This window comes from Mustelus asterias, unplaced genomic scaffold (genome assembly GCF_964213995.1).
Source record: "Mustelus asterias unplaced genomic scaffold, sMusAst1.hap1.1 HAP1_SCAFFOLD_339, whole genome shotgun sequence".
Taxonomy (NCBI): Eukaryota; Metazoa; Chordata; class Chondrichthyes; order Carcharhiniformes; family Triakidae; genus Mustelus; species Mustelus asterias.
The window spans coordinates 370,290-442,378 of NW_027590300.1; positions in this window are offsets into that span (position 1 = coordinate 370,290).

Below are 72,089 nucleotides of genomic sequence, written 5' to 3' on the forward strand. Positions count from 1 at the left end.
CACTCTGATTCAGTGTGTGTGTGTGTCAGTGTGTGTGTCAATCTGCTTTTTGACCTGTGCTTTGCTTGTGTGGACATGATGCTGAATGGACTTGAATGGAAATGCTGGACTCCTCGCTGTGATATGTTGTGTGTCTTATTGTTAAAATGGCCGTGTCTCTTTTTCTCTCTTTTTAACCAATTTTTATCTCTTTTTCTCCTGAGGAATTTTGAAAACTGGGGATGTGTCGAGGATCCAAAGGACGGGAATGTTTGTGACCAGGATGAAGGAGAGGAGCTTCTTCCAGAGGGAGGGCTGACTGAGGCCTGTTGCTCAGGCTTCACCCTGAGTGAGTTGTGTCTGTTTATTAACCTGATCCAGATTTAATGTTTCATATCAGAGGGAGCGAGATCTGAATGAGAGTGGAATAGAGAGAGAGAGAGAAACACACAGGGAGGGAACTGTCTCATAGAATCATAGAAACCCTACAGTACAGAAAGAGGCCATTCGGCCCATCGAGTCTGCACCGACCACAATCGCACCCAGGCCCTACCCCCATATCCCTACATATTTACCCACTAGTCCCTCTAACCTAGGCATCTCAGGACACTAAGGGCAATGTTTAGCATGGCCAATCAACCTAACCCGCACATCTTTGGACTGTGGGAGGAAACCGGAGCACCCGGAGGAAACCCATGCAGACACGAGGAGAATGTGCAAACTCCACACAGACAGTGACCCAAGCCGGGAATCGAACCCAGGTCCCTGGAGCTGTGAAGCAGCAGTGCTAACCACTGTGCTACCGTGCCACCCTAACTCTTTAGTCTCTGCTTTACAACTGACTTGTTGTGTTTGGGTGTTACTGAGAGATTGTGTAACTGAGAGGAGATCCTGGGTTTTTGCTGTGCTATTTAATTTAAATATTTTCTTGTATTTTAATTATTTTCTCTCTCTTTCCCCAAGAATTAATATTTAGATTTTACTGAGAGATTGTGTAACTGAGAAGGGGGAATCCTGGCCTCTTGTGCTATTTAATTTAAAGAATTCTTGTATTTTAATTAATTATTTTCTCTGTTCCCCAGGGATTTGAATTTTGAAGACTGCAACATGACTCGGAATCCTTGGACAAGGGGCTTTTCTCCAGAGGAGGATGGATGGACTGAGGCCTGTTCTATAGGCCGCATGTGACTTGTTGTCTCTTTATTATCCTGATCCAGGTTTAATTTTAATCTCGCTTCCTCGGACGAACCAGTTCTGGTTCGATTGTGGGGTGGGCTGGAGTTTAAAACCCTGGGGTTAAAATATCCCGGCTTTGCAATTAGTCACAAACAGGTTAACCCTTTGCTGGGTGGCAAAGAGTGAATTAAATATCTGTAATATGAAACTGTCTAAAAGTTAGTTTTAAATCCAAGATAACAGGGATGGGAGACAGAGCGCTGTTCCTAATTGTTGAATAAAATTCATAGAGGCCTTTATAATTCAGTTTTCAGATGTTCAGACTTTCATTGTGTCCTCTCTGCAGCTTTTCCCCGATTCTGTCTATTTCTCTCTCTCTTTCTCTCCCTGTCCTTCCTCTATCTGTCTCTCTTTTTTATTCCCTCCCTCTCCCTCCCTCTTTTTCGCAGGAAGTCATATTTTGTTGGACAATCTCTCAGTAAAATCTGAGAAAGGGGAATCCTGGGCTCTTGTGCGATTTAATTTAAACATTTTCTGGTATTTTAATATATTTCTCTCTCTTTTACCCAAGAATTAATGTTTAGATTTTACTGAGAGATTGTGTAACTGAGAAAGGGGAATCCTGGGCTCTTGTGGATTAAATTTAAACATTTTCTTGTATTTAAATTAATTATATTCTATCTCTTCCCAAGGAATTCATATTTAGTTAGACAATCTCTCAGTGAAATCTTAGAAGGGGGAATCCTGGGCTCTTGTGCTATTTAATTTAAACATTTTCTTGTACTTTAATTAATTATTTTCTCTTCTCCCCAGGAATTTGAATTTTGAAGACTGCAACATGACTCGGAATCCTTGGACAAGGGGCTTTTCTCCAGAGGAGGATGGATGGACTGAGGCCTGTTCTATAGGCCGCATGTGAGTTGTCGTCTCTTTATTGCCCTGATCCAGGTTTAATTTTAATCTCGCTTCCTCGGATGAACCAGTTCTGGTTCGATTGTGGGGTGTGGGGGGGCTGGAGTTTGAAACCCTGGGGTTAAAATATCCCGGCTTTGCAATTAGTTACAAACACGTTAACCCTTAGGTGGGTGGCAAAGAGTAAATTAAATGTCTGTGATATGAAACTGTCTCAATTTGTTTTAAATCCAAGGTAACAGGGATGGGTGACAGACCGCTGCTCCTAATTGTTGAATAAAATTCACAGAGGCCTTTACAATTCAGTTTTCAGAAGTTCAGAATTTCATTTCGTCCTCTCTGCAGCTTTTCCCCCATTCTGTCTATTTCCTCTCTGCTTTCTCTCTCTCCATTCCTTTCCTTCCTCTATCTGTCTCTCTTTTTTATTCCCTCTCTCTCCCTCTTTTTCCCAGGAAATAATATTTTGTTGGACAATCTCTCAGTAAAATCTGAGAAAGGGGAATCCTGGGCTCTTGTGCGATTTAATTTAAACATTTTCTGGTATTTTAATATATTTCTCTCTCTTTTACCCAAGAATTAATATTTAGATTTTACTGAGAGATTGTGTAACTGAGAAAGGGGAATCCTGGGCTCTTGTGGATTAAATTTAAACATTTTCTTGTATTTAAATTAATTATATTCTATCTCTTCCCAAGGAATTCATATTTAGTTAGACAATCTCTCAGTGAAATCTTAGAAGGGGGAATCCTGGGCTCTTGTGCTATTTAATTTAAACATTTTCTTGTACTTTAATTAATTATTTTCTCTTCTCCCCAGGAATTTGAATTTTGAAGACTGCAACATGACTCGGGATCCTTGGACAAGGGGCTTTTCTCCAGAGGAGGATGGATGGACTGAGGCCTGTTCTATAGGCTGCAAGTGAGTTGTCGTCTCTTTATTACCCTGATCCAGGTTTAAATTTAATCTCGCTTCCTCGGATGAACCAGTTCTGGTTCGATTGTGGGGTGTGTGGGGGGGCTGGAGTTTAAAACCCTGGGGTTAAAATATCCCGGCTTTGCAATTAGTCACAAACACGTTAACCCTTTGGTGGGTGGCAGAGTAAATTATGTATGAAACTGTCTATAAGTTTGTTTTAAATCTAAAATAACAGGGGTCGGAGACAGAGCAATGAACCTAATTGTTGAATAAAATTCACAGAGGCCTTTACAATTCAGTTTACAGATGTTCAGATTTTCATTTCATCCTCTCCACAGCTTTTCCCCCATTCTGTCTATTTCTCTCTGCTTTTCTCTCCATTTCCTTCCGCTATCTGCCTCTCTTTATTCTCTCTCTCTCCCTCTTTTTCCCAGGAATTAATATTTAGTTGGACAATCTCTCAGTAAAACCTGGAAAGGGGCAATCCTGGGATTTTGTGCTGTGTGATTTTCATTCTGGGTGTCCCGGGGGGTTTGATTTCACTGTCTCAGCCCCTCTCTGCCTCACTCTCTCTCTGTATAAACTTTTCCCAAATTACAAAACACTCAACACAGCTGACTGCACCTTGTGGGATCTTGCTGGGGATTTTGTTTTAAAAAGGGTGTTTTCTCAGAGGCAGTTTAAACCTTTCAGGGGACTGTGGGGAAGTCTCCAGACTTGGGACAACACACACACAGGGTTGGGGGCTGGGGGTGGCGGGCGGGGGGGAGGTGGGCAGTCAGGTATACTGGTATTCTGGGAGACTGATATTCCCAACAAGGGCCAGAGGTCTCAGTGCTGAAACATATTAAACTGTTCAAACAGAGGCAGGCAGAAAGCCATGAGGCTTCAGAGCTCCCTGTAGATGCAAAGGTAACTCCCATTGCCAAAAAGTAGCCACATGTGAAGTGGAAACACCTTCCCTCAGCTTGTTACACACTGACCTTTCCACAAACCCAACATGTTTACAAACACTCGCTGCAGTTTCTGCAAACTTTGTATCAAACTGCCTCCCATTCTGCTCAATACTGACCCCCTCTCAACCTGGCACTGAACTAGTGTCTGAATTGAGACAGAGACACACAGACAGAGTTTTTAAAGTTGAAAGTTTTAAAGTTTATATATTAGTGTCACAAGTAAGGCTTACATTAACACTGCAATGAAGTTACTGAGAGAGACAGAGAGAGGCAGAGACACACAGAGACAGAGACATAGATAAAGAGACAGAAAGAGACAGAGAGATAAAGAGACAGAGAGGATGTTTAAAGTTTGTTTATTCCTGTCAAAAGTAAGGCTCACATTAACGCTGCAGTTACTGAGAGAGACAGAAAGAGAGAGTTTTTAAAGTTGAAAGATTTAAAGTTTATTTACTAGTGTCACAAAGCTTACATTAACACTGCAATGAAGTTACTGAGAGAGACAGAGATAGAGGGAGCCTCCAGAGTGGGTTCAGTCACACATTTATTGATCAGATACCTCTCTCTGTGACTCTTTAGCGATGAGATATTCAGCCAGGATGGTTTCACTGACCCTCTTCAGCAGGCAGATATTCCCAAATGCAGCCTCGGTCTCAGACACACACACACCACTCACACATTCCCTCTGCTCTGTCCAAGGGAATATTGTAATCCAGGAATGTCTATTTTATATTTACAGGGTGAGGGGGGGGGAGAAACTCAACTCAAAAATCCTGCAGTCTCTCCAAGCTGCTTTTAAATTTCAATTCAAACCCTGGGCCACATGGGAAGCTGCAGAGATTGGGAAACTTACCAAACCCAGTTTGTGTGTGAGAGTGTCTGCAGCTTTTGTGTCTTTGAACTTGCGAGGGTGCCAGGGAGAGAATGTCACTGTCTTCACCTCTCTCTCTGCCTCTCTGTATAAAAAAATCACCAAATTAAACCACACTCAATAATGCGACCATACACAATTAATTATCAAATATCTGTCTCTCTCGCTTTATCTCTGTCTCTCCCCGTCTCTCTCTCTCCCTGTTCTCTCTCTCCCTGTCTCTTCTCGAGCAGAAACAGGTGGAGACAGAGAGGCAGGGAGAGAGAGGAAGAGGGAGGGATGGAAACAGCTGGAGTTGTGGGTTAGATGCAGGGGGAGAGACACAGGCTGTGAGAGGGAGGGGGGGTTTCAGTGAGGGACAGGGTCTCCAGTTTAATTCTGAGGGTCCTGAGAGAGGGATTTCACTGTCTCAGCCCCTCTCTGGCTCCCTCACTCTGTATAAACAATTCCCAAATTTAAAAAACGCTCAACACAGCTGACTGCATTTTGTGGGATCTTGCTGTGCACCACAGTGATTTTAGTTTTAAAAAGGGTTACTTTTAAAGGAGTTCCGGCCTTTCTGGAGATTTGGGATGATGCAGACACACACACACAGGGTAGTGAGTGGGGAAGGGGGCTCACAGCAGGCGAGAGAGTGGGGGGTGGGGGGAGGACTGTGTCCCATCTGATTCAGGTTCACATTGCTGCTGCTGCTGTGGGATCTTGCTGTGCACACACTGGGCCTGTGGCCTTTGCCTGCACTGCAACAGCGACCGCACTTTTTATTTTCAAACAAAATCTGGCCCAGGGACCGCAAAGTGGGTTCAAGGAAAAAGCTTGAAAAGGGGTCGGGTAAATTCAAGCACTTTAATCGCCGAGGCATCGTAGGCTCTGGAGCAAGTGCTGGGGAATGGGAGGAGGATAGATTGGGATTTGATGGCCAGCATGGAGCTGGTGGGCCGAAGGGCCTGTTTCTGTGCTGTGTGACTCCAGATTCTTTTCTCTCTCTCTTTTCCCAGGAATTTCTATTTGGATGGGGGGTGGGTATAGAATTTCCCTGTCTCTGTCTCTCCAGCGTTCTTACCAATCCCAGCACCCCTCCCCTCTCTCTCTCTCCCCAGACATTCCTGTCCATATTTCATCTTTCAATAAAATGTTTAAGAAAACACCAATGTGAATTGTTGTCAATTTAATTTGGGAAGAGAGAGAGAGAGAGAGAGGAGTGGATCCCATTTCCCACACACTCTCCTGCAGTCCTCACCCACAACATTTATTTAATCTGGCCCTCACCAGGTTGTGTGTGTGGGATCTTGCTGTGCACACAGGTGGGTCTGGCTCCCTATTCCTCGCACTGTGACCGTGAGCAGAACTTTAAACAGGAAAGATGTTGGGGAGGCGGAGGAGGCAGAGAGAGAGACAGAGAAATGGAGGGAGAGCTAAACAGAGAGGGTGTGGGGGGGAGGGGTGTGAGAGGGTCTCAGGAGGGGCAGGGGGAAAGAGACACAGAGTCTGGGGCTGCCCTCCTCCATCGTGGGACTGGCAGTGGGATCTTGCTGTGCAGAATTACCTTCATTGTCATTTGAATCATTCATTCATTGACTAAGGGAGGGTGGGGGTGTGATTGTGGGATTATAAATATTGTTACCACGCTGAGGTGATGTTTCCCTCTGCGCTATTTTGTAACCCCCCCAAAGAGATACACCTTGCCTCGTAATCTTAAGTGTGTGTGAGACAGGAGGAAGCTACTGGTTTTAGACAGATGTGCAGAAGGAGGTCATTCGGCCCATCTAGTCTGTACCGACCACAATCCCAACCAGGCCCTATTCCCATGACCCCACACTTTTAACCTGCTAATCCCCCTGACACTAGGGTCAATTTAACACGGCCAATCCACCGAACCCGCACAGCTTTGTGCTGTCGGAGGAATTGGTAAATTAAAGCAGGATCTGACACTCTCTGTATCAGGAACAACTAACAGGTCTTTAATTTAGACTGGGTGACAACCTTATTAAAACAATGAACAAACTGAATAAACTCCCCAGTAGAATGCTGTTCCAATGACAAGACTCACTCAGGAATAATGAAATAAATCATTACAGAATAGAGTCACTCTCAAATAATATAATACCAGGCGTCTGTTGGAAGTGTGAACTTTCTTCTGCTGCTTGGGTCTGGAATACTTTCTGAGTTGGTTTCTGCTTCTATTTAGATGGTGATGTGATGAAGCTGTATATATTACTGCAGGATTCAGTATCAGACTCTCCCTCCTTCAATCTAAAGAGGCAGCAAGGTCGCTCCCTCCCCGTTATTTCCCCCTGTCCCGGGTTTAAATACCCAGAATTTCCTCACAGTATTCCTGCAATTTGAGTGGCTTGAGGCTGTCACCAACGCCCCAATTTGAATGCAATTGGTTGTGTGTGTTTGAGAGCTTGTTTTAAAATCATTGACCCAATTCAAAGCCTGTTTTGCTCTGCTGGGACTCTGGCTGCTGCTTTGGACACAAATGTTGTAAAGTTGTCTTCTGCAGCCTGCTTTCTGCAGTTTAAAATCCCCAGCACAAAGACACAGGCTTTCTAAAGACACAACGCTGGATGGTTCGTTTTGGTTTTCTCAGCATTTCTTTTCAATATTTACATTTGTCAAACACCAGATGTTTTACCCTATATGCAGCTTCATAACCATATTAGAGAGAGACAGAGAGAAAGAAAGGGAGAGAGAAAGACAGAGAGGGAGAGAAAGAGAGAGAGAGAGAAAGGGAGAGAGAGAGACAGAGACGGGAGAGTGAGGGAAAGCAGGAAAGGGCAGCAAGAGGTCAGGGTTGTGGGGGAGTGCAGTGAGGGGGTGGGGGAAGAGACACAGGATCTGGGGGTCTCTCGTGTGGAGGGAGAGAGAGGGAGACGTGTGGTTCCCTCATTTCCCACTCACTTTACCCCAATCCTCATTTAAAAATCACTTTGTATCTGGCCCTGCTCAGACTGTGTGTGGGATCTTGCTGTGCCCTCATGCTCTCTGTCTCCCCTCCTCCCCTCCCCATATTCCCCGCACCGTGACAGTGCCCCACATTTTAAACATAAAAAGATGGAGGGGAAGGAGGGTGGGGTAGAGAGAGGAACAGAGAAGGGGTGGGGAGTGTCGGGGGCTGAGTGGAGGGGGGTAGGGGGATAGAGACAGAGGCTCTGGGGGTGGGTGGTGTCCTCCTGCAGTGTGGGACTCCCTGTGGGATCCTGATTGCAGCATTCCCAGTCTCTGAGAGAAAGAGAGAGACAGAAAGAGAAAGAGGGGGAAAGACAGAGAGAGAGAGAGAGAGAGAGACAGGCAGGGAGAAAGAGAGAGAGAAACAGTGTGAGGGAGAGAGAGAGAAAGACAGAGAAAGATGGAGGGAGAGAGAGAGAGAAAGATGGACGGAGAGAGAGAGAAAGGCAGACAGGGAGTGAGAGAGAAAGATGGAGGGAGTGGGAGAGAGAGAGGGGGAGAGTGAGGAGGAAAACAGGAAAAGACAGCAAGAGGTGAGGTTTGTGGGGGTGCAGTGAGGGGGTGGGGGAAGAGACACAGGATCACAGTGACCCGAGCTGGGAATTGAACCCGGGTCCCTGGAGCTGTGAGGCAGCAGCGCCAACCACTGAGCCCCCGTGTGGCCCTACACGTTATGATTCAATTCTGAGGGTCCCGGGGCGAAGGGGGGGGGGTGGATTTCACAGCCTCAGCCCCTCTCTGCCTCACTCTCCCTCTGTATAAACATTTCCCAAATTAAAACACACTAAACACAGCGAACTGCACCTTCTGGGATCTTCCAGAGCACCACAGAGATTGTGTTTTAAAAAGGGTTTGGCTTCGTTTTAAGAGGGAGTTCAACCCTTTCTGGGAATTTGGGATGAGACACACAGGGTAGTGAGTGGGGAAGGGGGCTCACAGCAGGCGAGAGTGTTGGGGGTGTGTTGGGGAGGACTGTGTCCCATTTGATTCAGGTTCACATTGTTGCTGCTGCTGCTGTTGTTGTGGGATCTTGCTGTGCACACACTGGGCCTGTGGCCTTTGCTCGCACTGCAACAGTGACCACACTTTATTAAACAAAATCTCGCTCACGGACCGCAAAGTGGGTTCAAAGGAAGAAGTGTAAACGGGGTCGGGTAAATTAAAGCACTTCAATCGCCGAGGCATCGTAGGCTGTGCAGCGAGTGCTGGGGAATGGGGGGAGTATAGATTGGAATTTGATGGCCAGCATAGACCTGGTGGGCCGAAGGGCCTGTTTCTGTGCTGTGTGACTCCAGATTCTCCTCCCTCTTTTCCCAGGAATTTCTATTTGGATGGGGGGGCGTTCATAATTTCCCTGTCTCTGTCTCTCCAGCGTTCTTACCAATCCCAGCACCCCTCCCCTCTCTCTCTCCCCAGACATTCCTGTCTATATTTCATCTTTCAATAAAATGTGATGGAAAACACCAATGTGAATTTTTTGGATTTAATTTCAGGGAGGGAAAGACAGAGAGAGAGAGAGAGAGACAGGGAGGGAGGGAAAGACAGACAGAGACAGAGAAAGACAGGGCGGGGGGGGGGGGGGGAAGGAGAGACAGACAGAGAGAGAGAGAAAAGCAGCCGAATAAAACCTGCAGCAGCCGCTTTATTCCATCGGATTGGGGATGTGATTGTGGGTTTTCCTGCTATCTCTCTCTCTCTCCCATCTTTCTCCTTTGATTGTGAGTTATCAGGGAAGGAGAGAGAGAGAAAGGGAGGGTAACAGAGGGAGATCAAAGGCAGAGGGGCAGGGAGAGGAGACACACTGGAGGGGGGCTGGGTTAGGGGTGGGTCCTCTGCTCTGCACTCACAGCCCAGCTCCCCAGTCTCTGGGGAAAAGACCCTCACTCACACCCTCCCAGAAGGTGGGATTTGTAACCAGCGGCTGTGTGACTGAGGCTGAATCTGGGCTGTTGTGTTTGAATAGATTTTTTCCCAATATAAAGATATTGGAATGTGGCTGCTGCCCCATTGCAGTGAGAGAGAGATGTGGCTTTGCAGGAGCTTCCCTCCCCATTTCCCCATGGAAATCACTGAGAAATAGCAAACGTGGCCCACAACACGTCATTATTTGAAACGGTCAGACAGAAACTTATCAGAGAGAGCATTTTAATCCCCATTCATCCCCAGACGGAGAAACAGAGCAGAGATCAGGACAGATTATCCAGAGTAAGAGAGACCGGGGCAAAGATGGGGTATTGGATATATATATAGATCTGGGGGGAAAGCAAAAGAGACACAGAGGGGGCTGGACATGTTCAGAGATAGAGGCAGAGAAAGAGAGAAACAGCGAGAGACAGAGGGAATGGGAGAAGGGTGTGACTGTGCTCGAAGTGGAAGGTTCCCTGTTCATATCGAATGTACAAACAGCACCAATGCTGGAGTGACTTATTATTTTCATTTGCGGGGGGGGGAGAGATGGAGGGGAAAGAGAGGGAGACGTGTGGTTCCCTCATTTCCCACTCACTTTACCCCAATCCTCACTTCAAAATCACTTTGTATCTGGCCGTGTTCAAGCTGTGTGTGTGTGGGATCTTGCTGTGCACTCATGCTCCGTCCCCCTGCCCCATATTCCTCACACTATGACAGAGCCCCATGCTTTAAACATAAAAAGATGGAGGGGAAGGAGGGTGGGGTAGAGAGAGAGAAACAGGGTGAACAGAGAAGGGGTGGGGAGTGTTGGGTGCTCAGTGGAGGGGGGTAGGGGGATAGAGGCAGAGGCTCTGGGGGGGGGGGGGAGGTGTCCTCCTGCAGTGTGGGACTCCCTGTGGGATCCTGATTGCAGCATTCCCAGTCTCTCTCCCTCTCACTGTGAAGCACTCAGGAGGGAGAGGGAGAGGGAGCTGAAATTCAAATTCCTGAGCCTGGGGGAAAGGCTTGTTCTCAATCCCAGAGTCCTGCTTGTGTGTTTAGACAGGGCGCTGGGATTTGTGGGTGTGGATGGAGAAGATTGTTCTGTTTAACTGGGCGGTGGGAGAGAGGGGGGTTTGTTCTTTCTACCTGAGGAATAATGCAGCCTCTGTGACTAGGCCGCACTTCACGGCCTAAATCTCAGCAGCACTTTTGCATTCGCTTAATTCCCCAACAGGGTTTAAGTGGCTGAATTCAATGGTTCAATAAAATGTGAAGCAGCCGCTTCAGGGTGGGATTGTGGATTTTCCTGCCCCCCCGCCCCCCTCTCATTTCCCTTTTGATTGTGAGTTTTATTTTAAACGGTCAGACAGAAACTTAGAGAGAGCATTTCAAATCCAGATTCACCTCGAGAGAGAGAAACAGAGCAGAGATCAGGACAGGTTATCCAGAGACGGGGTATTGGACAGATATAGATCTGGGGGAAGTGTGTAGGAGACGGAGAGGAGAAACAGAGGGGGGGGGAGCGGAGAGAGGTGACTGACAGAAGTGGGAACTTCATTGGGGCCTCCTGTGTTTATTCACTGGCCTGTCTCTGGAGTAAAGCCCCCAGAATGCTTTGATGTGTTTAATAAATTCAATATCGGGACAGTCAGGAGGCAGTTGGAAGTTCATTGCATTTGAAACTTGTTCCCATTTGTCAGGGTTTAATAATGAGGAGGTGAAAATGAATGTTTCCCCCACCTCCCCCCAGTGAGATTGTGAATTTCAGCAAGTCCTGGGATCTTGCTGTGCCTTTTATTGTTTATAATCAGCTTTTGTTTTGTGTTTAATCAAATTTCACTTTATTTTCTCTTTCTCTCTTCCAAGGAGAATTCCTTTGGAAACTTTGGCGATGCAGAGAGCGAATAGTTTGGCCGTGAGGAATCCTCGGACAAGAGCTATAACCAGAGAGAAAAATATTAATAAAAGTCCCCGTGTCTTTGTCGTTCATTTTTATTCACAGATAGACTGTGGGGCTTTTACACGGAGGGTTAGTGGTCTGTGTGTCAGGGGGAGGGGGCATTCCCAGTGATCCCTGCTCCATGTAATCCCACAGATTTCAATCCCTCTCCCTGAAGCTCTGTCTGTGCAACTCCCCCATCCTCAGAACTGTTTCTCACATCTTTCCAATCCCGGTCTCTCCCCATCCTTTATACCTCAGCCTCTCACAATGGCAGCATCTTCCCTTTTTCTCTCCTTCTCTCTATCTTTCACTCTCTCTCTGAAACTTTGTCACTCTGTCTTGCCAAAGCCCCACTTTCTATTTATCTCGACATCTCACTTTGTATCTCAGCCTCTCCGTCTCTCTCTCTCTCTGTGGATCATTTTATCTCAATCACAGCAGCCTCCTCTCCGTCTCTCTCTCTCTATCTCTGCTCCCCCCTCTGTCTATCTCTGCTCCCTCTCTGTGACTCATTCTGTCTGAAGTACAGCAGCATTCTCTCTCACTCCCCATCTCTATATCTTTTCACAATAACTTCATTGCAGTGTTAATGTAAGCCTACTTGTGATTAACAAATAAAATTTTAACATTAACTCTGCTTTTATTTGTCTCTTATCTCTCTCTCTATCGCTTCCCTCTCTCTATCTGCTTCCCCCTCTCTCTGATCTCTGCTTCCTTCTCTGTGAATCAGTCTGAATTACAGTCGCATCCTCCCCATCTCCATCTCTCTGATCTCTGCTTCCCCCTCTCTGTGAATCATTCTGTCTGAATTACAGCAGCATTCTCTCTATCTCCATATCTCTACTTCTCTGTCTCTTATATCTCTCTCTCTCTCTGCTCTCTCGTGGGGGACGGGCCAGATCACGGGTTTGCTGTTCACAAGCAGCAAGGGCCCAGGAACGCAGAGGGAGGGAATCGGGGGCAATTCAGAGGGATTCAGCACTGCTGAAAGGGCTGACCAGAGTCAGGGGTTATCAGAGAAAGGGGGCAATGGAGGGAGGGGGGAGGGGGAATCAGACAGGGGGTCTGTTGTACAGGATGGGGGTGGGGGATGTTATAACACAGGCTGCTCAGTGTCAAGGGAATTAGTCATTTTGAACGTTAATGTTTAAAATGGGGCAGAGTTTCCACATCCAACTCCACCAGGAGCTGTTTACAGGGGGGTGGTGGACGGGGATGGACACGCGGAGGGGGGGGGGGGGGGGGGGTACTAATTAGAAAGGGGGGGATCTGTCAGTCCAGAGGCTGTTCACAGGGAGGGAGTGGGAATTTGCCAGGTTGAGAGGGGCGGGGGGGGAAAGAGGGGAACTGAGAGGGATACGGGGCTCAGAGGGAAGGATCGGGAGATTTAGAGGGATTGTGAGGAGGGACGACAGATTTGGCTGGAGTGGGGGGGGGATTGAGGGGGATTAAAGGGGGAGAGTGGAGAGGGATGTAGGGGTAGACTCAGGGATTGTGGTCGGGAATTAGAGGGATTCAGGGGATTTAAGGGTCTCATGGGACTTTGGGATTTAGCGGGGCTGAGAGGGAGGGGAATCGGGGGGAATTGAGGGGGATTTGGGAAGAGGGGGCTCAGAGGGGAATTTCTGGGGTTCTGAGGGATACAGGAGGGATTGGGGGGTTTACGGGGATTAAAAGACATGGTTTGGTGCTCAGACAGATTGAAGGGGTGGGATTGGAGAGGGAGCAGGATTCGGGGGCAGAGGAATGTGGCGAGGGTGGGTGCGATCTCGGGAGACATTCAGGGGGGATTCCAGAGGAATCTCAGGGGCTTAGAATCTGGGGAGGGTCTGGATGGGGTAGGGAGTCAGAGGGAGATGGCGGGGGGGCGAGTCGGGGTGGAGGGAAAGGGATTGAGGGCGGGGTGGATTTATAGGGATTTGGGAGGGGGGAAATTCAGAGAGGGATTTAGGGTGGGGCCTTGCATCAGGGTTAGAATTGGGGGGGTGTCGAGCGATTCGGAGTGGGGGGGTGACTCAGAGGGATTCAGGGGTGGGGAGGACTGAGGAAGGATTGGGTGGCTTGATTTTGGCAGGGGGGGCAAAGGGAGCCTTTGGGGGGGGGCTGAGGATTTGGGGCAGGAACTTGGAGGATTCAGGGGGCTGAGAGTCAGATTGGCAGTGGGTGTCAGAGAGATTGAGCGGGGGGAGGGGGTGCTTACAGAGTCGGATTGAAGCAGATCGGGCAGAGGGACAGGGAATCAGGTGGGGGAAAGGGGAGTTTTGGGGGGGAATTAGTGGAGATTGAGGGCAGCGGGTTGAGAAGGATTGGGAGTGGCTCAGAGGGCTTTGGCGGTGAGTTCCTGAGAGAGAGTGAGTGGGGGGGTGATTAGAGTGGGATTCGGGGGCGGGGCAATTCGGGGGCGGGGCAATTCGGGGGCGGGCAATTCGGGGGCGGGCAATTCGGGGGCGGGCAATTCGGGGGCGGGCAATCGGGGGGCGGGCAATCGGGGGGCGGGCAATCCGGGGGCGGGCAATCCGGGGGCGGGCAATCCGGGGGCGGGCAATCCGGGGGCGGGCAATCGGGGCGGGCAATCGGGGGGCGGGCAATCGGGGGCGGGCAATCGGGGGCGGGCAATCGGGGGGCGGGCAATCGGGGGCGGGCAATCGGGGGGCGGGCAATCGGGGGCGGGCAATCGGGGGCGGGCAATCCGGGGGGGCAATCCGGGGGCGGGTATCCGGGGGCGGGCAATTCGGGGGCGGCAATTCGGGGGCGGGCAATTCGGGGCGGGCAATTCGGGGCGGGCAATCGGGGGCGGGCAATCGGGGGCGGGCAATCGGGGGGCGGGCAATCGGGGGGCGGGCAATCGGGGGCGGGCAATCGGGGGGCGGGCAATCCGGGCGGGCAATCCGGGGGCGGGCAATCGGGGCGGGCAATTCGGGGGCGGGCAATTCGGGGGCGGGCAATCGGGGGGGGCAATCGGGGGGCGGGCAATAGGGGGGCGGGCAATCGGGGGGCGGGCAATCGGGGGCGGGCATCGGGGGGCGGGCAATCGGGGGCGGGCAATCGGGGGGGGCAATCCGGGGGCGGGCAATCGGGGGCGGGCAATCGGGGGGCGGGCAATCGGGGGGCGGGCAATCGGGGGCGGGGGGGCAATGCCGGGGGGGGGCAATGCCGGGGGGGGGCAATGCCGGGGGGGGGCAATGCCGGGGGGGGGCAATGCCGGGGGGGGGCAATGCCGGGGGGGGGCAATGCCGGGGGGGGGGCAATGCCGGGGGGGGGCAATGCCAGGGGGGGGCAAAACCCAGGGGGGGGGGAAACCCAGGGGGGGGGGAAACCCAGGGGGGGGGGGGGAAACCCGGGGGGGGGCAAAACCCAGGGGGGGGGCAAAACCCAGGGGGGGGGCAAAACCCAGGGGGGGCAAAACCCAGGGGGGGGGCAAAACCCAGGGGGGGGGGAAAACCCAGGGGGGGGGGGAAACCCAGGGGGGGGGGAAAACCCAGGGGGGGGGGAAAACCCGGGGGGGGGGGAAAACCCAGGGGGGGGGGAAAACCCAGGGGGGGGGGGGAAAACCCAGGGGGGGGGGGGAAACCCAGGGGGGGGGGGAAAACCCAGGGGGGGGGGGGGGAAACCCAGGGGGGGGGGGAAAACCCAGGGGGGGGGGAACCCAGGGGGGGGGGAAACCCAGGGGGGGGGGGAAACCCAGGGGGGGGGAAACCCAGGGGGGGGGGAAACCCAGGGGGGGGGGGAAACCCAGGGGGGGGGAAACCCAGGGGGGGGGGGAAACCCAGGGGGGGGGGGAAACCCAGGGGGGGGGGGAAACCCAGGGGGGGGGAAACCCAGGGGGGGGGGGGGAAACCCAGGGGGGGGGGGAAACCAGGGGGGGGGGAAACCCAGGGGGGGGGGGAAACCCAGGGGGGGGGGGGAAACCCAGGGGGGGGGGGAAACCCGGGGGGGGGGGGGAAACCCGGAGGGGGGGGAAACCCGGGGGGGGGGGAAACCCGGGGGGGGGGGAAACCCAGGGGGGGGGGGGAAACCCAGGGGGGGGGGAAACCCAGGGGGGGGGGGAAACCCGGGGGGGGGGAAACCCAGGGGGGGGGGAAACCCAGGGGGGGGGGGGAAACCCAGGGGGGGGGGGGAAACCCAGGGGGGGGGGGGAAACCCAGGGGGGGGCAAAACCCAGGGGGGGGGGCAAAACCCAGGGGGGGGGGCAAAACCCAGGGGGGGGGGGAGATTGAGACAGAGAGAAAGACAGACAGAGAGACAGAGACAGAGAGACAGAGAGAGAGAGAGACAGAGACAGAGAGAGAGAGACAGAGAGAGAGAGACAGAGAGAGAGAGACAGAGAGAGAGAGACAGAGAGAGAGACACAGAGAGAGAGAGACAGAGAGAGAGAGAGAGACAGAGAGAGAGAGACAGAGTGAGAGAGACAGAGAGAAAGGGAGAGAGAGAAAGACAGAGAGAGAAAGATTGAGAGAGAGAGATAGAGAGACAGAGAGAAACAGAGAGAGAGAAAGACACAGAGAGAGAGATTGAGAGAGAGATTGAGAGAAATATTTAGAGAGAGAAAGATTTAGAGAGAGAAAGATTGAGATAGAAAGACAGAGAGATTGAGAGAGAGAAAGATTTAGAGAGAGAAAGATTTAGAGAGAGAAAGATTGAGATAGAAAGACAGAGAGATTGAGAGAGAGAAAGATTTAGAGAGAGAAAGATTTAGAGAGAGAAAGATTGAGATAGAAAGACAGAGAGATTGAGAGAGAGAAAGATTTAGAGAGAGAAAGATTTAGAGAGAGAAAGATTGAGATAGAAAGACAGAGAGATTGAGAGAGAGAAAGATTGAGAGAGAGAAAGATGGAGAGGGAGATTGAGAGGAGGCTGCAAACAGAGAGAAAAGCAGGGCTGAGGCGGGAAAGGTGCAGACAGAAAGTGAAGAGGTTCATACTCACCATCGCACATGTTTTCCCTCGGTGATCTCTCCAACTCCTTCCATCCCCTCTCCCATGGTGGGGAGAGAGATCCAGGAACAGGGGCTTTGTGCTGGGAAAGGGGGGGTTACAATATCAGAGCTGGAACTCCATGCAAGCACACACTGACTCACTCACTCACAAAGACACAGCTTACCTGATACTTACCAACCCACGTGGAGAGAGAGACTGGACAATGCATCGCCAGCCTTTTTATAACCTCACTGAGTCCCACACCTCCCCAATCAATCCTCATCCAACCACAGCTCCTACACCTCACCTGAACACACCTCCTCCTACCTGGCCCAGTCCAACACCAATCTGTCTCTGAGTGTGTGGGGGGTGTTTGTGTGTGTGGGTTAGTGAGCACCAGGCAAATGGTTCATCCCAAGGCTCTCCCTCCCCCCACTCCCAGCTTCACATCACCAGCACTGGGAGCTGAGAGAAGATGGATTTAAATGAACCAGCAGCCCTGCACTGCCAGAGAGAGAGAGAGAGGCCAGGTCTGAATGTGGATTGTACAACTTGTTCATCCAGGACTCCATCCGCTACAGGTTTGCACCCTTTGCTGATTCTTGCAAAGTTCACTTTTCCTTAAGTTGCCTGAACTGAAACAAGATCTTGCAAAGTTCTTTGTTGCTGCGTTTACAAATCCCACTTCTGATTTACAATGCTGTGTGTCCGGGTGTGTGAGTGTGTGTGTGTGCCCTGTGCTTCATGGTTAATGATTCACCACTGATCAGAGCTGCAAAATAAAGCGTTTAGCCTTTTTTTAACAGAAGCACTGGCTGGGGGAGGGGAGGGAGAGAATGAGAGTGAAGTTTCTGTCTGATAAATGCTGGAAATGTGTCTTTAACCAGCAGCTCTGCAGAGAGACAGATGCAGGATTTTAAACTCTCTGGGAGCTGCAGGCAGGAACTCACACACACACACACACACACAGATAGACATCAGCTCCTGTTTCACACCAACAACCAGGCTGGAGTCGATGCAGCTAATTTCCATCCAGAAATGTACTTGATCCATGAAGTCAGTGAGGGTTACATTCCCATGACTTCCCATTCAGTCCAATCCAGTTCAGTTTGTTGGAATGCAGTGTGGGAGCCTCTGAGGGAGTTTGGCTCTGGGGGGGGGTTCACTTTTCTCTCATTCAATCTCTCCTGTCTTCCACCCTCTCACAGACCTTCCTTTCGTCCTTGTCCCACCCGCCCCTTTCTCCAAACCTGTTACATTTCTAACTTTCCCCAGTTCACAGGAAAGGTCACAGAGCTGAAATGTTAACTCTGTTTCTCTCTCTCTCTGCACAGATGCTGCCGAACCTGCTGAGTTTAATTCCAGCATTTCCCTGTTTTCTAAGATTTCACAGAATAGTGTTGGTGCAGGAGGAGGCCATTTGGCCCATCGTGTCTGCACCAGCTCTCCAATGTGGATTGAGTGGACAGAAACAAGGAGTTGGAATAAATGGGTTACTTTTGGGTTGACAGCCTCTAACTAGTGGAGTACGGCAGGGATCAGTGTTTGGGTCTCAGCTATTCAGAATCTATATCAATGATATGGATGTGGGGATCAAATATAATATTTCCAAATTTGCAAAAACTGGAAAACTAGGTGAAAATCTGAATTGTGAGGAGGATGCAAAGATGTTTCAAGGGGATGTGGAGAGGCTCAGGGAGCGGCCAAAGGTTTGCCAGCTGGACGACAAGGTGGAAAAATGTGAGGTTATCTAATTTTGTAGGAAAAACAGACATTAAGACAACTTCAAGATATTTTGATGTCCTTGTTGATGAGGCACTGAAAGCGAAGATGAGAGCAGTTAAGATAACACATGGTATGTTAGCCATTATTCTAAGAGGATTTGAGTGGAGGAAAAAGATGTCTTCCTGCAATTATATGCAGCCTTGCTGAGACCAACCTGGAGTATTGTGTACAGGTTTGGTCTCCTGGCTGAAGCAAAGATGTAGTTGGCATGTAAAGAAGGTTCACTAAAATAGGTCCAGGGACAGATGGGTTGTACTATGAGGAACAAAAATACTTTATTCTCAGGCCTTTAGAAGAATGGTAGCTGAACTTATTCAAACCTACACTAATTTACGGAGTTCAATAGGCCAGATGCCGAAAGGATGTTTCCCCTTGCTGGAGGGTCTGAAACCTGGGACACAGTCTGAGAATAAGGGGCAGTTATTTAGGCTGAGATGAGGGGTATTTGTTTTCCATTAGAATGCTGGTGAATCAAGGAATGCAGGGATAATGCTGGAAATGGTGTTGAAGCCGAGGATCAGCCATGGTCACATTGAATGATGGAGTGGATTTGAAGGACAGAATGGATGACTCCTGCTCCTGTTTCTTAACGTTCTTACTGCAATAGGAATGGAAGGTAAGAGTAAGAAGGTTTTGCTGCAGCTTTACACGACCTTCATTAGATCACAACTGGAGTAATGTGTATAATGTTGAGCTCTTTACTTAAAAAAGGATAGAATTGTATTGGAACCAGTTCAGAGAAAGTTCACTCGGCTGATTCCTGGGATGGAGAGGTTTATTTTACGAGGAAAATTTGAGCAGATTGGAGCAATAACTATGAAAGTTCAGAAGATTAAAAGGTTACCGCGTTGAGGGGATGAGACAGGGTGGTTGCTGAGAGGCTGTTTCTTCTTGTAAGAGAGACCAGAACAAGGGGACAGATTTTAAAATGTAATTGTCAGTCCCTTAAGACTGAGATGAGGAGAAATTTATTTTTTAGATGGTGGCTGGTGAGTGGAATTGTCTTCCCTGGAGACTAGTGGTGGCAGAATCATTGAATATATTCAAGGCTGAGTTCAGAATGATTTTGGATTGAGAAGCGAATCAAGGGTTACGGGGAAAAGAGTTGAGACTATAATTAGATCAGCCGTGATGGAGTATGCTCGAGGGGCTGAATGGCCTTCTGCTGCTCCGAGGTATTTTGTTCTTATCCCAATACGTCCTTCAGACTGCTCTCTGTGACCAGTGATGGATAAACAAGCTCTATGTTTTGTCCTCACCAGACGCTCTCCTGTGCCCATTCATTAGGCCACCCACTCAACCCATCTCACCAGCAGTAATTACCCACTCTGCCCCAGGCCTTCCTGATCCAGCACTTCATCTTCCATTGGCGTAAGGATGGCAAGACCTGGATGTCTCCACTCTTCTTCACTCGTTCCCTGATGATGTTTGCTCTCTTTCCAAACACATAAATTGTTACTCACTCATCAAACACATGCAGTAGCCCAGGGTTGTCCAACGTGTGGACCAAGGGGCGAATGTGACCCTCGAAGCCCCTCAATGCGGCCCCCGGAGCGAGTTTCCAGAATCTCAGTCACACAGTTCAGTTTGAATGGAAGAATCTACATGGAGCTGCTCCTCCAATCACATCCCGTTTCTTTCCCATGTTTGCTGCTGATAGGTTTTTGAGCCAATCTGCAGCAAATGTGGGAGAGAAACAATTTGTGATTGATGAGGATTAAACTCTAATAATTATCTTTATTTATTACTCATTATTGTGCTCAGCAAGTTGTTTCTTTTCATATCTCAGTTTAGTTTTTCATTGAAATTTCTGCTGTGCCAAACTTTATCATTCTGAAATTTACTCATCGGCCCCTTGAGTGAGAAAAACATTGACGTGTGTTTGCCCAGTGAATATGTTGGTCAACCCTGCTCTAGCTATGCTGGTGCCAGCCTAACGGACATGTCTCTGACAGTCAATGCTGCTGCCTTTGCATTGTAAGAGTTTTAACAACACCAGGTTAAAGTCCAACAGGTATATTTGGTAGCAAATACCATTAGCTTTCGGAGCGCTGTGTGGAGTTTGCACGTTCTCCCATGGTCTGCCTGAGTTTCCTCCAGGTGCTCCGATTTCCTCCCACAGTCCAAAGATGTGTGGGTTAGATGGATTGGCCGTGCTAGATTGCCCCTTGGTGTCAGGGGGACTAGAAGGGTAAATACATGGGAACAAGGCCTGGCTGGGATTGTTGTTGGTTAAAGCTCAATTGGCCGATTGGCCTCCTTCCGCACTGTGGGGATTCTATGATTGTATCGAGTTAAAGAGGACTAATGTTCAGTTTTATGTGCAAAAAAATGAGATGTGTCCCAAGATCTGTAGGTTCGGGGGATTCGCAAGGTAAATGCTTGGGGCAACGGGGATAGGGCAGATTCTGGGTCTGGGTAACATGCTCGTTTGGAGAGTCAGTGCAGACTCGATGGACCAAATCACCTCCTTCTGCACTGTCGGGATTGTATGCTGAGCAAAGTTGCCAATTGATAGCAAAAGGAAGAATCTTCTGGCTATATCCTTGCCCCGTTCATGAGTGGAAGTATCCCAGTTTGTCATGAATGGCACCAGATGATCTGTCACTCAGATCCACATCAAGGCAGGTGAGAGACCACCTACGGTGGGAAAGGCTGAGGTCGGGAACAAGTGAGGGAGAAAGGGAAAGAAGTGGAATGACAAAGGGGAATGGATCGAGAGAAAGATACATTTTAACAGCAAAGGTGACCAAGGAATTAATAGAGAAAGGGAAACAATAATAGAAGATAGAGATGATGAAAAAAAGACAGATGTACAGACAACCAGGGACAAGCAGAAAGAGGGAGCAAGTCAGATCCACAGGAAAATACACAAACAGAGGTAGAGAGAAAGCGCGAGAGACCGTGCAAAAGGCAAAGGGACCAAATGACATTAAACGTTTTACGAAATGAGAGACAGAGTTGGGAAGAAAGAAAATATAATTAAAATGGAGGCAGTGAATTGTAAAACAAAAGATTTGATTTGATTTGATTTATTATTGTCACATGTATTAACATGCAGTGAAAAGTATTGTTTCTTGCGGGTTATACAGACAAAACATACTGTGATAGAGAAGGAAAGGAGAGAGTGCAGAATGTAATGTTACAGTCACAGCTAGGGTGTGGCCAAATCTATGAGAAATTACATTAAGGCGTTGTTAGAGAGTTTTAAAGAGTTAGAATGAAGTTTTAGAGGCACAGAACAAGAGTAAAAGATAAAATTAGAAGCTGGGCACAGCTCGCCTCGCTCCGAAGAGAACAAGCATGGGCTTGAGAAAAGAAGGAATTAAACAACAACTGCGTTTATATAACATCTTTAATGGAGCTGAAACAGGTGAAACAAAAACAAAGTCACAATTTCCCAATTCATGTGTGTTGGTGAAAATGAGGCAGTCGGCAAGGAGTTTGTGTGAGTCTGAGGGAGACCATGGCTCTGATTCACTGGGATACCAACTGTGTGCAACCTAACCAAGGGACAGAGATGGATATCACGATTGCACCAGACATTTAGAACAGATATTAATAATAACCTCATCACTTGGTGCAGAACAGCTTTGAACAACAGAGATAAATATTACCCACATGACAACCTATGGCTGCATTACAAAATCCTGAACAATATGACTTTTGTTGGTATGTTTTTGAATGCAAGAGTGAATATGTCACACCTCCTCCCTACCCCAAAATGTCCCTATCTAATGATGTAGATGATAGCATTGCCTACTTCTGATAAAGTGGACCACATTATCCATTTCAAAGTGTCCCTTTTTCCAGAGTGGATGAATATGTCTGTGATAAATGCTTTGTGCACTTTTGCCATTCACCTCTGCTTCTCAATGAGGTCATGATGTGGAGATGCTGGCGTTGGACTGGGGTAAACACAGTAAGAAGTTTAACAACACCAGGTTAAAGTCCAACAGGTTTATTTGGGAGCAAAAGCCACACAAGCTTTCGGAGCTCCAAGCCCCTTCTTCAGGTGAGTGGGAATTCTGTTCACAAACAATGAGGTTGCATACCAGTCACGCAGCGAGTATTCCAGGAATGGAAAGTGACAGTCTCCCTTATACATACACAAGGTCCTTTTGTTGATCCTTTTACGGTGAATAAAACTAGACATTTTCCATTCCTTCTTCTGTACACTCCCCATCGCGCGGTGAACCATGCTGCTGGCAAAAGCAATAAGATTTGTAGCACCAACAATCTCCATTAGAAAATTAACAAGCAGAGACGACAGCATGTCATCACATTTGGTGTTCTCCAGACAAGGTCTTTGCTAATCAGCTTTTATTTCAGTTGCGCACATAAATCAAGCTTGTGATGCCTTTGTATTGACTGGAGTTTCGACCTCTTGTGAATTGTAATAATTTCCGCAGCTAAGTTACTCGTTCAGTGTGTGCAAACCGCAAGTTGACCAAAACCAAGCACAAATTGCGTTCCATGTGTTTCATTTATCAGATCAGGTTAAAAGAAGGCAGAAAGAGAGACTTCTGCTGTTCCCAGTTGATAAAACCATAAGCACAGGCATTATGGAAACCAGGACTGTCCCACTGTATTTGCCACATGTGGAAATTACCAACTGACTCAAGAACAGCTTCTTCCCTCCTGCCATCAGACTTTTGAATGGCCCTCCCTCGCATCACACTGATCTTTCTCAACACCCCAGCTATGACTAACACTACATACTTCTCCTTTCCATTTCTATGGACAGTATGTGTTGTCTGTATAGCGTGCAAGATGCAATACTTTTCACTGTACACTAATATATGTGACAAGAATAAATCAAATCAAAATCAAATCAAATAAATTCCCCCTCCGACAGTTCCTATCAACTCCAAAGTTCCAACAACAAAAGAAACTGGTCATTTGTGATTTCAGAAATAAGGTCTGCGCAATTTTACAATGTGGATGTTTTCCTTTAATTTCTTTGATCCTTTTTTTGAAATGAATTGTCCTTTCTTTCCATGCCCTCACTAAAATACTGGGTGGAACTGAATGCGTTTTCCCGCGGTAAGTTTGGAGCTGGTGGGGAAGGTATTTAATCAGGTGGGAGAGTGATTGATGCGGAACCTGTCACTTTCCTGCCTCATGAATGGCCTTCCTGCCGGCCAACAATTGAGGCCGTTAGGTGGGCATTTCATGACCACCAAAGGGCCTCATGCTGTCACTGCTGGTATTCACCCAATGGTGGATGGGGGCAACTTGTCATGCGGGGAGCCTGAAAAGTAAGCATTGATCACTCTCACACTGTCAGGTTGTTTGTGGGTTCCTGGATCGGGAGGGGGGAGGGCGGAGGTGGCTTATTTAAAGGCTCTGAAGTGTCTTATCAAAGAACCAGACATTAGGAAAGGGGAGCCGACTGAGAGCCACCCATCTGTCCTTGCTGCCAAATCCACTCCTCTGCCCCACAATCCAAATCCCGCCATCACTCACCTGGATGCCCAGGCCTCTCCCACCCAGGTCTGTGTCCCATGGTGAGAGGAGAGGAACATGGTGTGTTTCCCGCTCTCGAGCTGGCGGGAAACCACGCCATATCTTCCAGCTCGCAACTCATTAATTATACACCCAGGGGTTTAACACCATATTCTATGGCAGGGCAAGTCTGATAGTGCAAGAACCACCATCATATCTGGGTACCATATTCTTTCTTCTGAGAAAGAAGATGGATGTCCAGGAACACTCTGAGGCAGACAAATGGATTTCGTTGCTGACACTGAAGCTCATCTAATTTTCTTTTATCGCTCACTCTCCCTTTATTTGTTTCTTCCCGGTCTCCTACTCTTTCCATCTCACTCTCTTCTTTTCACCGACCTGTGTCCCCTCCACTCCCCCTACCCAGTATCCCCACTATTTCCCCATCCCCTCTATTCTTCTGCTCTGCTCCGCACTCTGTCACCATTATTCACCCCTTCTGCACCACAACTATCCCCTCTATTCTATCCTGACCCCTCCATTCCCTTCTCTGTTCCCCCTCACTGTTCCCTCCATTAACCCCCATCACGACTATTTCCCCATCTCTATACATTGTCCCTCTCACCTAATTCCCCATCCCGCTCACCCCGTATCCCCCCTTCATCCTCATTCCCGCTGTCCCATATCTCCCCGCCCTCTCATTCCCCGTGTCCCAATCACTCTCACCCCCATTTCATCCTATCCCTTTATTCCCCATATCGCCTCTGCGCTTCACCCCCATATCCCGCCTCCATATCCCACAATTCCCCTCATCCCCATATCACCCTCACTACATATTCCACATATCCTCACCCTATATCCCCACCATATCGCCAACCCATCCTCCCAACCCCTCACCCATATAACACCCATACACTCAACCCCCATATCCCCACCCCCTCATATCCCCATCTCCCTCTATAACCATTCTTCTCATTTCTCCATGTCTCCCGTACATTCCCATCGCCCTCATCCCTATAATTCCCCCATTCCCCAAAACCCCAATCCTTTCATACCCATACCTCCTTCATTCGCATATCCCTGATTCCCACATTCCCCTCATTTCCCATGTCCCACTCACCCCCACATCACCCTCACCCCCTTCTCCCGACCTCCATATCACCCTCACCCCCAGATTTCCCTTATTCCCCATATCCCCACCTCCTCATTCCCCAAATCCCCATTTCCTTCATTCCCCATATCCCCCATCCCATATCACCCTGACCCCTTAGAACATAGAACATAGAACATTACAGCGCAGAACAGGCCCTTCGGCCCACGATGTTGCACCGACCAGTTAAAAAAAAACTGTGACCCTCCAACCTAAACCAATTTCTTTTCGTCCATGAACCTATCTACGGATCTCTTAAACGCCCCCAAACTAGGCGCATTTACTACTGATGCTGGCAGGGCATTCCAATCCCTCACCACCCTCTGGGTAAAGAACCTACCCCTGACATCGGTTCTATAACTACCCCCCCTCAATTTAAAGCCATGCCCCCTCGTGCTGGATTTCTCCATCAGAGGAAAAAGGCTATCACTATCCACCCTATCTAAACCTCTAATCATCTTATATGTTTCAATAAGATCCCCTCTTAGCCGCCGCCTTTCCAGCGAAAACAATCCCAAATCCCTCAGCCTCTCCTCATAGGATCTCCCCTCCATACCAGGCAACATCCTGGTAAACCTCCTCTGCACCCTCTCCAAAGCCTCCACATCCTTCCTGTAATGTGGGGACCAGAACTGCACACAGTACTCCAAGTGCGGCCGCACCAGAGTTGTGTACAGTTGCAACATAACGCTACGACTCCTAAATTCAATCCCCCTACCAATAAACGCCAAGACACCATATGCCTTCTTAACAACCTTATCTACTTGATTCCCAACTTTCAGGGATCTATGCACACATACACCTAGATCCCTCTGCTCCTCCACACTATTCAAAGTCCTCCCGTTAGCCCTATACTCAACACATCTGTTATTCCTACCAAAGTGAATTACCTCACACTTCTCCGCATTAAACTCCATCCGCCACCTCTCGGCCCAACTTTGCAACCTGTCTAAGTCTTCCTGCAAACTACGACACCCTTCCTCACTGTCTACCACACCACCGACTTTGGTGTCATCAGCAAATTTGCTAATCCACCCAACTATACCCTCATCCAGATCATTAATAAATATTACAAACAGCAGTGGCCCCAAAACAGATCCCTGAGGTACACCACTTGTAACCGCACTCCATGATGAATATTTACTATCAACCACCACCCTCTGTTTCCTATCCGCTAGCCAATTCCTGATCCAATTTCCTAGATCACCCCCAATCCCATACATCTGCATTTTCTGCAGAAGCCTACCATGGTGAACCTTATCAAACGCCTTACTAAAATCCATATATACCACGTCCACTGCCTTGCCCCCATCCACCTCCTTGGTCACTTTCTCAAAAAACTCAATAAGGTTAGTAAGGCACGACCTACCTGCCACAAAACCATGCTGACTATCACCTATCAATTCATTACTCTCCAAATAACTATAAATCCTATCCCTTATAATTTTTTCCAACATCTTGCCGACAACAGAAGTGAGACTCACCGGTCTATAATTCCCGGGGAAGTCTCTGTTCCCCTTCTTAAACAATGGGACAACATTCGCTAACCTCCAATCTTCTGGTACTATACCAGAGGCCAACGACGACCTGAAGATCAGAGCCAGAGGCTCTGCAATCACTTCTCTTGCCTCCCAGAGAATCCTTGGATAAATCCCATCCGGACCAGGGGATTTATCTATCTATTTTCAGACCCTCCTTGATCCCCTGACTTCCATATCATCCTCACCCACAGAACCCCCTCATTCCCTACATCCCCCATTCCCCTCATTCCCCAAATCCCCATCCCTCTTGTCCCCTCCTCTCTCTGGTCCAGAGATAGAGAATCTGGTGAACTGGTGCGATGACAATAATGTCTCTTTCAAGGTCAACAAAATGAAGGCGATAGTCATCGACTTCAGGGAACGTCGTGGAGGACATGCCCCTGTCTACATCAATGGGGATGAAGTGAAGATGGTTGAGAGCTTCAAGTTTCCAGGTGTCCAGATCACCAACAACCTGTCCTGGTCCTTTCTCAGAAGACTAAGGAAATTTGGCATAGAAAACCATAGAAAATTACAGCTCAGAAACAGGCCTTTTGGCCCTTCTGTGCCGAACCATTTTTTGCCTCGTCCCACTGACCTGCACTTGGACCATATGCCTCCACACCTCTCTCATCCATCAACACGTCCAAGTTTTTCTTTAATGTTAAAAGTGACCCCGCATTTACCACTTTATCCGGCAGCTCATTCCACACTCCCACCACTCTCTGCGTAAAGAAGCCCCCGCTAATATTCCCTTTAATCTTTTCTCCTTTCACCCTTAACCCATGCCCTCTGGTTTTTGTCTCCCCTCGCCTCAGTGGAAAAAGCCTGCTTGCATTCACTCTATCTATACCCATCAAAATCTTATACACCTCTATCAAATCTCCCCTCATTCTTCTACGCTCCAATGAATAAAGTCTCAACCTATTCAATCTCTCCCTGTAACTCAGCTTCTCAAGTCCCGGCAACATCCTTATGAACCTTCTCTGCACTTTTTCAACCTTATTTACATCCTTCCTGTAACTAGGTGACCAAAACTGTACACAATACTCTAAATTCGGCCTCACCAATGCCTAATATAACCTTACCATAACACGCCAACTTTTATCCTCGATACTCCGATTTATAAAGGCCAATGTATCAAAGGCACTCTTTACGACCCTATCCACCTGTGACGTCACTTTTAGGGAATTCTGGACCTGTATTCCCAGATCCCCCTGTTCAACTGCACTCTTCAGAGTCCGACCATTTACCCTGTACGTTCTACTTTGGTTTGTCCTTCCAGTGTGCAATATCTGACACTTGTCTGCGTTAAATTCCATTTGCCATTTTTCAGCCCATTTTTCTAGTTGGTCCCTCTGCAAGCTTTGAAAACCTTCCTGACTGTCCACTACACCTCCAATCTTTGTATCATCAGCAAATTTGCTGATCCAATTTACAACATTATCATCCAGATCATTGATATAGATGACAAACAACAATGGACCCAACACCGATCCCTGCGGCACACCACTAGTCACAGGCCTCCACTCAGAGAAGCAATCCTCCACAACCACTCTCTGGCTTCTTCCATTGAGCCAGTGTCTAATCCAATTTACTACCTCCCCATGTATACCCAGCGACTGAACCTTCCTAACTAACCTCCCATGAGGGACCTAGTCAAAGGCATTGCTGAAATCCAGGTAGACAACATCTACCGCCTTCCCTTCATCCATTTTCCTGGTAACGTCCTCGAAAAACTCTAATAGATTGGTCAAACATGACCTACCATGCACAAAGCCATGTTGACTCTCCCTAATATGTCCCTGTCTCTGCAAATTATTTGTAGATCCTATCCCTTATCACACCTTCCAATAACTTGCCCACCACCGACGTCAAACTTACTGGCCTATAATTTCCCGGATTTCTTTTGGAACCTTTTTTAAACAACGGAACAACATGAGCCACCCTCCAATCATCCGGCACCTCCCCCGTGAATACTGACATTTTAAATATGTCTGTCAGAGCCCCTACATGTTCAACACGAGCTTCCCTCAAGGTCAGTGGGAATACCCTGTCCGGTCCTGGGGATTTATCCACTCTGATTTGCCTCAAGACAGCAAGCACCTCCTCCCCTTTAATCTGTAAAGGTTCCATGACCTCCCTACCTGTTTGCCCTATTTCCGTAGACTCCATGCCCGTTTCCTCAGTAAATACGGATGCCAAAAAAAACATTTAGTATCTCCCCCATCTCTTTTGGTTCCATACACAGTCTACCACTCTGGTCTTCAAGAGGACCAATTTTGTCCCTCACTATCCTTTTGCTCCTAACATATAGAAGCTCTTTGGATTTTCCTTCACTCTGTCTGCCAAAGCAACCTCATGTCTTCGTTTAGCCCTCCTGATTTCCCTCTTAAGTAGCTTCTTGCCCTTTTTATACTCCTCGAGCATCTGATCTGTTCCTTGCTGCCTGTACATTTCATACAACTCTCTCTTCCTCTTAATCAGTGTTACAATCTCCCTCGAGAACCAAGGTTCCTTATTCCGATTTACTTTGCCTTTAATCCTGACAGGAACATACAAACTTTGCACTCTCAAAATTTCTCCTTTGAAGGCCTCCCACTTTCCATTTACATCCTTACCAGAGAACAGCCTGTGCCAATCCACACTTCCCAGATCCCTTCTCATGTCATCAAATTTGGCCTTTTTCCAGTTCAGAACTTCAACCCGAGGACCAGATCTACCCTTATCCATGATCAGGTTGAAACTAATGGCATTATGATCACTGGATCCAAAGTGTTCCCTCACACTCACATCCATGACCTGCCCTAACTCATTTCCCAATAGGAGATCCAATATCGCATCCTCTCTAGTTGGCACCTCTATATACTGATGTAGAAAATTCTCCTGAACACATTTTACAAACTCTACCCCGTCTAAACCTTTAACAGTATGCGAGTCCCAATCTATATGTGGAAAATTAAAATCCCCTACTATCACAACTTTGTGTTTCTTGCAGTTGTCAGCTATCTCTCCGCTGATTTGCTCCTCCAATTCTCGCTGACTATTGGGTAGTCTATAATACAAGCCCATTAATGTGGTCATACCTTTCCTGTTTCTCAGCTCCACCCAGAGGGCCTCTGTAGACAAGCTCCCTAATCTATCCTGCCTGAGTACCGCTGTAACATTTTCCCTGACCAACAATGCCACGCCCCCACCTTTTATCCCTCTGCCTCTATTCCGCCTGAAACATTGGAACCCTGGAACATTGAGCTGCCAGTCCTGCCCCTCCTGTAGCCAAGTTTCACTAATGGCTATAATGTCATATTTCCACGTGTCTATCCACGCCTTCAGCTCATCTGCCTCCCCCACAATACTCCTGGCATTGAAATAGACACACCTCAAAAGGTTATTTCCACCACACTCTACCCTTCCATTTGTGATTTTGCTTGAACTAACCTGTCTTTTGACCCCTGCTCCACTATCTGCTCTGGCACTCTGGTTCCCATCCCCCTGCAAATCTAGTTTAAACGCTCCCCAATAACACTAGCAAATTTCCCTGCAAGTATATTGGTTCCCTTGTAGTTTAGGTGTAACCCGTCTCTCTTGTACAGGTCCCACCTGCCCCAGAAGAGGTCCCAATGATCCAAGAATTGGAAACCCTGCCCCCTGCACCAGTTCTTCAGCCACGTGTTCATCCGCCCAAGCATCCTACTCCTGCCCTCACTGGCATGTGGCTCAGGTAGCAATCCTGAGATTACTACCCTCGGGGTCCTGCTTTTTAACTTCCTTCCAAGCTCTTTGTCCTCACCCTTCAGGACCTCCTCACTCTTCCTTCCCACGTCATTTGTACCGACGTGTACCACGACACCTGGCTGATCACCTTCCCACTTTAGAACGCTGTGCACGCGATCGGAGACATCCCTGACCTTGGCACCCGGGAGGCAACAAACCATGCGGGAGTCTCTGTCCCGACCACAGAACCTCCTGTCCGTACCTCTGACCATCGAGTCCCCTATCACTACTGCTCTCCTCTTCTTCATCCCACCCTTTTGCGCTGTCGAACCAGACTCAGTATCAGAGTTCCGGCTGTCGCAGCTTGTCCCAGGTAAAGCATCTCCCACAACAGTATCCAATTCAGTATACCTGTTGTGGAGGGGTATGGCCACAGGGGAACCCTGCTCTGTCTGTCCTTTCACACTGCCATTTCCTCTCCTTACAGTAACCTAATTTCCTGTGCTCTGCTGCTTAGGTGTAACTATCTCCCTAAAGCTACTGTCTATAAACTCCTCATTCTCCAGAATTAGATGGAGGTCATCAAGCTCCTGCTCCAGTTCCCGAACACGCTTTGCTAGCAGTTGCAGCTGGATCCATCTTTTGCAGGTGTTGTCATCAGGGACACCGGAGGTCTCCCTGATCTCCCATATCCTGGAGGAGGAGCATTCCAACATCTTGCCTGGCATTTTTTTTAACTCTGCGGAAAAACAGGAATAAACTTTCTGAAAAAGAAAAAACCTCCTCTCGCCTCTGCCTGTTCTGGCGGAAGCCCGTTTTGAGCCAAAGCCCTTCAGCTCTCACTCTGCCCCCTGGTCAGTCCGCTGCCCGCTAACAACGCTGTCCGCTCAAAAGTGCGCCCTACTTTAAAACCCTCCAAAACATTCCCAGGCTGCTGCTGGGCCTACTTCCTGTTTTGAAAAAACACGCTGAATTTTGTCACAAGTTTAACTGAGAAATAAATAAATAAATATAATGCACAAACAAGCTCCCTCACCCTCAGCCTGCTCCTGTGGAACAATGAGCTCCCTCATACTGTCACTCAGTAACCCCTCTCTCCCCCAGCGCCCTGTGTTACTGAATCTATCTCTGCTGATGTTAATCCAGCTCCCTCACACTGTCACTCAGTAACCCCTCTCCCCCCAGCACCCTGTGTTACTGACTGGATCTGTACTGATGTTAATCCAGCTCCCTCACACTGTCACTCAGTAACCCCTCTCCCCCAGCACCCTGTGTTACTGACTGTATCTGTACTGATGTTAATCCAGGTCCCTCACACTGTCACTCAGTAACCCCTCTCCCCCAGCACCCTGTGTTACTGACTGTATCTCTACTGATGTTAATCCAGCTCCCTCACACTGCCACTCAGTAACCCCTCTCCCCCAGCACCCTGTGTTACTGACTGTATCTCTACTGATGTTAATTCAGCTCCCTCACACTGTCACTCAGTAACCCCTCTCCCCCAGCACCCTGTGTTACTGACTGTATCTCTACTGATGTTAATCCAGCTCCCTCACACTGTCACTCAGTAACCCCTCTCCCCCAGCACCCTTTCTTACTGACTGTATCTGTACTGATGTTAATCCAGCTCCCTCACACTCTCACTCAGTAACCCCTCTCCCCCAGCACCCTGTGTTACTGACTGTATCTCTACTGATGTTAATCCAGCTCCCTCACACTGTCACTCAGTAACCCCTCTCCCCCAGCACCCTGTGTTACTGACTGTATCTCCACTGATGTTAATCCAGTTCCCTCACACTGTCACTCAGTAACCCCTCTCCCCCAGCACCCTGTGTTACTGACTGTATCTGTACTGATGTTAATCCAGCTCCCTCACACTGTCACTCAGTAACCCCTCTCCCCCAGCACCCTGTGTTACTGACTGTATCTGTAATGATGTTAATCCAGCTCCCTCACACTCTCATTCAGTAACCTCTCTCCCCCAGCACCCTGTGTTACTGACTGTATCTGTACTGATGTTAATCCAGCTCCCTCACACTGTCACTCAGTAACCCCTCTCCCCCAGCACCCTGTGTTACTGACTGTATCTGTACTGATGTAAATCCAGCTCCCTCACACTCTCATTCAGTAACCTCTCTCCCCCAGCACACTGTGTTACTGACTGTATCTGTACTGATGTAAATCCAGCTCCCTCACACTGTCACTCAGTAACCCCTCTCCCCAGCACCCTGTGTTACTGACTGTATCTGTACTGATGTTAATCCAGCTCCCTCACACTGTCACTCAGTAACCCTTCTCCCCCAAGCTCACTGTGTTACTGACTGTATCTGTACTGATGTTAATCCAGCTCCCTCACACTGTCACTCAGTAACCCCTCTCCCCCAGCTCCCTGTGTTACTGACTGTATCTCTACTGATGTTAATCCAGCTCTCTCACACTGTCACTCTGTAACCCCTCGCCCCCAGCACACTGTGTTACTGACTGTATCTGTACTGATGTTAATCCAGCTCCCTCACACTGTCACTCAGTAACCCCTCTCCCCCAGCACCCTGTGTTACTGACTGTATCTGTACTGATGTAAATCCAGCTCCCTCACACTCTCATTAAGTAACCTCTCTCCCCCAGCACACTGTGTTACTGACTGTATCTGTACTGACGTAAATCCAGCTCCCTCACACTGTCACTCAGTAACCCCTCTCCCCCAGCACCCTGTGTTACTGACTGTATCTGTACTGATGTTAATCCAGCTCCCTCACACTGTCACTCAGTAACCCCTCTCCCCCAGCTCCCTGTGTTACTGACTGTATCTCTACTGATGTTAATCCAGCTCCCTCACACTGTCAGTCAGGAACCCCTCTCCCCCAGCACCCTGTGTTACTGACTGTATCTCTACTGATGCTAATCCAGCTCCCTCTCCTGTCACTCAGTAACACCTCTCCCCCAGCACCCTGTGTTACTGACTGTATCTCCACTGATGTTAATCCAGTTCCCTCACACTGTCACTCAGTAACCCCTCTCCCCCAGCACCCTGTGTTACTGATTGTATCTGTACTGATGTTAATCCAGCTCCCTCACACTGTCACTCAGTAACCCCTCTCCCCCAGCACCCTGTGTTACTGACTGTATCTGTAATGATGTTAATCCAGCTCCCTCACACTCTCATTCAGTAACCTCTCTCCCCCAGCACACTGTGTTACTGACTGTATCTGTACTGATGTAAATCCAGCTCCCTCACACTCTCATTCAGTAACCTCTCTCCCCCAGCACACTGTGTTACTGACTGTATCTGTACTGATGTAAATCCAGCTCCCTCACACTGTCACTCAGTAACCCCTCTCCCCAGCACCCTGTGTTACTGACTGTATCTCTACTGATGTTAATCCAGCTCCCTCACACTGTCACTCAGTAACCCCTCTCCCCCAGCACCCTGTGTTACTGACTGTATCTCCACTGATGTTAATCCAGTTCCCTCACACTGTCACTCAGTAACCCCTCTCCCCCAGCACCCTGTGTTACTGACTGTATCTGTACTGATGTTAATCCAGCTCCCTCACACTGTCACTCAGTAACCCCTCTCCCCCAGCACCCTGTGTTACTGACTGTATCTGTAATGATGTTAATCCAGCTCCCTCACACTCTCATTCAGTAACCTCTCTCCCCCAGCACACTGTGTTACTGACTGTATCTGTACTGATGTTAATCCAGCTCCCTCACACTGTCACTCAGTAACCCCTCTCCCCCAGCTCCCTGTGTTACTGACTGTATCTCTACTGATGTTAATCCAGCTCTCTCACACTGTTACTCTGTAACCCCCCTCCCCCAGCACCCTGTGTTACTGACTGTATCTGTACTGATGTTAATCCAGCTCCCTCACACTGTCACTCAGTAACCCCTCTCCCCCAGCACCCTGTGTTACTGACTGTATCTGTACTGATGTAAATCCAGCTCCCTCACACTCTCATTCAGTAACCTCTCTCCCCCAGCACACTGTGTTACTGACTGTATCTGTACTGACGTAAATCCAGCTCCCTCACACTGTCACTCAGTAACCCCTCTCCCCCAGCACCCTGTGTTACTGACTGTATCTGTACTGATGTTAATCCAGCTCCCTCACGCTGTCACTCAGTAACCCCTCTCCCCCAGCTCCCTGTGTTACTGACTGTATCTCTACTGATGTTAATCCAGCTCCCTCACACTGTCACTCAGGAACCCCTCTCCCCCAGCACCCTGTGTTACTGACTGTATCTCTACTGATGCTAATCCAGCTCCCTCTCCTGTCACTCAGTAACACCTCTCCCCCAGCACCCTGTGTTACTGACTGTATCTCCACTGATGTTTATCCAGTTCCCTCACACTGTCACTCAGTAACCCCTCTCCCCCAGCACCCTGTGTTACTGACTGTATCTGTACTGATGTTAATCCAGCTCCCTCACACTGTCACTCAGTAACCCCTCTCCCCCAGCACCCTGTGTTACTGACTGTATCTGTAATGATGTTAATCCAGCTCCCTCACACTCTCATTCAGTAACCTCTCTCGCCCAGCACACTGTGTTACTGACTGTATCTGTACTGATGTAAATCCAGCTCCCTCACACTCTCATTCAGTAACCTCTCTCCCCCAGCACACTGTGTTACTGACTGTATCTGTACTGATGTAAATCCAGCTCCCTCACACTGTCATTCAGTAACCCCTCTCCCCAGCACCCTGTGTTACTGACTGTATCTGTACTGATGTTAATCCAGCTCCCTCACACTGTCACTCAGTAACCCTTCCCCCCCAGCTCACTGTGTTACTGACTGTATCTGTACTGATGTTAATCCAGGTCCCTCACACTGTCACTCAGTAACCCCTCTCCCCCAGCTCCCTGTGTTACTGACTGTATCTCTACTGATGTTAATCCAGCTCTCTCACACTGTCACTCTGTAACCCCTCTCCCCCAGCACCCTGTGTTACTGACTGTATCTGTACTGATGTTAATCCAGCTCCCTCACACTGTCACTCAGTAACCCCTCTCCCCCAGCACCCTGTGTTACTGACTGTATCTGTACTGATGTAAATCCAGCTCCCTCACACTCTCATTCAGTAACCTCTCTCCCCCAGCACACTGTGTTACTGACTGTATCTGTACTGACGTAAATCCAGCTCCCTCACACTGTCACTCAGTAACCCCTCTCCCCCAGCACCCTGTGTTACTGACTGTATCTGTACTGATGTTAATCCAGCTCCCTCACACTGTCACTCAGTAACCCCTCTCCCCCAGCTCCCTGTGTTACTGACTGTATCTCTACTGATGTTAATCCAGCTCCCTCACACTGTCACTCAGGAACCCCTCTTCCCCAGGACCCTGTGTTACTGACTGTATCAGTACAGGTGTTAATCCAGCTCCCTCACACTGTCACTCTGTAACCCCTCTCACCCCAGCACCCTGTGTTACTGACTGTATCTCTACTGATGTTAATCCAGCTCCCTCACACTGTCACTCAGTAACCCCTCTCCCCCAGCACCCTGTGTTACTGACTGTATCTCCACTGATGTTAATCCAGCTCCCTCACACTGTCACTCAGGAACCCCTCTCCCCCAGCACCCTGTGTTACTGACTGTATCTCTACTGATGCTAATCCAGCTCCCTCTCCTGTCACTCAGTAACACCTCTCCCCCAGCACCCTGTGTTACTGACTGTATCTCCACTGATGTTAATCCAGCTCCCTCACACAGTCACTCAGTAACCCCTCTCCCCCCAGCACCCTATGTTACTGACTGTATCTGTACTGATGTTAATCCAGCTCCCTCACACTGTCACTCAGTAACCCCTCTCCCCCAGCACCCTGTGTTACTGACTGTATCTCTATTGATGTTAATCCAGCTCCCTCACACTGTCACTCAGTAACCCCTCTCCCCCAGCACCCTGTGTTACTGACTGTATCTGTACTGATGTTAATCCAGCTCCCTCACACTGTCACTCAGTAACCCCTCTCCTCCAGCACCCTGTGTTACTGACTGTATCTGTACTGATGTTAATCCAGCTCCCTCACACTGTCACTCAGTAACCCCTCTCCCCCAGCACCCTGTGTTCCTGACTGTATCTGTACTGATGTAAATCCAGCTCCCTCACACTGTCACTCAGTAACCCCTCTCCCCCAGCACCCTGTGTTACTGACTGTATCTGTACTGATGTTAATCCAGCTCCCTCACACTGTCACTCAGTAACCCCTCTCCCCCAGCACCCTCTGTTACTGACTGTATCTGTACAGGTGTTAATCCAGCTCCCTCACACCGTCACTCTGTAACCCCTCTCACCCCAGCACCCTGTGTTACTGACTGTATCTGTAGTGATGTTAATCCAGCTCCCTCACACTGTCACTCAGTAACCCGTCTCCCCCAGCACCCTGTGTTACTGACTGTATCTGTACTGATGTAAATCCAGCTCCCTCACACTGTCACTCAGTAACCCCTCTCCCCCATAACCCTGTGTTACTGACTGTATCTCTACTGATGTTAATCCAGCTCCCTCACACTGTCACTCAGTAACCCCTCTCCCCCAGCACCCTTTCGTACTGACTGTATCTGTACTGATGTTAATCCAGCTCCCTCACACTGTCACTCAGTAACCCCTCTCCCCCAGCACCCTGTGTTACTGACTGTATCTCTACTGATGTTAATCCAGCTCCCTCACACTGCCACTCAGTAACCCCTCTCCCCCAGCACCCTGTGTTACTGACTGTATCTCCACTGATGTTAATCCAGTTCCCTCACACTGTCACTCAGTAACCCCTCTCCCCCAGCACCCTATGTTACTGACTGTATCTGTCCTGATGTTAATCCAGCTCCCTCACACTGTCACTCAGTAACCCCTCTCCCCCAGCACCCTGTGTTACTGACTGTATCTGTAATGATGTTAATCCAGCTCCCTCACACTCTCATTCAGTAACCTCTCTCCCCCAGCACACTGTGTTACTGACTGTATCTGTACTGATGTAAATCCAGCTCCCTCACACTCTCATTCAGTAACCTCTCTCCCCCAGCACACTGTGTTACTGCCTGTATCTGTACTGATGTTAATCCAGCTCCCTCACACTGTCACTCAGTAACCCTTCTCCCCCAGCTCACTGTGTTACTGACTGTATCTGTACTGATGTTAATCCAGCTCCCTCACACTGTCACTCAGTAACCCCTCTCCCCCAGCACCCTGTGTTACTGACTGTATCTCTACTGATGTTAATCCAGCTCCCTCACACTGTCACTCAGTAACCCCTCTCCCCCAGCACCCTGTGTTACTGACTGTATCTCCACTGATGTTAATCCAGTTCCCTCACACTGTCACTCAGTAACCCCTCTCCCCCAGCACCCTGTGTTACTGACTGTATCTGTACTGATGTTAATCCAGCTCCCTCACACTGTCACTCAGTAACCCCTCTCCCCCAGCACCCTGTGTTACTGACTGTATCTGTAATGATGTAAATCCAGCTCCCTCACACTCTCATTCAGTAACCTCTCTCCCCCAGCACACTGTGTCACTGACTGTATCTGTACTGATGTAAATCCAGCTCCCTCACACTGTCACTCAGTAACCCCTCTCCCCAGCACCCTGTGTTACTGACTGTATCTGTACTGATGTTAATCAAGCTCCCTCACACTGTCACTCAGTAACCCTTCTCCCCCAGCTCACTGTGTTACTGACTGTATCTGTACTGATGTTAATCCAGCTCCCTCACACTGTCACTCAGTAACCCCTCTCCCCCAGCTCCCCCTGTTACTGACTGTATCTCTACTGATGTTAATCCAGCTCCCTCACACTGTCACTCAGGAACCCCTCTCCCCCAGCACCCTGTGTTACTGACTGTATCTCTACTGATGCTAATCCAGCTCCCTCTCCTGTCACTCAGTAACACCTCTCCCCCAGCACCCTGTGTTTCTGACTGTATCTCTACTGATGTTAATCCAGCTCCCTCACACTGTCACTCAGTAACCCCTCTCCCCGCAGCACCCTGTGTAACTGACTGCATCTGTACTGATATTAATCCAGCTCCCTCACACAGTCACTCAGTAACTCCTCTCCCCCCAGCACCCTATGTTACTGACTGTATCTGTACTGATGTTAATCCAGCTTGCTCACACTGTCACTCAGGAACCCCACTCCCCCCAGCACCCTGTGTTACTGACTGTATCTGTACTGATGTTAATCCAGCTCCCTCACACAGTCACTCAGTAACCCCTCTCCCCCCCGCACCCTATGTTACTGACTGTATCTGTACTGATGTTAATCCAGCTCCCTCACACTGTCACTCAGTAACCCCTCTCCCCCAGCACTCTGTGTTACTGACTGTATCTCTATTGATGTTAATCCAGCTCCCTCACACTGTCACTCAGTAACCTCTCTCCCCCAGCACCCTGTGTTACTGACTGTATCTGTACTGATGTTAATCCAGCTCCCTCACACTGTCACTCAGAAACCCCTCTCCCCCAGCACCCTGTGTTCCTGACTGTATCTGTACTGATGTTAATCCAGCTCCCCGACACTGTCACTCAGTAACCCCTCTCCCCCAGCACCCTGTGTTAATGACTGTATCTGTACTGATGTAAATCCAGCTCCCTCACACTGTCACTCAGTAACCCCTCTCCCCCAGCACCCTGTGTTACTGACTGTATCTGTACTGATGTTAATCCAGCTCCCTCACACTGTCACTCAGTAACCCCTCTCCCCCAGCACCCTCTGTTACTGACTGTATCTGTACAGGTGTTAATCCAGCTCCCTCACACTGTCACTCTGTAACCCCTCTCACCCCAGCACCCTGTGTTACTGACTGTATCTGTACTGATGTTAATCCAGCTCCCTCACACTGTCACTCAGTAACCCGTCTCCCCCAGCACCCTGTGTTACTGACTGTATCTGTACTGATGTAAATCCAGCTCCCTCACACTGTCACTCAGTAGCCCCTCTCCCCCATAACCCTGTGTTACTGACTGTATCTCTACTGATGTTAATCCAGCTCCCTCACACTGTCACTCGGTAACCCCTCTCCCCCAGCACCCTATGTTACTGAATGTATCTGTACTGATGTTAATCCAGCTCCCTCACACTGTCACTCAGTAACCCCTCTCCCCCAGCACCCTTTCTTACTGACTGTATCTGTACTGATGTTAATCCAGCTCCCTCACACTGTCACTCAGTAACCCCTCTCCCCCAGCACCCTGTGTTACTGACTGTATCTCTACTGATGTTAATCCAGCTCCCTCACACTGTCACTCAGTAACCCCTCTCCCCCAGCACCCTGTGTTACTGACTGTATCTGTACTGATGTTAATCCAGATCCCTCACACTGTCACTCAGTAACCCCTCTCCCCCAGCACCCTGTGTTACTGACTGTATCTGTAATGATGTTAATCCAGCTCCCTCACACTCTCATTCAGTAACCTCTCTCCCCCAGCACACTGTGTTACTGACTGTATCTGTACTGATGTTAATCCAGATCCCTCACACTGTCACTCAATAACCCCTCTCACCCCAGCACCCTGTGTTACTGACTGTATCTGTACTGATGTTAATCCAGCTCCCTCACACTGTCACTCAGTAACCCCTCTCCCCCAGCTCCCTGTGTTACTGACTGTATCTCTACTGATGTTAATCCAGCTCTCTCACACTGTCACTCTGTAACCCCTCTCCCCCAGCACCCTGTGTTACTGACTGTATCTGTACTGATGTTAATCCAGCTCCCTCACACTGTCACTCAGTAACCCCTCTCCCCCAGCACCCTGTGTTACTGACTGTATCTGTACTGATGTAAATCCAGCTCCCTCACACTCTCATTCAGTAACCTCTCTCCCCCAGCACACTGTGTTACTGACTGTATCTGTACTGACGTAAATCCAGCTCCCTCACACTGTCACTCAGTAACCCCTCTCCCCCAGCACCCTGTGTTACTGACTGTATCTGTACTGATGTTAATCCAGCTCCCTCACGCTGTCACTCAGTAACCCCTCTCCCCCAGCTCCCTGTGTTACTGACTGTATCTCTACTGATGTTAATCCAGCTCCCTCACACTGTCACTCAGGAACCCCTCTCCCCCAGCACCCTGTGTTACTGACTGTATCTCTACTGATGCTAATCCAGCTCCCTCTCCTGTCACTCAGTAACACCTCTCCCCCAGCACCCTGTGTTACTGACTGTATCTCCACTGATGTTTATCCAGTTCCCTCACACTGTCACTCAGTAACCCCTCTCCCCCAGCACCCTGTGTTACTGACTGTATCTGTACTGATGTTAATCCAGCTCCCTCACACTGTCACTCAGTAACCCCTCTCCCCCAGCACCCTGTGTTACTGACTGTATCTGTAATGATGTTAATCCAGCTCCCTCACACTCTCATTCAGTAACCTCTCTCCCCCAGCACACTGTGTTACTGACTGTATCTGTACTGATGTAAATCCAGCTCCCTCACACTCTCATTCAGTAACCTCTCTCCCCCAGCACACTGTGTTACTGACTGTATCTGTACTGATGTAAATCCAGCTCCCTCACACTGTCATTTAGTAACCCCTCTCCCCAGCACCCTGTGTTACTGACTGTATCTGTACTGATGTTAATCCAGCTCCCTCACACTGTCACTCAGTAACCCTTCCCCCCCAGCTCACTGTGTTACTGACTGTATCTGTACTGATGTTAATCCAGGTCCCTCACACTGTCACTCAGTAACCCCTCTCCCCCAGCTCCCTGTGTTACTGACTGTATCTCTACTGATGTTAATCCAGCTCTCTCACACTGTCACTCTGTAACCCCTCTCCCCCAGCACCCTGTGTTACTGACTGTATCTGTACTGATGTTAATCCAGCTCCCTCACACTGTCACTCAGTAACCCCTCTCCCCCAGCACCCTGTGTTACTGACTGTATCTGTACTGATGTAAATCCAGCTCCCTCACACTCTCATTCAGTAACCTCTCTCCCCCAGCACACTGTGTTACTGACTGTATCTGTACTGACGTAAATCCAGCTCCCTCACACTGTCACTCAGTAACCCCTCTCCCCCAGCACCCTGTGTTACTGACTGTATCTGTACTGATGTTAATCCAGCTCCCTCACACTGTCACTCAGTAACCCCTCTCCCCCAGCTCCCTGTGTTACTGACTGTATCTCTACTGATGTTAATCCAGCTCCCTCACACTGTCAGTCAGGAACCCCTCTTCCCCAGCACCCTGTGTTACTGACTGTACCTCTACTGATGCTAATCCAGCTCCCTCTCCTGTCACTCAGTAACACCTCTCCCCCAGCTCCCTGTGTTACTGACTGTATCTCTACTGATGTTAATCCAGCTCCCTCACACTGTCACTCAGTAACCCCTCTCCCCGCAGCACCCTGTGTTACTGACTGTATCTGTACTGATGTTAATCCAGCTCCCTCACACTGTCACTCAGTAACCCCTCTCCCCCAGCACCGTCTGTTACTGACTGTATCAGTACAGGTGTTAATCCAGCTCCCTCACACTGTCACTCTGTAACCCCTCTCACCCCAGCACCCTGTGTTACTGACTGTATCTCTACTGATGTTAATCCAGCTCCCTCACACTGTCACTCAGTAACCCCTCTCCCCCAGCACCCTGTGTTACTGACTGTATCTCCACTGATGTTAATCCAGCTCCCTCACACTGTCACTCAGGAACCCCTCTCCCCCAGCACCCTGTGTTACTGACTGTATCTCTACTGATGCTAATCCAGCTCCCTCTCCTGTCACTCAGTAACACCTCTCCCCCAGCACCCTGTGTTACTGACTGTATCTCCACTGATGTTAATCCAGCTCCCTCACACAGTCACTCAGTAACCCCTCTCCCCCCAGCACCCTATGTTACTGACTGTATCTGTACTGATGTAAATCCAGCTCCCTCACACTGTCACTCAGTAACCCCTCTCCCCCAGCACCATGTGTTACTGACTGTATCTCTATTGATGTTAATCCAGCTCCCTCACACTGTCACTCAGTAACCCCTCTCCCCCAGCACCCTGTGTTACTGACTGTATCTGTACTGATGTTAATCCAGCTCCCTCACACTGTCACTCAGTAACCCCTCTCCTCCAGCACCCTGTGTTACTGACTGTATCTGTACTGATGTTAATCCAGCTCCCTCACACTGTCACTCAGTAACCCCTCTCCCCCAGCACCGTCTGTTACTGACTGTATCAGTACAGGTGTTAATCCAGCTCCCTCACACTGTCACTCTGTAACCCCTCTCACCCCAGCACCCTGTGTTACTGACTGTATCTCTACTGATGTTAATCCAGCTCCCTCACACTGTCACTCAGTAACCCCTCTCCCCCAGCACCCTGTGTTACTGACTGTATCTCCACTGATGTTAATCCAGCTCCCTCACACTGTCACTCAGGAACCCCTCTCCCCCAGCACCCTGTGTTACTGACTGTATCTCTACTGATGCTAATCCAGCTCCCTCTCCTGTCACTCAGTAACACCTCTCCCCCAGCACCCTGTGTTACTGACTGTATCTCCACTGATGTTAATCCAGCTCCCTCACACAGTCACTCAGTAACCCCTCTCCCCCCAGCACCCTATGTTACTGACTGTATCTGTACTGATGTTAATCCAGCTCCCTCACACTGTCACTCAGTAACCCCTCTCCCCCAGCACCCTGTGTTACTGACTGTATCTCTATTGATGTTAATCCAGCTCCCTCACACTGTCACTCAGTAACCCCTCTCCCCCAGCACCCTGTGTTACTGACTGTATCTCTATTGATGTAAATCCAGCTCCCTCACACTGTCACTCAGTAACCCCTCTCCCCCAGCACCCTGTGTTACTGACTGTATCTGTACTGATGTTAATCCAGCTCCCTCACACTGTCACTCAGTAACCCCTCTCCCCCAGCACCCTGTGTTCCTGACTGTATCTGTACTGATGTAAATCCAGCTCCCTCACACTGTCACTCAGTAACCCTCTCCCCCAGCACCCTGTGTTACTGACTGTATCTGTACTGATGTTAATCCAGCTCCCTCACACTGTCACTCAGTAACCCCTCTCCCCCAGCACCCTCTGTTACTGACTGTATCTGTACAGGTGTTAATCCAGCTCCCTCACACTGTCACTCTGTAACCCCTCTCACCCCAGCACCCTGTGTTACTGACTGTATCTGTACTGATGTTAATCCAGCTCCCTCACACTGTCACTCAGTAACCCGTCTCCCCCAGCACCCTGTGTTACTGACTGTATCTGTACTGATGTAAATCCAGCTCCCTCACACTGTCACTCAGTAACCCCTCTCCCCCATAACCCTGTGTTACTGACTGTATCTCTACTGATGTTAATCCAGCTCCCTCACACTGTCACTCAGTAACCCCTCTCCCCCAGCACCCTTTCTTACTGACTGTATCTGTACTGATGTTAATCCAGCTCCCTCACACTGTCACTCAGTAACCCCTCTCCCCCAGCACCCTGTGTTACTGACTGTATCTCTACTGATGTTAATCCAGCTCCCTCACACTGCCACTCAGTAACCCCTCTCCCCCAGCACCCTGTGTTACTGACTGTATCTCCACTGATGTTAATCCAGTTCCCTCACACTGTCACTCAGTAACCCCTCTCCCCCAGCACCCTATGTTACTGACTGTATCTGTCCTGATGTTAATCCAGCTCCCTCACACTGTCACTCAGTAACCCCTCTCCCCCAGCACCCTGTGTTACTGACTGTATCTGTAATGATGTTAATCCAGCTCCCTCACACTCTCATTCAGTAACCTCTCTCTCCCAGCACACTGTGTTACTGACTGTATCTGTACTGATGTTAATCCAGCTCCCTCACACTGTCACTCAGTAACCCCTCTCCCCCAGCACCCTGTGTTACTGACTGTATCTGTAATGATGTAAATCCAGCTCCCTCACACTCTCATTCAGTAACCTCTCTCCCCCAGCACACTGTGTTACTGACTGTATCTGTACTGATGTAAATCCAGCTCCCTCACACTGTCACTCAGTAACCCCTCTCCCCAGCACCCTGTGTTACTGACTGTATCTGTACTGATGTTAATCAAGCTCCCTCACACTGTCACTCAGTAACCCTTCTCCCCCAGCTCACTGTGTTACTGACTGTATCTGTACTGATGTTAATCCAGCTCCCTCACACTGTCACTCAGTAACCCCTCTCCCCCAGCTCCCTCTGTTACTGACTGTATCTCTACTGATGTTAATCAAGCTCCCTCACACTGTCACTCAGTAACCCTTCTCCCCCAGCTCACTGTGTTACTGACTGTATCTGTACTGATGTTAATCCAGCTCCCTCACACTGTCACTCAGTAACCCCTCTCCCCCAGCACCCTGCGTTACTGACTCTATCTCTACTGATGTTAATCCAGCTCCCTCACACTGTCACTCAGTAACCCCTCTCCCCCAGCACCCTGTGTTACTGACTGTATCTCCACTGATGTTAATCCAGTTCCCTCACACTGTCACTCAGTAACCCCTCTCCCCCAGCACCCTGTGTTACTGACTGTATCTGTACTGATGTTAATCCAGCTCCCTCACACTGTCACTCAGTAACCCCTCTCCCCCAGCACCCTGTGTTACTGACTGTATCTGTAATGATGTAAATCCAGCTCCCTCACACTCTCATTCAGTAACCTCTCTCCCCCAGCACACTGTGTTACTGACTGTATCTGTACTGATGTAAATCCAGCTCCCTCACACTGTCACTCAGTAACCCCTCTCCCCAGCACCCTGTGTTACTGACTGTATCTGTACTGATGTTAATCAAGCTCCCTCACACTGTCACTCAGTAACCCTTCTCCCCCAGCTCACTGTGTTACTGACTGTATCTGTACTGATGTTAATCCAGCTCCCTCACACTGTCACTCAGTAACCCCTCTCCCCCAGCTCCCTCTGTTACTGACTGTATCTCTACTGATGTTAATCCAGCTCCCTCACACTGTCACTCAGGAACCCCTCTCCCCCAGCACCCTGTGTTACTGACTGTATCTCTACTGATGCTAATCCAGCTCCCTCTCCTGTCACTCAGTAACACCTCTCCCCCAGCACCCTGTGTTTCTGACTGTATCTCTACTGATGTTAATCCAGCTCCCTCACACTGTCACTCAGTAACCCCTCTCCCCGCAGCACCCTGTGTAACTGACTGCATCTGTACTGATATTAATCCAGCTCCCTCACACAGTCACTCAGTAACTCCTCTCCCCCCAGCACCCTGTGTTACTGACTGTATCTGTACTGATGTTAATCCAGCTCCCTCACACTGTCACTCAGGAACCCCTCTCCCCCCAGCACCCTGTGTTACTGACTGTATCTGTACTGATGTTAATCCAGCTCCCTCACACAGTCACTCAGTAACCCCTCTCCCCCCAGCACCCTATGTTACTGACTGTATCTGTACTGATGTTAATCCAGCTCCCTCACACTGTCACTCAGTAACCTCTCTCCCCCAGCACCCTGTGTTACTGACTGTATCTGTACTGATGTTAATCCAGCTCCCTCACACTGTCACTCAGTAACCCCTCTCCCCCAGCACCCTGTGTTCCTGACTGTATCTGTACTGATGTTAATCCAGCTCCCCGACACTGTCACTCAGTAACCCCTCTCCCCCAGCACCCTGTGTTAATGACTGTATCTGTACTGATGTAAATCCAGCTCCCTCACACTGTCACTCAGTAACCCCTCTCCCCCAGCACCCTGTGTTACTGACTGTATCTGTACTGATGTTAATCCAGCTCCCTCACACTGTCACTCAGTAACCCCTCTCCCCCAGCACCCTCTGTTACTGACTGTATCTGTACAGGTGTTAATCCAGCTCCCTCACACTGTCACTCTGTAACCCCTCTCACCCCAGCACCCTGTGTTACTGACTGTATCTGTACTGATGTTAATCCAGCTCCCTCACACTGTCACTCAGTAACCCCTCTCCCCCAGCACCCTGTGTTACTGATTGTATCTGTACTGATGTTAATCCAGCTCCCTCACACTGTCACTCAGTAACCCCTCTCCCCCAGCACCCTGTGTTACTGACTGTATCTGTAATGATGTTAATCCAGCTCCCTCACACTCTCATTCAGTAACCTCTCTCCCCCAGCACACTGTGTTACTGACTGTATCTGTACTGATGTAAATCCAGCTCCCTCACACTCTCATTCAGTAACCTCTCTCCCCCAGCACACTGTGTTACTGACTGTATCTGTACTGATGTAAATCCAGCTCCCTCACACTGTCACTCAGTAACCCCTCTCCCCAGCACCCTGTGTTACTGACTGTATCTCTACTGATGTTAATCCAGCTCCCTCACACTGTCACTCAGTAACCCCTCTCCCCCAGCACCCTGTGTTACTGACTGTATCTCCACTGATGTTAATCCAGTTCCCTCACACTGTCACACAGTAACCCCTCTCCCCCAGCACCCTGTGTTACTGACTGTATCTGTACTGATGTTAATCCAGCTCCCTCACACTGTCACTCAGTAACCCCTCTCCCCCAGCACCCTGTGTTACTGACTGTATCTGTAATGATGTTAATCCAGCTCCCTCACACTCTCATTCAGTAACCTCTCTCCCCCAGCACACTGTGTTACTGACTGTATCTGTACTGATGTTAATCCAGCTCCCTCACACTGTCACTCAGTAACCCCTCTCCCCCAGCTCCCTGTGTTACTGACTGTATCTCTACTGATGTTAATCCAGCTCTCTCACACTGTCACTCTGTAACCCCCCTCCCCCAGCACCCTGTGTTACTGACTGTATCTGTACTGATGTTAATCCAGCTCCCTCACACTGTCACTCAGTAACCCCTCTCCCCCAGCACCCTGTGTTACTGACTGTATCTGTACTGATGTAAATCCAGCTCCCTCACACTCTCATTCAGTAACCTCTCTCCCCCAGCACACTGTGTTACTGACTGTATCTGTACTGACGTAAATCCAGCTCCCTCACACTGTCACTCAGTAACCCCTCTCCCCCAGCACCCTGTGTTACTGACTGTATCTGTACTGATGTTAATCCAGCTCCCTCACGCTGTCACTCAGTAACCCCTCTCCCCCAGCTCCCTGTGTTACTGACTGTATCTCTACTGATGTTAATCCAGCTCCCTCACACTGTCACTCAGGAACCCCTCTCCCCCAGCACCCTGTGTTACTGACTGTATCTCTACTGATGCTAATCCAGCTCCCTCTCCTGTCACTCAGTAACACCTCTCCCCCAGCACCCTGTGTTACTGACTGTATCTCCACTGATGTTTATCCAGTTCCCTCACACTGTCACTCAGTAACCCCTCTCCCCCAGCACCCTGTGTTACTGACTGTATCTGTACTGATGTTAATCCAGCTCCCTCACACTGTCACTCAGTAACCCCTCTCCCCCAGCACCCTGTGTTACTGACTGTATCTGTAATGATGTTAATCCAGCTCCCTCACACTCTCATTCAGTAACCTCTCTCGCCCAGCACACTGTGTTACTGACTGTATCTGTACTGATGTAAATCCAGCTCCCTCACACTCTCATTCAGTAACCTCTCTCCCCCAGCACACTGTGTTACTGACTGTATCTGTACTGATGTAAATCCAGCTCCCTCACACTGTCATTCAGTAACCCCTCTCCCCAGCACCCTGTGTTACTGACTGTATCTGTACTGATGTTAATCCAGCTCCCTCACACTGTCACTCAGTAACCCTTCCCCCCCAGCTCACTGTGTTACTGACTGTATCTGTACTGATGTTAATCCAGGTCCCTCACACTGTCACTCAGTAACCCCTCTCCCCCAGCTCCCTGTGTTACTGACTGTATCTCTACTGATGTTAATCCAGCTCTCTCACACTGTCACTCTGTAACCCCTCTCCCCCAGCACCCTGTGTTACTGACTGTATCTGTACTGATGTTAATCCAGCTCCCTCACACTGTCACTCAGTAACCCCTCTCCCCCAGCACCCTGTGTTACTGACTGTATCTGTACTGATGTAAATCCAGCTCCCTCACACTCTCATTCAGTAACCTCTCTCCCCCAGCACACTGTGTTACTGACTGTATCTGTACTGACGTAAATCCAGCTCCCTCACACTGTCACTCAGTAACCCCTCTCCCCCAGCACCCTGTGTTACTGACTGTATCTGTACTGATGTTAATCCAGCTCCCTCACACTGTCACTCAGTAACCCCTCTCCCCCAGCTCCCTGTGTTACTGACTGTATCTCTACTGATGTTAATCCAGCTCCCTCACACTGTCACTCAGGAACCCCTCTTCCCCAGGACCCTGTGTTACTGACTGTACCTCTACTGATGCTAATCCAGCTCCCTCTCCTGTCACTCAGTATCACCTCTCCCCCAGCTCCCTGTGTTACTGACTGTATCTCTACTGATGTTAATCCAGCTCCCTCACACTGTCACTCAGTAACCCCTCTCCCCGCAGCACCCTGTGTGACTGACTGTATCTGTACTGATGTTAATCCAGCTCCCTCACACTGTCACTCAGTAACCCCTCTCCCCCAGCACCGTCTGTTACTGACTGTATCAGTACAGGTGTTAATCCAGCTCCCTCACACTGTCACTCTGTAACCCCTCTCACCCCAGCACCCTGTGTTACTGACTGTATCTCTATTGATGTTAATCCAGCTCCCTCACACTGTCACTCAGTAACCCCTCTCCCCCAGCACCCTGTGTTACTGACTGTATCTCCACTGATGTTAATCCAGCTCCCTCACACTGTCACTCAGGAACCCCTCTCCCCCAGCACCCTGTGTTACTGACTGTATCTCTACTGATGCTAATCCAGCTCCCTCTCCTGTCACTCAGTAACACCTCTCCCCCAGCACCCTGTGTTACTGACTGTATCTCCACTGATGTTAATCCAGCTCCCTCACACAGTCACTCAGTAACCCCTCTCCCCCCAGCACCCTATGTTACTGACTGTATCTGTACTGATGTTAATCCAGCTCCCTCACACTGTCACTCAGTAACCCCTCTCCCCCAGCACCCTGTGTTACTGACTGTATCTCTATTGATGTTAATCCAGCTCCCTCACACTGTCACTCAGTAACCCCTCTCCCCCAGCACCCTGTGTTACTGACTGTATCTGTACTGATGTTAATCCAGCTCCCTCACACTGTCACTCAGTAACCCCTCTCCTCCAGCACCCTGTGTTACTGACTGTATCTGTACTGATGTTAATCCAGCTCCCTCACACTGTCACTCAGTAACCCCTCTCCCCCAGCACCCTGTGTTCCTGACTGTATCTGTACTGATGTAAATCCAGCTCCCTCACACTGTCACTCAGTAACCCCTCTCCCCCAGCACCCTGTGTTACTGACTGTATCTGTACTGATGTTAATCCAGCTCCCTCACACTGTCACTCAGTAACCCCTCTCCCCCAGCACCCTCTGTTACTGACTGTATCTGTACAGGTGTTAATCCAGCTCCCTCACACCGTCACTCTGTAACCCCTCTCACCCCAGCACCCTGTGTTACTGACTGTATCTGTACTGATGTTAATCCAGCTCCCTCACACTGTCACTCAGTAACCCGTCTCCCCCAGCACCCTGTGTTACTGACTGTATCTGTACTGATGTAAATCCAGCTCCCTCACACTGTCACTCAGTAACCCCTCTCCCCCATAACCCTGTGTTACTGACTGTATCTCTACTGATGTTAATCCAGCTCCCTCACACTGTCACTCAGTAACCCCTCTCCCCCAGCACCCTTTCGTACTGACTGTATCTGTACTGATGTTAATCCAGCTCCCTCACACTGTCACTCAGTAACCCCTCTCCCCCAGCACCCTGTGTTACTGACTGTATCTCTACTGATGTTAATCCAGCTCCCTCACACTGCCACTCAGTAACCCCTCTCCCCCAGCACCCTGTGTTACTGACTGTATCTCCACTGATGTTAATCCAGTTCCCTCACACTGTCACTCAGTAACCCCTCTCCCCCAGCACCCTATGTTACTGACTGTATCTGTCCTGATGTTAATCCAGCTCCCTCACACTGTCACTCAGTAACCCCTCTCCCCCAGCACCCTGTGTTACTGACTGTATCTGTAATGATGTTAATCCAGCTCCCTCACACTCTCATTCAGTAACCTCTCTCCCCCAGCACACTGTGTTACTGACTGTATCTGTACTGATGTAAATCCAGCTCCCTCACACTCTCATTCAGTAACCTCTCTCCCCCAGCACACTGTGTTACTGACTGTATCTGTACTGATGTTAATCCAGCTCCCTCACACTGTCACTCAGTAACCCTTCTCCCCCAGCTCACTGTGTTACTGACTGTATCTGTACTGATGTTAATCCAGCTCCCTCACACTGTCACTCAGTAACCCCTCTCCCCCAGCACCCTGTGTTACTGACTGTATCTCTACTGATGTTAATCCAGCTCCCTCACACTGTCACTCAGTAACCCCTCTCCCCCAGCACCCTGTGTTACTGACTGTATCTCCACTGATGTTAATCCAGTTCCCTCACACTGTCACTCAGTAACCCCTCTCCCCCAGCACCCTGTGTTACTGACTGTATCTGTACTGATGTTAATCCAGCTCCCTCACACTGTCACTCAGTAACCCCTCTCCCCCAGCACCCTGTGTTACTGACTGTATCTGTAATGATGTAAATCCAGCTCCCTCACACTCTCATTCAGTAACCTCTCTCCCCCAGCACACTGTGTCACTGACTGTATCTGTACTGATGTAAATCCAGCTCCCTCACACTGTCACTCAGTAACCCCTCTCCCTAGCACCCTGTGTTACTGACTGTATCTGTACTGATGTTAATCAAGCTCCCTCACACTGTCACTCAGTAACCCTTCTCCCCCAGCTCACTGTGTTACTGACTGTATCTGTACTGATGTTAATCCAGCTCCCTCACACTGTCACTCAGTAACCCCTCTCCCCCAGCTCCCTCTGTTACTGACTGTATCTCTACTGATGTTAATCCAGCTCCCTCACACTGTCACTCAGGAACCCCTCTCCCCCAGCACCCTGTGTTACTGACTGTATCTCTACTGATGCTAATCCAGCTCCCTCTCCTGTCACTCAGTAACACCTCTCCCCCAGCACCCTGTGTTTCTGACTGTATCTCTACTGATGTTAATCCAGCTCCCCGACACTGTCACTCAGTAACCCCTCTCCCCCAGCACCCTGTGTTAATGACTGTATCTGTACTGATGTAAATCCAGCTCCCTCACACTGTCACTCAGTAACCCCTCTCCCCCAGCACCCTGTGTTACTGACTGTATCTGTACTGATGTTAATCCAGCTCCCTCACACTGTCACTCAGTAACCCCTCTCCCCCAGCACCCTCTGTTACTGACTGTATCTGTACAGGTGTTAGTCCAGCTCCCTCACACTGTCACTCTGTAACCCCTCTCACCCCAGCACCCTGTGTTACTGACTGTATCTGTACTGATGTTAATCCAGCTCCCTCACACTGTCACTCAGTAACCCGTCTCCCCCAGCACCCTGTGTTACTGACTGTATCTGTACTGATGTAAATCCAGCTCCCTCACACTGTCACTCAGTAGCCCCTCTCCCCCATAACCCTGTGTTACTGACTGTATCTCTACTGATGTTAATCCAGCTCCCTCACACTGTCACTCGGTAACCCCTCTCCCCCAGCACCCTATGTTACTGAATGTATCTGTACTGATGTTAATCCAGCTCCCTCACACTGTCACTCAGTAACCCCTCTCCCCCAGCACCCTTTCTTACTGACTGTATCTGTACTGATGTTAATCCAGCTCCCTCACACTGTCACTCAGTAACCCCTCTCCCCCAGCACCCTGTGTTACTGACTGTATCTGTACTGATGTTAATCCAGATCCCTCACACTGTCACTCAGTAACCCCTCTCCCCCAGCACCCTGTGTTACTGACTGTATCTGTAATGATGTTAATCCAGCTCCCTCACACTCTCATTCAGTAACCTCTCTCCCCCAGCACACTGTGTTACTGACTGTATCTGTACTGATGTTAATCCAGATCCCTCACACTGTCACTCAATAACCCCTCTCACCCCAGCACCCTGTGTTACTGACTGTATCTGTACTGATGTTAATCCAGCTCCCTCACACTGTCACTCAGTAACCCCTCTCCCCCAGCTCCCTGTGTTACTGACTGTATCTCTACTGATGTTAATCCAGCTCTCTCACACTGTCACTCTGTAACCCCTCTCCCCCAGCACCCTGTGTTACTGACTGTATCTGTACTGATGTTAATCCAGCTCCCTCACACTGTCACTCAGTAACCCCTCTCCCCCAGCACCCTGTGTTACTGACTGTATCTGTACTGATGTAAATCCAGCTCCCTCACACTCTCATTCAGTAACCTCTCTCCCCCAGCACACTGTGTTACTGACTGTATCTGTACTGACGTAAATCCAGCTCCCTCACACTGTCACTCAGTAACCCCTCTCCCCCAGCACCCTGTGTTACTGACTGTATCTGTACTGATGTTAATCCAGCTCCCTCACGCTGTCACTCAGTAACCCCTCTCCCCCAGCTCCCTGTGTTACTGACTGTATCTCTACTGATGTTAATCCAGCTCCCTCACACTGTCACTCAGGAACCCCTCTCCCCCAGCACCCTGTGTTACTGACTGTATCTCTACTGATGCTAATCCAGCTCCCTCTCCTGTCACTCAGTAACACCTCTCCCCCAGCACCCTGTGTTACTGACTGTATCTCCACTGATGTTTATCCAGTTCCCTCACACTGTCACTCAGTAACCCCTCTCCCCCAGCACCCTGTGTTACTGACTGTATCTGTACTGATGTTAATCCAGCTCCCTCACACTGTCACTCAGTAACCCCTCTCCCCCAGCACCCTGTGTTACTGACTGTATCTGTAATGATGTTAATCCAGCTCCCTCACACTCTCATTCAGTAACCTCTCTCCCCCAGCACACTGTGTTACTGACTGTATCTGTACTGATGTAAATCCAGCTCCCTCACACTCTCATTCAGTAACCTCTCTCCCCCAGCACACTGTGTTACTGACTGTATCTGTACTGATGTAAATCCAGCTCCCTCACACTGTCATTCAGTAACCCCTCTCCCCAGCACCCTGTGTTACTGACTGTATCTGTACTGATGTTAATCCAGCTCCCTCACACTGTCACTCAGTAACCCTTCCCCCCCAGCTCACAGTGTTACTGACTGTATCTGTACTGATGTTAATCCAGGTCCCTCACACTGTCACTCAGTAACCCCTCTCCCCCAGCTCCCTGTGTTACTGACTGTATCTCTACTGATGTTAATCCAGCTCTCTCACACTGTCACTCTGTAACCCCTCTCCCCCAGCACCCTGTGTTACTGACTGTATCTGTACTGATGTTAATCCAGCTCCCTCACACTGTCAGTCAGTAACCCCTCTCCCCCAGCACCCTGTGTTACTGACTGTATCTGTACTGATGTAAATCCAGCTCCCTCACACTCTCATTCAGTAACCTCTCTCCCCCAGCACACTGTGTTACTGACTGTATCTGTACTGACGTAAATCCAGCTCCCTCACACTGTCACTCAGTAACCCCTCTCCCCCAGCACCCTGTGTTACTGACTGTATCTGTACTGATGTTAATCCAGCTCCCTCACACTGTCACTCAGTAACCCCTCTCCCCCAGCTCCCTGTGTTACTGACTGTATCTCTACTGATGTTAATCCAGCTCCCTCACACTGTCAGTCAGGAACCCCTCTTCCCCAGCACCCTGTGTTACTGACTGTACCTCTACTGATGCTAATCCAGCTCCCTCTCCTGTCACTCAGTAACACCTCTCCCCCAGCTCCCTGTGTTACTGACTGTATCTCTACTGATGTTAATCCAGCTCCCTCACACTGTCACTCAGTAACCCCTCTCCCCGCAGCACCCTGTGTTACTGACTGTATCTGTACTGATGTTAATCCAGCTCCCTCACACTGTCACTCAGTAACCCCTCTCCCCCAGCACCGTCTGTTACTGACTGTATCAGTACAGGTGTTAATCCAGCTCCCTCACACTGTCACTCTGTAACCCCTCTCACCCCAGCACCCTGTGTTACTGACTGTATCTCTACTGATGTTAATCCAGCTCCCTCACACTGTCACTCAGTAACCCCTCTCCCCCAGCACCCTGTGTTACTGACTGTATCTCCACTGATGTTAATCCAGCTCCCTCACACTGTCACTCAGGAACCCCTCTCCCCCAGCACCCTGTGTTACTGACTGTATCTCTACTGATGCTAATCCAGCTCCCTCTCCTGTCACTCAGTAACACCTCTCCCCCAGCACCCTGTGTTACTGACTGTATCTCCACTGATGTTAATCCAGCTCCCTCACACAGTCACTCAGTAACCCCTCTCCCCCCAGCACCCTATGTTACTGACTGTATCTGTACTGATGTAAATCCAGCTCCCTCACACTGTCACTCAGTAACCCCTCTCCCCCAGCACCCTGTGTTACTGACTGTATCTCTATTGATGTTAATCCAGCTCCCTCACACTGTCACTCAGTAACCCCTCTCCCCCAGCACCCTGTGTTACTGACTGTATCTCTACTGATGTTAATCCAGCTCCCTCACACTGTCACTCAGTAACCCCTCTCCTCCAGCACCCTGTGTTACTGACTGTATCTGTACTGATGTTAATCCAGCTCCCTCACACTGTCACTCAGTAACCCCTCTCCCCCAGCACCGTCTGTTACTGACTGTATCAGTACAGGTGTTAATCCAGCTCCCTCACACTGTCACTCTGTAACCCCTCTCACCCCAGCACCCTGTGTTACTGACTGTATCTCTACTGATGTTAATCCAGCTCCCTCACACTGTCACTCAGTAACCCCTCTCCCCCAGCACCCTGTGTTACTGACTGTATCTCCACTGATGTTAATCCAGCTCCCTCACACTGTCACTCAGGAACCCCTCTCCCCCAGCACCCTGTGTTACTGACTGTATCTCTACTGATGCTAATCCAGCTCCCTCTCCTGTCACTCAGTAACACCTCTCCCCCAGCACCCTGTGTTACTGACTGTATCTCCACTGATGTTAATCCAGCTCCCTCACACAGTCACTCAGTAACCCCTCTCCCCCCAGCACCCTATGTTACTGACTGTATCTGTACTGATGTTAATCCAGCTCCCTCACACTGTCACTCAGTAACCCCTCTCCCCCAGCACCCTGTGTTACTGACTGTATCTGTACTGATGTAAATCCAGCTCCCTCACACTGTCACTCAGTAACCCTCTCCCCCAGCACCCTGTGTTACTGACTGTATCTGTACTGATGTTAATCCAGCTCCCTCACACTGTCACTCAGTAACCCCTCTCCCCCAGCACCCTCTGTTACTGACTGTATCTGTACAGGTGTTAATCCAGCTCCCTCACACTGACACTCTGTAACCCCTCTCACCCCAGCACCCTGTGTTACTGACTGTATCTGTACTGATGTTAATCCAGCTCCCTCACACTGTCACTCAGTAACCCGTCTCCCCCAGCACCCTGTGTTACTGACTGTATCTGTACTGATGTAAATCCAGCTCCCTCACACTGTCACTCAGTAACCCCTCTCCCCCATAACCCTGTGTTACTGACTGTATCTCTACTGATGTTAATCCAGCTCCCTCACACTGTCACTCAGTAACCCCTCTCCCCCAGCACCCTTTCTTACTGACTGTATCTGTACTGATGTTAATCCAGCTCCCTCACACTGTCACTCAGTAACCCCTCTCCCCCAGCACCCTGTGTTACTGACTGTATCTCTACTGATGTTAATCCAGCTCCCTCACACTGCCACTCAGTAACCCCTCTCCCCCAGCACCCTGTGTTACTGACTGTATCTCCACTGATGTTAATCCAGTTCCCTCACACTGTCACTCAGTAACCCCTCTCCCCCAGCACCCTATGTTACTGACTGTATCTGTCCTGATGTTAATCCAGCTCCCTCACACTGTCACTCAGTAACCCCTCTCCCCCAGCACCCTGTGTTACTGACTGTATCTGTAATGATGTTAATCCAGCTCCCTCACACTCTCATTCAGTAACCTCTCTCTCCCAGCACACTGTGTTACTGACTGTATCTGTACTGATGTTAATCCAGCTCCCTCACACTGTCACTCAGTAACCCCTCTCCCCCAGCACCCTGTGTTACTGACTGTATCTGTAATGATGTAAATCCAGCTCCCTCACACTCTCATTCAGTAACCTCTCTCCCCCAGCACACTGTGTTACTGACTGTATCTGTACTGATGTAAATCCAGCTCCCTCACACTGTCACTCAGTAACCCCTCTCCCCAGCACCCTGTGTTACTGACTGTATCTGTACTGATGTTAATCAAGCTCCCTCACACTGTCACTCAGTAACCCTTCTCCCCCAGCTCACTGTGTTACTGACTGTATCTGTACTGATGTTAATCCAGCTCCCTCACACTGTCACTCAGTAAGCCCTCTCCCCCAGCTCCCTCTGTTACTGACTGTATCTCTACTGATGTTAATCAAGCTCCCTCACACTGTCACTCAGTAACCCTTCTCCCCCAGCTCACTGTGTTACTGACTGTATCTGTACTGATGTTAATCCAGCTCCCTCACACTGTCACTCAGTAACCCCTCTCCCCCAGCACCCTGCGTTACTGACTGTATCTCTACTGATGTTAATCCAGCTCCCTCACACTGTCACGCAGTAACCCCTCTCCCCCAGCACCCTGTGTTACTGACTGTATCTGTACTGATGTTAATCCAGCTCCCTCACACTGTCACTCAGTAACCCCTCTCCCCCAGCACCGTCTGTTACTGACTGTATCAGTACAGGTGTTAATCCAGCTCCCTCACACTGTCACTCTGTAACCCCTCTCACCCCAGCACCCTGTGTTACTGACTGTATCTCTACTGATGTTAATCCAGCTCCCTCACACTGTCACTCAGTAACCCCTCTCCCCCAGCACCCTGTGTTACTGACTGTATCTCCACTGATGTTAATCCAGCTCCCTCACACTGTCACTCAGGAACCCCTCTCCCCCAGCACCCTGTGTTACTGACTGTATCTCTACTGATGCTAATCCAGCTCCCTCTCCTGTCACTCAGTAACACCTCTCCCCCAGCACCCTGTGTTACTGACTGTATCTCCACTGATGTTAATCCAGCTCCCTCACACAGTCACTCAGTAACCCCTCTCCCCCCAGCACCCTATGTTACTGACTGTATCTGTACTGATGTAAATCCAGCTCCCTCACACTGTCACTCAGTAACCCCTCTCCCCCAGCACCCTGTGTTACTGACTGTATCTCTATTGATGTTAATCCAGCTCCCTCACACTGTCACTCAGTAACCCCTCTCCCCCAGCACCCTGTGTTACTGACTGTATCTCTACTGATGTTAATCCAGCTCCCTCACACTGTCACTCAGTAACCCCTCTCCTCCAGCACCCTGTGTTACTGACTGTATCTGTACTGATGTTAATCCAGCTCCCTCACACTGTCACTCAGTAACCCCTCTCCCCCAGCACCGTCTGTTACTGACTGTATCAGTACAGGTGTTAATCCAGCTCCCTCACACTGTCACTCTGTAACCCCTCTCACCCCAGCACCCTGTGTTACTGACTGTATCTCTACTGATGTTAATCCAGCTCCCTCACACTGTCACTCAGTAACCCCTCTCCCCCAGCACCCTGTGTTACTGACTGTATCTCCACTGATGTTAATCCAGCTCCCTCACACTGTCACTCAGGAACCCCTCTCCCCCAGCACCCTGTGTTACTGACTGTATCTCTACTGATGCTAATCCAGCTCCCTCTCCTGTCACTCAGTAACACCTCTCCCCCAGCACCCTGTGTTACTGACTGTATCTCCACTGATGTTAATCCAGCTCCCTCACACAGTCACTCAGTAACCCCTCTCCCCCCAGCACCCTATGTTACTGACTGTATCTGTACTGATGTTAATCCAGCTCCCTCACACTGTCACTCAGTAACCCCTCTCCCCCAGCACCCTGTGTTACTGACTGTATCTCTATTGATGTTAATCCAGCTCCCTCACACTGTCACTCAGTAACCCCTCTCCCCCAGCACCCTGTGTTACTGACTGTATCTCTATTGATGTAAATCCAGCTCCCTCACACTGTCACTCAGTAACCCCTCTCCCCCAGCACCCTGTGTTACTGACTGTATCTGTACTGATGTTAATCCAGCTCCCTCACACTGTCACTCAGTAACCCCTCTCCCCCAGCACCCTGTGTTCCTGACTGTATCTGTACTGATGTAAATCCAGCTCCCTCACACTGTCACTCAGTAACCCTCTCCCCCAGCACCCTGTGTTACTGACTGTATCTGTACTGATGTTAATCCAGCTCCCTCACACTGTCACTCAGTAACCCCTCTCCCCCAGCACCCTCTGTTACTGACTGTATCTGTACAGGTGTTAATCCAGCTCCCTCACACTGACACTCTGTAACCCCTCTCACCCCAGCACCCTGTGTTACTGACTGTATCTGTACTGATGTTAATCCAGCTCCCTCACACTGTCACTCAGTAACCCGTCTCCCCCAGCACCCTGTGTTACTGACTGTATCTGTACTGATGTAAATCCAGCTCCCTCACACTCTCACTCAGTAACCCCTCTCCCCCATAACCCTGTGTTACTGACTGTATCTCTACTGATGTTAATCCAGCTCCCTCACACTGTCACTCAGTAACCCCTCTCCCCCAGCACCCTTTCTTACTGACTGTATCTGTACTGATGTTAATCCAGCTCCCTCACACTGTCACTCAGTAACCCCTCTCCCCCAGCACCCTGTGTTACTGACTGTATCTCTACTGATGTTAATCCAGCTCCCTCACACTGCCACTCAGTAACCCCTCTCCCCCAGCACCCTGTGTTACTGACTGTATCTCCACTGATGTTAATCCAGTTCCCTCACACTGTCACTCAGTAACCCCTCTCCCCCAGCACCCTATGTTACTGACTGTATCTGTCCTGATGTTAATCCAGCTCCCTCACACTGTCACTCAGTAACCCCTCTCCCCCAGCACCCTGTGTTACTGACTGTATCTGTAATGATGTTAATCCAGCTCCCTCACACTCTCATTCAGTAACCTCTCTCTCCCAGCACACTGTGTTACTGACTGTATCTGTACTGATGTTAATCCAGCTCCCTCACACTGTCACTCAGTAACCCCTCTCCCCCAGCACCCTGTGTTACTGACTGTATCTGTAATGATGTAAATCCAGCTCCCTCACACTCTCATTCAGTAACCTCTCTCCCCCAGCACACTGTGTTACTGACTGTATCTGTACTGATGTAAATCCAGCTCCCTCACACTGTCACTCAGTAACCCCTCTCCCCAGCACCCTGTGTTACTGACTGTATCTGTACTGATGTTAATCAAGCTCCCTCACACTGTCACTCAGTAACCCTTCTCCCCCAGCTCACTGTGTTACTGACTGTATCTGTACTGATGTTAATCCAGCTCCCTCACACTGTCACTCAGTAAGCCCTCTCCCCCAGCTCCCTCTGTTACTGACTGTATCTCTACTGATGTTAATCAAGCTCCCTCACACTGTCACTCAGTAACCCTTCTCCCCCAGCTCACTGTGTTACTGACTGTATCTGTACTGATGTTAATCCAGCTCCCTCACACTGTCACTCAGTAACCCCTCTCCCCCAGCACCCTGCGTTACTGACTGTATCTCTACTGATGTTAATCCAGCTCCCTCACACTGTCACGCAGTAACCCCTCTCCCCCAGCACCCTGTGTTACTGACTGTATCTCCACTGATGTTAATCCAGTTCCCTCACACTGTCACTCAGTAACCCCTCTCCCCCAGCACCCTGTGTTACTGACTGTATCTGTACTGATGTTAATCCAGCTCCCTCACACTGTCACTCAGTAACCCCTCTCCCCCAGCACCCTGTGTTACTGACTGTATCTGTAATGATGTAAATCCAGCTCCCTCACACTCTCATTCATTAACCTCTCTCCCCCAGCACACTGTGTTACTGACTGTATCTGTACTGATGTAAATCCAGCTCCCTCACACTGTCACTCAGTAACCCCTCTCCCCAGCACCCTGTGTTACTGACTGTATCTGTACTGATGTTAATCAAGCTCCCTCACACTGTCACTCAGTAACCCTTCTCCCCCAGCTCACTGTGTTACTGACTGTATCTGTACTGATGTTAATCCAGCTCCCTCACACTGTCACTCAGTAACCCCTCTCCCCCAGCTCCCTCTGTTACTGACTGTATCTCTACTGATGTTAATCCAGCTCCCTCACACTGTCACTCAGGAACCCCTCTCCCCCAGCACCCTGTGTTACTGACTGTATCTCTACTGATGCTAATCCAGCTCCCTCTCCTGTCACTCAGTAACACCTCTCCCCCAGCACCCTGTGTTTCTGACTGTATCTCTACTGATGTTAATCCAGCTCCCTCACACTGTCACTCAGTAACCCCTCTCCCCGCAGCACCCTGTGTAACTGACTGCATCTGTACTGATATTAATCCAGCTCCCTCACACAGTCACTCAGTAACTCCTCTCCCCCCAGCACCCTATGTTACTGACTGTATCTGTACTGATGTTAATCCAGCTCCCTCACACTGTCACTCAGGAACCCCTCTCCCCCCAGCACCCTGTGTTACTGACTGTATCTGTACTGATGTTAATCCAGCTCCCTCACACAGTCACTCAGTAACCCCTCTCCCCCCAGCACCCTATGTTACTGACTGTATCTGTACTGATGATAATCCAGCTCCCTCACACTGTCACTCAGTAACCCCTCTCCCCCAGCACCCTGTGTTACTGACTGAATCTCTATTGATGTTAATCCAGCTCCCTCACACTGTCACTCAGTAATCTCTCTCCCCCAGCACCCTGTGTTACTGACTGTATCTGTACTGATGTTAATCCAGCTCCCTCACACTGTCACTCAGTAACCCCTCTCCCCCAGCACCCTGTGTTCCTGACTGTATCTGTACTGATGTTAATCCAGCTCCCCGACACTGTCACTCAGTAACCCCTCTCCCCCAGCACCCTGTGTTAATGACTGTATCTGTACTGATGTAAATCCAGCTCCCTCACACTGTCACTCAGTAACCCCTCTCCCCCAGCACCCTGTGTTACTGACTGTATCTGTACTGATGTTAATCCAGCTCCCTCACACTGTCACTCAGTAACCCCTCTCCCCCAGCACCCTCTGTTACTGACTGTATCTGTACAGGTGTTAATCCAGCTCCCTCACACTGTCACTCTGTAACCCCTCTCACCCCAGCACCCTGTGTTACTGACTGTATCTGTACTGATGTTAATCCAGCTCCCTCACACTGTCACTCAGTAACCCGTCTCCCCCAGCACCCTGTGTTACTGACTGTATCTGTACTGATGTAAATCCAGCTCCCTCACACTGTCACTCAGTAACCCCTCTCCCCCATAACCCTGTGTTACTGACTGTATCTCTACTGATGTTAATCCAGCTCCCTCACACTGTCACTCAGTAACCCCTCTCCCCCAGCACCCTATGTTACTGAATGTATCTGTACTGATGTTAATCCAGCTCCCTCACACTGTCACTCAGTAACCCCTCTCCCCCAGCACCCTATGTTACTGAATGTATCTGTACTGATGTTAATCCAGCTCCCTCACACTGTCACTCAGTAACCCCTCTCCCCCAGCACCCTTTCTTCCTGACTGTATCTGTACTGATGTTAATCCAGCTCCCTCACACTGTCACTCAGTAACCCCTCTCCCCCAGCTCACTGTGTTACTGACTGTATCTGTACTGATGTTAATCCAGCTCCCTCACACTGTCACTCAGTAACCCCTCTCCCCCAGCACCCTGCGTTACTGACTGTATCTCTACTGATGTTAATCCAGCTCCCTCACACTGTCACGCAGTAACCCCTCTCCCCCAGCACCCTGTGTTACTGACTGTATCTCCACTGATGTTAATCCAGTTCCCTCACACTGTCACTCAGTAACCCCTCTCCCCCAGCACCCTGTGTTACTGACTGTATCTGTACTGATGTTAATCCAGCTCCCTCACACTGTCACTCAGTAACCCCTCTCCCCCAGCACCCTGTGTTACTGACTGTATCTGTAATGATGTAAATCCAGCTCCCTCACACTCTCATTCAGTAACCTCTCTCCCCCAGCACACTGTGTTACTGACTGTATCTGTACTGATGTAAATCCAGCTCCCTCACACTGTCACTCAGTAACCCCTCTCCCCAGCACCCTGTGTTACTGACTGTATCTGTACTGATGTTAATCAAGCTCCCTCACACTGTCACTCAGTAACCCTTCTCCCCCAGCTCACTGTGTTACTGACTGTATCTGTACTGATGTTAATCCAGCTCCCTCACACTGTCACTCAGTAACCCCTCTCCCCCAGCTCCCTCTGTTACTGACTGTATCTCTACTGATGTTAATCCAGCTCCCTCACACTGTCACTCAGGAACCCCTCTCCCCCAGCACCCTGTGTTACTGACTGTATCTCTACTGATGCTAATCCAGCTCCCTCTCCTGTCACTCAGTAACACCTCTCCCCCAGCACCCTGTGTTTCTGACTGTATCTCTACTGATGTTAATCCAGCTCCCTCACACTGTCACTCAGTAACCCCTCTCCCCGCAGCACCCTGTGTAACTGACTGCATCTGTACTGATATTAATCCAGCTCCCTCACACAGTCACTCAGTAACTCCTCTCCCCCCAGCACCCTATGTTACTGACTGTATCTGTACTGATGTTAATCCAGCTCCCTCACACTGTCACTCAGGAACCCCTCTCCCCCCAGCACCCTGTGTTACTGACTGTATCTGTACTGAAGTTAATCCAGCTCCCTCACACAGTCACTCAGTAACCCCTCTCCCCCCAGCACCCTATGTTACTGACTGTATCTGTACTGATGTTAATCCAGCTCCCTCACACTGTCACTCAGTAACCCCTCTCCCCCAGCAACCTGTGTTACTGACTGTATCTCTATTGATGTTAATCCAGCTCCCTCACACTGTCACTCAGTAACCTCTCTCCCCCAGCACCCTGTGTTACTGACTGTATCTGTACTGATGTTAATCCAGCTCCCTCACACTGTCACTCAGTAACCCCTCTCCCCCAGCACCCTGTGTTCCTGACTGTATCTGTACTGATGTTAATCCAGCTCCCCGACACTGTCACTCAGTAACCCCTCTCCCCCAGCACCCTGTGTTAATGACTGTATCTGTACTGATGTAAATCCAGCTCCCTCACACTGTCACTCAGTAACCCCTCTCCCCCAGCACCCTGTGTTACTGACTGTATCTGTACTGATGTTAATCCAGCTCCCTCACACTGTCACTCAGTAACCCCACTCCCCCAGCACCCTCTGTTACTGACTGTATCTGTACAGGTGTTAATCCAGCTCCCTCACACTGTCACTCTGTAACCCCTCTCACCCCAGCACCCTGTGTTACTGACTGTATCTGTACTGATGTTAATCCAGCTCCCTCACACTGTCACTCAGTAACCCGTCTCCCCCAGCACCCTGTGTTACTGACTGTATCTGTACTGATGTAAATCCAGCTCCCTCACACTGTCACTCAGTAACCCCTCTCCCCCATAACCCTGTGTTACTGACTGTATCTCTACTGATGTTAATCCAGCTCCCTCACACTGTCACTCAGTAACCCCTCTCCCCCAGCACCCTATGTTACTGAATGTATCTGTACTGATGTTAATCCAGCTCCCTCACACTGTCACTCAGTAACCCCTCTCCCCCAGCACCCTTTCTTACTGACTGTATCTGTACTGATGTTAATCCAGCTCCCTCACACTGTCACTCAGTAACCCCTCTCCCCCAGCACCCTGTGTTACTGACTGTATCTCTACTGATGTTAATCCAGCTCCCTCACACTGTCACTCAGTAACCCCTCTCCCCCAGCACCCTGTGTTACTGACTGTATCTGTACTGATGTTAATCCAGATCCCTCACACTGTCACTCAGTAACCCCTCTCCCCCAGCACCCTGTGTTACTGACTGTATCTGTTATGATGTTAATCCAGCTCCCTCACACTCTCATTCAGTAACCTCTCTCCCCCAGCACACTGTGTTACTGACTGTATCTGTACTGATGTTAATCCAGATCCCTCACACTGTCACTCAGTAACCCCTCTCACCCCAGCACCCTGTGTTACTGACTGTATCTGTACTGATGTTAATCCAGCTCCCTCACACTGTCACTCAGTAACCCTTCTCCCCCAGCTCACTGTGTTACTGACTGTATCTGTACTGATGTTAATCCAGCTCCCTCACACTGTCACTCAGTAACCCCTCTCCCCCAGCACCCTGTGTTCCTGACTGTATCTGTACTGATGTTAATCCAGCTCCCCGACACTGTCACTCAGTAACCCCTCTCCCCCAGCACCCTGTGTTAATGACTGTATCTGTACTGATGTAAATCCAGCTCCCTCACACTGTCACTCAGTAACCCCTCTCCCCCAGCACCCTGTGTTACTGACTGTATCTGTACTGATGTTAATCCAGCTCCCTCACACTGTCACTCAGTAACCCCTCTCCCCCCAGCACCCTGTGTTACTGACTGTATCTGTACTGATGTTATTCCAGCTCCCTCACACTGTCACTCAGTAACCCCTCTCCCCCAGCACCCTCTGTTACTGACTGTATCTGTACAGGTGTTAATCCAGCTCCCTCACACTGTCACTCTGTAACCACTCTCACCCCAGCACCCTGTGTTACTGACTGTATCTGTACTGATGTTAATCCAGCTCCCTCACACTGTCACTCAGTAACCCGTCTCCCCCAGCACCCTGTGTTACTGACTGTATCTGTACTGATGTAAATCCTGCTCCCTCACACTGTCACTCAGTAACCCCTCTCCCCCATAACCCTGTGTTACTGACTGTATCTCTACTGATGTTAATCCAGCTCCCTCACACTGTCACTCAGTAACCCCTCTCCCCCAGCACCCTATGTTACTGAATGTATCTGTACTGATGTTAATCCAGCTCCCTCACACTGTCACTCAGTAACCCCTCTCCCCCAGCACCCTTTCTTACTGACTGTATCTGTACTGATGTTAATCCAGCTCCCTCACACTGTCACTCAGTAACCCCTCTCCCCCAGCACCCTGTGTTACTGACTGTATCTCTACTGATGTTAATCCAGCTCCCTCACACTGTCACTCAGTAACCCCTCTCCCCCAGCACCCTGTGTTACTGACTGTATCTGTACTGATGGTAATCCAGATCCCTCACACTGTCACTCAGTAACCCCTCTCCCCCTGCACCCTGTGTTACTGACTGTATCTGTAATGATGTTAATCCAGCTCCCTCACACTCTCATTCAGTAACCTCTCTCCCCCAGCACACTGTGTTACTGACTGTATCTGTACTGATGTTAATCCAGATCCCTCACACTGTCACTCAGTAACCCCTCTCACCCCAGCACCCTGTGTTACTGACTGTATCTGTACTGATGTTAATCCAGCTCCCTCACACTGTCACTCAGTAACCCTTCTCCCCCAGCTCACTGTGTTACTGACTGTATCTGTACTGATGTTAATCCAGCTCCCTCACACTGTCACTCAGTAACCCCTCTCCCCCAGCTCCCTGTGTTACTGACTGTATCTGTACTGATGTTAATCCAGCTCTCTCACACTGTCACTCAGTAACCCCTCTCCCCCAGCACCCTGTGTTACTGACTGTATCTGTACTGATGTTAATCCAGCTCCCTCACACTCTCATTCAGTAACATCTCTCCCCCAGCACACTGTGTTACTGACTGTATCTGTACTGATGTAAATCCAGCTCCCTCACACTCTCATTCAGTAACCTCTCTCCCCCAGCACACTGTGTTGCTGACTGTATCTGTCCTGACGTAAATCCAGCTCCCTCACACTGTCACTCAGTAACCCATCTCCCCCAGCACCCTGTGTGACTGACTGTATCTGTACTGATGTTAATCCAGCTCCCTCACACTGTCACTCAGTAACCCCTCTCGCCCAGCTCCCTGTGTTACTGACTGTATCTCTACTGATGCTAATCCAGCTCCCTCACACTGTCACTCAGGAACCCCTCTCCCCCAGCACCCTGTGTTACTGACTGTATCTCTACTGATGCTAATCCAGCTCCCTCTCCTGTCACTCAGTAACACCTCTCCCCCAGCACCCTGTGTTACTGACTGTATCTCTACTGATGTTAATCCAGCTCCCTCACACTGTCACTCAGTAACCCCTCTCCCCGCAGCACCCTGTGTAGCTGACAGCATCTGTACTGATATTAATCCAGCTCCCTCACACAGTCACTCAGTAACCCCTCTCCCCCCAGCACCCTATGTTACTGACTGTATCTGTACAGGTGTTAATCCAGCTCCCTCACACTGTCACTCAGTAACCCCTCTCCCCCAGCACCCTGTGTTACTGACTGTATCTCTACTGATGTTAATCCAGCTCCCTCACACTGTCACACAGTAACCCCTCTACCCCAGCACCCTGTGTTACTGACTGTATCTCTACTGATGTTAATCCAGCTCCCTCACACTGTCACTCAGTAACCCCTCTCCCCTCAGCACCCTGTGTAGCTGACAGCATCTGTACTGATATTAATCCAGCTCCCTCACACAGTCACTCAGTAACCCCTCTCCCCCCAGCACCCTAGGTTGCTGACTGTATCTGTACAGGTGTTAATCCAGCTCCCTCACACTGTCACTCAGTAACCCCTCTCCCCCAGCACCCTGTGTTGCTGACTGTATCTCTACTGATGTTAATCCAGCTCCCTCACACTGTCACTCAGTAACCCCTCTCCCCGCAGCACCCTGTGTAGCTGACAGCATCTGTAATGATATTAATCCAGCTCCCTCACACAGTCACTCAGTAACCCCTCTCCCCCCAGCACCCTATGTTACTGACTGTATCTGTACAGGTGTTAATCCAGCTCCCTCACACTGTCACTCAGTAACCCCTCTCCCCCAGCACCCTGTGTTACTGACTGTATCTCTACTGATGTTAATCCAGCTCCCTCACACTGTCACTCAGTAACCCCTCTCCCCCAGCACCCTGTGTTACTGACTGTATCTCCACTGATGTTAATCCAGTTCCCTCACACTGTCACTCAGTAACCCCTCTCCCCCAGCACGCTGTGTTACTGACTGTATCTGTACTGATGTTAATCCAGCTCCCTCACACTGTCACTCAGTAACCCCTCTCCCCCAGCACCCTGTGTTACTGACTGTATCTGTAATGATGTAAATACAGCTCCCTCACACTCTCATTCAGTAACCTCTCTCCCCCAGCACACTGTGTTACTGACTGTATCTGTACTGATGTAAATCCAGCTCCCTCACACTGTCACTCAGTAACCCCTCTCCCCAGCACCCTGTGTTACTGACTGTATCTGTACTGATGTTAATCCAGCTCCCTCACACTGTCACTCAGTAACCCTTCTCCCCCAGCTCACTGTGTTACTGACTGTATCTGTACTGATGTTAATCCAGCTCCCTCACACTGTCACTCAGTTAACCCTCTCCCCCAGCTCCCTGTGTTACTGACTGTATCTCTACTGATGTTAGTCCAGCTCTCTCACACTGTCACTCTGTAACCCCTCTCCCCCAGCACCCTGTGTTACTGACTGTATCTGTACTGATGTTAATCCAGCTCCCTCACACTGTCACTCAGTAACCCCTCTCCCCCAGCACCCTGTGTTACTGACTGTATCTGTACTGATGTTAATCCAGCTCCCTCACACTCTCATTCAGTAACCTCTCTCCCCCAGCACACTGTGTTACTGACTGTATCTGTACTGATGTAAATCCAGCCCCTCACACTCTCATTCAGTAACCTCTCTCCCCCAGCACACTGTGTTACTTACTGTATCTGTACTGACGTAAATCCAGCTCCCTCACACTGTCACTCAGTAACCCCTCTCCCCCAGCACACTGTGTTACTGACTGTATCTGTACTGATGTTAATCCAGCTCCCTCACACTGTCACTCAGTAACCCCTCTCCCCCAGCTCCCTGTGTTACTGACTGTATCTCTACTGATGTTAATCCAGCTCCCTCACACTGTCACTCAGGAACCCCTCTCCCCCAGCACCCTGTGTTACTGACTGTATCTCTACTGATGCTAATCCAGCTCCCTCTCCTGTCACTCAGTAACACCTCTCCCCCAGCACCCTGTGTTACTGACTGTATCTCTACTGATGTTAATCCAGCTCCCTCACACTGTCACTCAGTAACCCCTCTCCCCGCAGCACCCTGTGTAACTGACTGCATCTGTACTGATATTAATCCAGCTCCCTCACACTGTCACTCAGTAACCCCTCTCCCCCCAGCACCCTATGTTACTGACTGTATCTGTACTGATGTTAATCCAGCTCCCTCACACTGTCACTCAGGAACCCCTCTCCCCCAGCACCCTGTGTTACTGACTGTATCTGTACTGATGTTAATCCAGCTCCCTCACACTCTCACTCAGTAACCTCTCTCCCCCAGCACACTGTGTTACTGACTGTATCACTCCTGATGTTAATCCAGCTCCCTCACACTGTCACTCAGTAACCCCTCTCCCCCAGCACCCTGTGTTACTGACTGTATCTCTACTGATGTTAATCCAGCTCCCTCATACTGTCACTCAGTAACCCCTCTCCCCCCAGCACCCTGTGTTACTGACTGTATCTGTACTGATGTTAATCCAGCTCCCTCACACTGTCACTCAGTAACCCCTCTCCCCCAGCACCCTATGTTACTGACTGTATCTCTACTGATGTTAATCCAGCTCCCTCACACTGCCACTCAGTAACCCCTCTCACCCAGCACCCTGTGTTACTGACTGTATCTCTACTGATGTTAATCCAGCTCCCTCACACTGTCACTCAGTAACCCCTCTCCCCCCAGCACCCTGTGTTACTGACTGTATCTGTACTGATGTTAATTCAGGTCCCTCGCACTGTCACTCAGTAACCCCTCTCCCCCCAGCACCCTGTGTTTACTGACTGTATCTGTACTGATGTTAATCCAGGTCCCTCACACTGTCACTCAGTACCCCCTCTCCCCCAGCACCCTGTGTTACTGACTGTATCTGTACTGATGTTAATCCAGCTCCCTCACACTGTCACTCAGTAACGCCTCTCCCAAAAGCACCCTCTTTTACTGACTGTATCTCTACTGATGTTAATCCAGCTCCCTCACAGTGTCACTCAGTAACCCCTCTCCCCCAGCACCCTGTGTTACTGACTGTATCTCTACTGATGTTAATCCAGCTCCCTCACACTGCCACTCAGTAACCCCTCTCCCCCAGCACCCTGTGTTAATGACTGTAACTCTACTGATGTTAATCCAGCTCCCTCACACTGTCACTCAGTAACCCCTCTCCCCCCAGCACCCTGTGTTACTGACTGTATCTGTACTGATGTTAATCCAGCTGCCTCACACTCTCACTCAGTAACCTCTCTCCCCGAGCACACTGTGTTACTGACTGTATCTGTACTGATGTTAATCCAGCTCCCTCACACTGTCACTCAGTAACACCTCTCCCCCAGCACCCTGTGTTACTGACTGTATCTCTACTGATGTTAATCCAGCTCCCGCACACTGTCACTCAGTAACCCCTCTCCCCCAGCACCCTGTGTTACTGACTGTATCTCTACTGATGTTAATCCAGCTCCCTCACACTGTCACTCAGTAACCTCTCTCCCCCAGCACCCTGTGTTACTGACTGTATCTGTACTGATGTTAATCCAGCTCCCTCACACTGTCACTCAGTAACCCCTCTCCCCCAGCTCCCTGTGTTACTGACTGTATCTCTACTGATGTTAATCCAGCTCCCTCACACTGTCACTCAGGAACCCCTCTCCCCCAGCACTCTGTGTTACTGACTGTATCTCTACTGATGCTAATCCAGCTCCCTCTCCTGTCACTCAGTAACACCTCTCCCAGCACACTGTGTTACTGACTGTACCTGTACTGATGTAAATCCAGCTCCCTCACACTCTCATTCAGTAACCTCTCTCCCCCAGCACACTGTGTTACTGACTGTATCTGTACTGATGTTAATCCAGCTCCCTCACACTCTCATTCAGTAACCTCTCTCCCCCAGCACACTGTGTTACTGACTGTATCTGTACTGATGTAAATCCAGCTCCCTCACACTGTCACTCAGTAACCCCTCTCCCCCAGCACCCTGTGTTACTGACTGTATCTCTACTGATGTTAATCCAGCTCCCTCACACTGTCACTCAGTAACCTCTCTCCCCCAGCACCCTGTGTTACTGACTGTATCTGTACTGATGTTAATCCAGCTCCCTCACACTGTCACTCAGTAACCCCTCTCCCCCAGCTCCCTGTGTTACTGACTGTATCTCTACTGATGTTAATCCAGCTCCCTCACACTATCACTCAGGAACCCCTCTCCCCCAGCACTCTGTGTTACTGACTGTATCTCTACTGATGCTAATCCAGCTCCCTCTCCTGTCACTCAGTAACACCTCTCCCCCAGCACCCTGTGTTACTGACTGTATCTCTACTGATGTTACTCCAGCTCCCTCACACTGTCACTCAGTAACCCCTCTCCCCACAGCACCCTGTGTAGCTGACAGCATCTGTACTGATATTAATCCAGCTCCCTCACACAGTCACTCAGTAACCCCTCTCCCCCCAGCACCCTATGTTACTGACTGTATCTGTACAGGTGTTAATCCAGCTCCCTCACACTGTCACTCTGTAACCTCTCTCACCCCAGCACCCTGTGTTACTGACTGTATATGTACTGATGTTAATCCAGCTCCCTCACACTGTCACTCAGTAACCCCTCTCCCCCAGCTCCCTGTGTTACTGACTGTATCTGTACTGATGTTAATCCAGCTCTCTCACACTGTCACTCAGTAACCCCTCTCCCCCAGCACCCTGTGTTACTGACTGTATCTGTACTGATGTTAATCCAGCTCCCTCACACTGTCACTCAGTAACCCCTCTCCCCCAGCACCCTTTCTTACTGACTGTATCTGTACTGATGTTAATCCAGCTCCCTCACACTGTCACTCAGTAACCCCTCTCCCCCAGCACCCTGTGTTACTGACTGTATCTCTACTGATGTAAATCCAGCTCCCTCACACTGTCACTCAGTAACCCCTCTCCCCCAGCACCCTGTGTTACTGATTGTATCTCCACTGATGTTAATCCAGTTCCCTCACACTGTCACTCAGTAACCCCTCTCCCCCAGCACCCTGTGTTACTGACTGTATCTGTACTGATGTTAATCCAGCTCCCTCACACTGTCACTCAGTAACCCCTCTCCCCCAGCACCCTGTGTTACTGACTGTATCTGTAATGAAGTTAATCCAGCTCCCTCACACTCTCATTCAGTAACCTCTCTCCCCCAGCACACTGTGTTACTGACTGTACCTGTACTGATGTAAATCCATCTCCCTCACACTCTCATTCAGTAACCTCTCTCCCCCAGCACACTGTGTTAATGACTGTATCTGTACTGATGTAAATCCAGCTCCCTCACACTGTCACTCAGTAACCCCTCTCCCCAGCACCCTGTGTTACTGACTGTATCTGTACTGATGTTAATCCAGCTCCCTCACACTGTCACTCAGTAACCCTTCTCCCCCAGCTCACTGTGTTACTGACTGTATCTGTACTGATGTTAATCCAGCTCCCTCACACTCTAACTCAGTAACCCCTCTCCCCCAGCTCCCTGTGTTACTGACTGTATCTCTACTGATGTTAATCCAGCTCTCTCACACTGTCACTCTGTAACCCCTCTCTCCCAGCACCCTGTGTTACTGACTGTATCTGTACTGATGTTAATCCAGCTCCCTCACACTCTCATTCAGTATCCTCTCTCCCCCAGCACACTGTGTTACTGACTGTATCTGTACTGATGTAAATCCAGCTCCCTCACACTCTCATTCAGTAACCTCTCTCCCCCAGCACACTGTGTTACTGACTGTATCTGTACTGACGTAAATCCAGCTCTCTCACACTGTCACTCAGTAACCCCTCTCCCCCAGCACCCTGTGTTACTGACAGTATCTGTACTGATGTTAA